This window comes from Ranitomeya imitator, chromosome 1 (assembly GCF_032444005.1).
Source record: "Ranitomeya imitator isolate aRanImi1 chromosome 1, aRanImi1.pri, whole genome shotgun sequence".
In the NCBI taxonomy this organism is placed as follows: Eukaryota; Metazoa; Chordata; class Amphibia; order Anura; family Dendrobatidae; genus Ranitomeya; species Ranitomeya imitator.
The window spans coordinates 620,468,906-620,540,994 of NC_091282.1; the positions used below are offsets into that span (position 1 = coordinate 620,468,906).

General features: G+C 44.2%; 1 protein-coding gene across 1 annotated transcript; it reads left to right on the forward strand.

Annotated features, from left to right (window-relative positions):
• Nucleotides 1-18,417: 18,417 nt before the first annotated feature.
• On the forward strand, nt 18,418-55,942 carry LOC138637806 (zinc finger protein 662-like). The gene is made up of 5 exons (XM_069726732.1): nt 18,418-18,490; nt 29,007-29,090; nt 29,370-29,496; nt 38,826-38,939; nt 50,698-55,942. Exons 2-5 carry the CDS (start codon nt 29,022-29,024, stop codon nt 51,585-51,587), a joined length of 1,200 nt encoding a protein of 399 aa, XP_069582833.1. The 5' UTR covers nt 18,418-18,490; nt 29,007-29,021; the 3' UTR covers nt 51,588-55,942.
• Nucleotides 55,943-72,089: the final 16,147 nt, after the last annotated feature.

Sequence of the window (72,089 nt, forward strand, 5' to 3'; positions counted from 1 at the left end):
GCCCCTCGGCCTCCAATTTGGTGGGCGGGGCCCCTCGGGGTCCGATTTGGTGGGCGGGTCACTTTAACAGCTGATATTATCTGGCAAAACTGTGTCCTAGTGGGATCATGTAGAGTTCGTAGACGTTGACATAGTAACTGGGTCTGACTGCGCATATCAATGAGCTAATCAGCCAGGTGGCAGTTGGCAGTTGTTTTGAAGTTGCCTCAGAAATCAGTCCATTATAACCTTATGGGAAAATTTCCCCATTGAAATGCATTGAGACAAAATTTTCAAACGCAAATTGCACCAAAACTACAAATTTGATCGACACGAAAAATACTTAGCACACCTCTCGGGAACGCTGGCTTCGAAATGACACCTCACTGGAGTCTGTGAGTACAGTGGTTCGGGCCGCATTAATTGCGGACTGAATAATAATTAGATGGGTATTTCCTGAAGGAACTACAGATAGTGTTTTGGAATGGTGCCCGGGCTGCCCCTGCAAGACTTTCACACTTGGGTGCCCCTCAGGCACTGGTTTGGTGGGCGGGGTCACTCTGGGTCCGATTTGGTGGGCGGGGTCACTCTGGGTCCGATTTGGTGGGCAGGGTCACTCTGGGTCCGATTTGGTGGGCGGGGTCACTCTGGGTCCGATTTGGTGGGCGGGGTCACTCTAGGTCCGATTTGGTGGGCGGGGTCACTCTGGGTCCAATTTGGTGGGCGGGGTCACTCTGGGTCCGATTTGGTGGGTGGGGTCACTCTGGGTCCGATTTGGTGGGCGAGCTCACTCTGGGTCTGATTTGGTGGGCGGGGTCACTCTGGGTCCGATTTGGTGGGCGGGGTCACTCTGGGTCCGATTTGGTGGGCGGGTCACTCTGGGTCCAATTTGGTGGGCGGAGTCACTCTGGTCCGATTTGGTGGGCGGGGTCACTCTGGGCAGGGTCGCTCTGGGTCCGATTTGGTGGGCGGGGTCACTCTGGGTCCGATTTGATGGGCGGGGTCACTCTGGGTCCGATTTGGTGGGCGGGGTCACTCTGGGTCCAATTTGGTGGGTGGGGTCACTCTGGGTCTGATTTGGTGGGCGGGGTCACTCTGGGTCCGATTTGGTGGGCGGGGTCACTCTGGGTCCGATTTGGTGGGCGGGGTCACTCTGGGTCCGATTTGGTGGGCGGGGTCACTCTGGGTCCGATTTAGTGGGCGGGGTCACTCTGGGTCCGATTTGGTGGGCGGGGTTACTCTGGGTCCGATTTGGTGGGCGGGGTCACTCTGGTCCGATTTGGTGGGCGGGGTCACTCTGGGCAGGGTCGCTCTGGGTCCGATTTGGTGGGCGGGGTCGCTCTGGGTCCGATTTGGTGGGCGGGGTCGCTCTGGGTCCGATTTGGTGGGCGGGGTCACTCGGGGTCCGATTTGGTGGGCGGGGTCACTCGGGGTCCGATTTGGTGGGCGGGGTCACTCGGGGTCCGATTTGGTGGGCGGGGTCACTCGGGGTCCGATTTGGTGGGCGGGGTCACTCGGGGTCCGATTTGGTGGGCAGGGTCACTCGGGGTCCGATTTGGTGGGCGGGGTCACTCGGGGTTCGATTTGGTGGGCGGGGTCACTCGGGGTCCGATTTGGTGGGCGGGGTCACTCGGGGTCCGATTTGGTGGGCGGGGTCACTCGGGGTCCGATTTGGTGGGCGGGGTCACTCGGGGTCCGATTTGGTGGGCAGGGCCCCTCAGGGTCCGATTTGGTGGGCTGGGCACCTCAGGGTCAGATTTGGTGTGCGGGTCACTTTAAGAGCTGATATTATCTGGCAAAACTGTGTCCTGGTGGGGTCATGTAGAGTTTGTAGGTGTTGGCATAGTAACTGGGTCTGACTTCGCATATCAATGAGCTCATCAGCCAGGTGGCAGTTGGTAGTTATTTTGAAATTGCCTCAGAAATCAGCCATTATACCTTATTGGAACAATTTCCCCATTGAAATGCATTGAGACGAAATTTTCAAACGCCAATTGCGCCAAAACTACAAATCCGATCGACACGAAAAATACTTAGCACATCTCTCAGGAACGCTGGCTTCGAAATGACACCTCACTGGAGTCTGTGCGTGCAGCGGTTCGGGCCGCATTAATTGTGGACTGAATAATAATAAGAAGTTGACTACAGTGGAATAACAATATAGTGCTTTGTGCCAAAGCACTATAATTAAACTCTGCCTATATGCTGCTAATCTTAACCCCTTAGCGACCGCCGATACGCCTTTTAGCGGCGGCCGCTAAGGGTACTTAAACCACAGCGCCGTTAATTAACGGCGCTGTGGAAAAAGTGAATAGCGCCCCCCAGAGGCCGATTTTCTCCGGGGTCTCGGCTGCCGGGGGTAGCCGAGACCCCAGAGAACATGATTCGGGGGGTTTTTAACCCACCCCGCATTTGCGATCGCCGGTAATTAACCGTTTACCGGCGATCGCAAAAAACAAACAAACAAAAAACGCGATCTCTTTTTAATTTCTCTGTCCTCCGATGTGATCGCACATCGGAGGACAGAGAAAAGGGGTCCCAGGTGGCCCCCCAATACTCACCTATCTCCCCCGATGCTCCTCGTGTCTCCCGGTGGGCGCCACCATCTTCAAAATGGCGGGCGCATGCGCAGTGCGCCCGCCGGCCGGCACCGGGACAATCTTTGGGGTCTCGGCTGCCGGGGGTAGCCGAGACCCCAAAGAGCATGATCGGGGTCAGTTTTACCGACCCCTGTTTTGCGATCGCCGGTAATTAACTGTTAACCGGCGACCGCAAAAAAAAAAAAAAAGTAAAGTGTAATTCTCTGTCCTCTGATGTGATCGCACATCAGAGGACAGAGAAATAGGGGGATTCGGGGACCCTACAATACTCACCTATGTCCCTGGATCCTCTTGCTGCTCCTCCTGGCCGCCGGCAGAAGAAAATGGCGGGCGCATGCGCAGTGCGCCCGCCATCTGTCTCCATCTGCCGGCCGGCAGGAGAACAGCAGTTGGGGCTAAAATTAGGGTTAGGGATAGGGGTAGGGTTAGGGGTAGGGTTAGGGTTAGGGTTAGGGATAGGGTTAGGGGTAGGGTTAGGGGTAGGGTTAGGGGTAGGGTTAGGTTAGGGTTAGGGGTAGGGTTAGGGCTAAGGTTAGGGCTAAATTTAGGGTTAGGGTTGGGGCTAAATTTAGGGTTAGGGTTGGGGCTAAATTTAGGGTTAGGCTTCTTTCACACTTACGTCGGTACGGGGCCGTCGCAATGCGTCGGCCTGACATACCGACGCACGTTGTGAAAATTGTGCACAACGTGGGCAGCAGCTGTAGTTTTTCAACGCATCCGCTGCCCAATCTATGTCCTGGGGAGGAGGGGGCGGAGTTACGGCCACGCATGCGCGGTCAGAAATGGCGGATGCGGCGTACAAAAAAACGTTTCATTGAACGTTTTTTTGTGCCGACGGTCCGCCAAAACACAACTGATCCAGTGCACGACGGACGCGACGTGTGGCCATCCGTCACGATCCGTCGGCAATACAAGTCTATGGGCAAAAAACGCATCCTGCGGGCACATTGGCAGGATCCGTTTCTTGTCCAAAACGACGGATTGCGACGGAATGCCAAACGACGCAAGTGTGAAAGTAGCCTTAGGGCTAGGGTTAGGGTTGGGGCTAAAGTTAGGGCTAGGGTTGGGGCTAAAGTTAGGGTTAGAGCTGGGATTAGGGTTAGGGTTTGGATTAGGGTTGGTATTAGGGTTAGGGTTGGCATTAGGGTTACGCTTGGGATTAGGGTTAGGTTTGGGATTAGGGATAAGGTTAGGGTTGTGATTAGGGGTGTATTGGGATTAGGGTTAGGTTTGAGGTTAGGGTTGAGATTAGGATTAGGGGTGTGTTGGATTTAGGGTTTTGATTAGGGTTATGGTTAGGGTTGACATTAGGGTTGTTTTGGGGTAAGGGTTGTGATTATGGTTAGGGTTAGTGATTAGGATTATGGATCAGGTTGGGATTAGGGTTAGGGGTGTGTTGGGGTTAGGGTTGGAGCTAGAATTGGGGGGTTTCCACTGTTTAGGTACATCAGGGGGTCTCCAAACACGACAGCCAATTTTGCGCTCAAAAAGTCAAATGGTGCTCCCTCCCTTCTGAGCTCTGCCGTGCGCCCAAACAGTGGGTTACCCCCACATATGGGGCATCAGCGTACTCGGGATAAATTGGACAACAACTTCTGGGGTCCAATTTCTCTTGTTACCCTTGTGAAAATAAAAACTTGGGGGCTACAATATCTTTTTTGTGAAAAAAAATTTTTTTTTATTTTCACGACTCTGCATTCTAAACTTCTGTGAAGCACTTGGGCATTCAAAGTTCTCACCACACATCTAGATAAGTTCCTTGGGGGGTCTAGTTTCCAAAATGGGGTCACTTGTGGGGGGTTACTACAGTTTAGGTACATCAGGGGCTCTGCAATCGCAACATAATGCCCACAGACCATTCTATCAAAGTCTGCATTCCAAAAAGGCACTCCTTCCATTCCGAGCTCTGCCGTTCGCCCAAACAGTGGTTTACTCCCACATATGGCGCATCAGCGTACTCGGGATAAATTGGACAACAACTATTGCAGTCCAATTTCTCCTGTTACCCTTGTGAAAATAAAAACTTGGGGGCTACAATATCTTTTTTGTGGAAAAAATATATTTTTTATTTTCACGACTCTGCATTCTAAACTTCTGTGAAGCACTTGGGCATTCAAAGTTCTCACCACACATCTAGATAAGTTCCTTGGGGGGTCTAGTTTCCAAAATGGGGTCACTTGTGGAGGGTTTCTACTGGTTAGGTACATCAGGGGCTCTGCAAATGCAACATAATACCCGCAGACCATTCTATCAAAGGCTGCATTTCAAAACGGCGCTCCTTCCTTCCGAGCTCTGCCGTGCGCCCAAACAGTGGTTTACCCCCACATATGGGGTACCAGCATACTCAGGACAAATTGGACAACAACTTTTGGGGTCCAATTTCTCTTGTTACCCTTGTGAAAATAAAAACTTGGGGGCTAAAATCTTTTTTGTGGAAAAAAAAATATTTTTTATTTTCACGGCTCTGCATTATAAACTTCTGTGAAGCACTTGGGCATTCAAGGTTCTCACCACACATCTAGATAAGTTCCATGGGGGGTCTAGTTTCCAAAATGGGGTCACTTGTGGGGGATTTCTACTGTTTAGGCACATCAGGGGCTCTCCAAACGCGACATGGCGTCCGATCTCAATTCCAGCCAATTCTACATTGAAAAAGTAAAACGGCACTCTTTCTCTTCCAAGCTCTGCGGTGCGCCCAAACAGTGGTTTACCCCCACATATTGGGTATCGACGTACTCAGGAGAAATTGCACAACAACTTTAGTGGTCTAATTTCTCCTGTTACCCTTGTGAAAATAAAAATTTGTGGGCAAAAAGATCATTTTTGTAGAAAAAATGCAAATATTTTTTTTTCACAGCTCTACGTTATAAACTTCTGTGAAGCACATGGGGGTTCAAAGTGCTCACCACACATCTAGATATGTTCCTTAAGGGGTCTAGTTTCCAAAATGGGGTCACTTGTGGGGGGTTTCCACTGTTTAGGCACATCAGAGGCTCTCCAAACGCGACATGGCGTCCAATCTCAATTCCAGCCAATTCTACATTGAAAAAGTAAAACGGCGCTCCTTCACTTCCAAGCTCTGCGGTGCGCCCAAACAGTAGTTTACCCTCACATATGGGGTATCGACGTATTCAGGAGAAATCGCACAACAACTTTTGTGGTCTAATTTCTCCTGTTACCCTTATGAAAATAAGAATTTGTGGGCGAAAAGATCATTTTTGTGTAAACAAAAGCGATTTTTTATTTTCACGGCTCTACGTTATAAACTTCTGTGAAGCACTTGGGGGTTCAAAGTGCTCACCACACATCTAGATAAGTTCATTAAGGGGTCTAGTTTCCAAAATGGTGTCACTTGTGCGGAGTTTCCACTGTTTAGGCACATCAGGGGCTCTCTAAACGTGACATGGTGTCCGATCTCAATTCCAGCCAATTCTGCATTGAAAAAGTCAAACGGCGCTCCTTCACTTCTAAGTTCTGTGGTGCGCCCAAAAAGTGGTTTACCCCCACATATGGGGTATTGTCGTATTCAGGAGAAATTGCATAACAAAATTTATGGTTACATTTCTGTTTTTACACTTGTGAAAATAAAAAAAATGGTTCTGAATTAAGATGTTTGCAAAAAAAAGTTAAATGTTCATTTTTTCCTTCCACATTGTTTCAGTTCCTGTGAAGCACGTAAAGGGTTAATAAACTTCTTGAATGTGGTTTTGAGAACCTTGAGTGGTGTAGTTTTTAGAATGGTGTCACACTTCATTATTTTCTATCATATAGACCCCTCAAAATGACTTCAAATGTGATGTGGTCCCTAAAAAAAAATGGTGTTGTAAAAATGAGAAATTGCTGGTCAACTTTTAACCCTTATAACTCCCTAACAAAAAAAAATTTTGTTTCCAAAATTGTGCTGATGTAAAGTAGACATGTAGGAAATGTTATTTATTAACTATTTTTTGTGACATATCTCTCTGATTTAAGGGCATAAAAATACAAAGTTTGAAAATTGCAAAATTTTAAAAATTTTCGCCATATTTCCGTTTTTTTCATAAATAATCGCAAGTAATATCGAAGAAATGTTACCACTAACATGAAGTACAATATGTAACGAAAAAAAAATCTCAGAATCAGTGGGATCCGTTGAAGCGTTCCAGAGTTATAACCTCATAAAGTGACAGTGGTCAGAATTGCAAAAATTGGCCTGGTCATTAAGTACCAAATTGGCTCTGTCACTAAGGGGTTAAACTTTCCCTCCACTGAGTGGAAATAACAGCAGGTTTACTAAAGAAAGGAAAATGTGTAGCCCTGAAGAGGACTATGTTTTTAATAGTGCAGCAGCGATATACAAGTACTGCAATATAAGTACTATACCCTGCCTATATATCTTCTGTAAAGTACGCTACGGGGACCCTTGACATTGGGCTGTGAGCTTATCCATTTTGGCCCAAATAGTAACCAATAACTCATGTAATGTATTTATTGTATGCATTAATTTTGCCATCTGTTTATTGCACTTTTTATCAGTTTTTGCAGGGTGCGGAAGGGCCCCTTTATGTTGTTTGGTGTTTCTGTGTGGTGCATATATAGTGCTGGACAGCCCGCCTGCTAATACTATGGGCGTGATCCATAGGCTGTTATCCAGACACTTTGCATCACACTTACCTGTGTGAACAGGGTCTTATGCAAGCCTTATCTTTCTGCATTGGTGCGACTAGGCAGCCAACCCTCTATTATTTAGGTGAGTGGGTGGTTGTTCTCATCAGTAGCTTGCACCTGTGCTGCTCCAGCCTTTATCAGTGGGGGCTGCTGCATCCTGCTAGTTCATTTGTCATTTCACAAGGTTTTGGTGAGTCTGCTTGTTATGATGTTTTTGAGTTTCTCTATGTTAGGAAATCTTAAACTTTCTCTCCACTGAATGCAAATAACAGCAGGTTTATTAAAGAAAGGAAAATGTGTAGCCCTGACGAGGACTATTCTATTAATAGTGCAGCAGCGATATAGAAGAACTGCAATAGCAATACTAAACCCTGCCTATATACCTGCTGCTACACTACGCTCTCCCTCCTATAACAACCCTCCCTGAACAGCTTCCCAAGGACAGTGTGCCGAGTGTTATATAAGACCCCATGAGGTCGGTCTATCTGTCTATCTATCCCACATCAAATTCAAATTCAAATTCAAATGAGCTTTATTGGCAGGACTAAGTACATGTTAGCATTGCCAAAGCATATGGTAAAAATACGGGGGTGGGGGAGGGGGGGCATATAGAGGTCCAGGGAATATCAAATTCCTTTTAGAGGATAGGGAATGTTTCCAGGGTGGGGTATAGGAGTCCATGACATATCGGGCTCTTTAGTCGGGGGATAGGGATATGTCCAGTGTTGGGGTACGGGAGTCCATGACATATCAGGCTCCTCTTAGTCTGTGGCAGGCACTGACATATTCCGCTGCTACGGCCACTGCACTTTCCTCTTCCCCCAGTATTATCGGCAGTTTCTCTTCCTCCTCCTTGGAGGTGAAATCTGGGAGGAGATCAGACAGTCTCTTGAAGTGAGTGTCCCTCACTGCGGAGTATTTGGGGCACCTCAGCAGGAAGTGGGCCTCATCCTCCACGGCCTCCTGGGGGCACTGCTGGCAGAGTCTGTTCTCTCGAGGCTTGTAGTTCTGTCGGTGCCGCCCGGATTCGATGAGTAGGCTGTGGGCGCTCAGTCTGTACCGGCTCAGGATCTGTCGATCTTTGGGGTTTTCTAGTTTCTCTAGATATGGGGCCAGTTTGTACTCCCTCTGTAGTTTCCGGTATATTGTCAGTTTCTGGGATTTGTTTATGTCGTTCCTCCAGATGCTGAGATATTCCTCTTTGACTTTGTGTACCATTTTCTGGATTTCACCTTTTGTCAGGCCATGGAGGTTGATGGCTTGGTCAGACTGGCTTTGGGTACTTTTCCTTGGGAGGCTTCCTGGTGTAGGAAGGCTTTGTGATGGTAGGAGCTGGGACTGCTACTTTGTAGATGAGCCTTGAATGACAGCGCCTTCTTCTTTATTGCGATGTGTAGTGGGAATCTGCCCAGCTCTGCTCGGCAGGCGCTATTTGATGTGATCCGATGGACTTGGAGAAGATGCTTGCAGAACTCTAGGTGGAATATCACATCTATCTATCTAATATCTATCTATCCCACATCTATCTATCTGTCTATCTATCTATCCCACATCTATCTATCTATCTATCTAATATCTATCTATCTATCTATCTATCTAATATCTATCTATCTATCCCACATCTATCTATCTAATATCTATCTATCTATCTATCTATCTATCTATCTATCTATCTATCTATCTATCTATCCCACATCTATCTATCTATCTAATATCTATCTATCTATCCCACATCTATCTATCTGTCTGTCTATCTATCTAATATCTATCTATCTATCCCACATCTATCTATCTATCTATCTATCTATCTATCTATCCCACATCTATCTATCTATCTATCTAATATCTATCTATCTATCCCACATCTATCTATCTATCTATCTGTCTGTCTATCTATCTAATATCTATCTATCTATCCCACATCTATCTATCTAATATCTATCTATCTATCTATCTATCTATCTATCTATCTATCTAATATCTATCTATCTATCCCACATCTATCTATCTATCTGTCTGTCTATCTATCTAAATTCAAATTCAAATGAGCTTTATTGGCAGGACTAAGTACATGTTAGCATTGCCAAAGCATATGGTAAAAATACGGGGGTGGGGGAGGGGGGGCATATAGAGGTCCAGGGAATATCAAATTCCTTTTAGAGGATAGGGGATGTTTCCAGGGTGGGGTATAGGAGTCCATGACATATCGGGCTCTTTAGTCGGGGGATAGGGATATGTCCAGTGTTGGGGTACGGGAGTCCATGACATATCAGGCTCCTCTTAGTCTGTGGCAGGCACTGACATATTCCGCTGCTACGGCCACTGCACTTTCCTCTTCCCCCAGTATTATCGGCAGTTTCTCTTCCTCCTCCTTGGAGGTGAAGTCTGGGAGGAGATCAGACAGCCTCTTGAAGTGAGTGTCCCTCACTGCGGAGTATTTGGGGCACCTCAGCAGGAAGTGGGCCTCATCCTCCACGGCCTCCTGGGGGCACTGCTGGCAGAGTCTGTTCTCTCGAGGCTTGTAGCTCTGTCGGTGCCGCCCGGATTCGATGAGTAGGCTGTGGGCGCTCAGTCTGTACCGGCTCAGGATCTGTCGATCTTTGGGGTTTTCTAGTTTCTCTAGATATGGGGCCAGTTTGTACTCCCTCTGTAGATTCCGGTATATTGTCAGTTTCTGGGATTTGTTTGTCGTTCCTCCAGATGCTGAGATATTCCTCTTTGACTTTGTGTACCATTTTCTGGATTTCACCTTTTGTCAGGCCATGGAGGTTGATGGCTTGGTCAGACTGGCTTTGGGTACTTTTCCTTGGGAGGCTTCCTGAGGCTTCCTGGTGTAGGAAGGCTTTGTGATGGTAGGAGCTGGGACTGCTACTTTGTAGATGAGCCTTGAATGACAGCGCCTTCTTCTTTATTGCGATGTGTAGTGGGAATCTGCCCAGCTCTGCTCGGCAGGCGCTATTTGATGTGCTCCGATGGACTTGGAGAAGATGCTTGCAGAACTCTAGGTGGAATATTTCTGTCGGCCCAGCGTCCCACTTTGACCAGTTTGGGTATGAGACTGGGCCCCAGACCTCACTACCGTATAGAAGAATTGGGGCAATGATGGAGTCAAAAATTTTTAGCCATACGGTTACTGGTGCCTTGAGGTGGTACAGACGCCTTCTGATGGCATAGAAGGCTTTGGATGCCTTGTCTTTTAGTGACTCTATGGCTTGCTTGAAGCTCCCTGACTGGCTGAGTTCTAGGCCCAGGTAGGTGTACCTGTTGGTTTCAGTAAGTGGACGGTTGTCTATCATAAAGGTAGGATTGCCAGTGGGTTTCTGCTTTCTTTTCTGGAACACCATGATATTAGTTTTTTTCTCGTTGATTGGCAGTGCCCATGTGCTGCTGAAGGTCTCTAGGATTTTCAGATGATCTTGGAGGCCTTTCTCAGTTGGTGATAACAGCACGAGGTCATCTGCATACAGCAGAAATTTCACCTGGGTGTCATGGAGGGTGAGTCCTGGTGCTGAGGATCTTCTTGTTCAGGATGCAGTTGAAGAGTTTACCCAGGTTGCTGCTGACACATATCCCTCGGTAGTTTGCTGGGTCGTACTTGTCCCCATTTTTGTGTATAGGGGTTATGAGGCCTTGGTTCCAGTTTTTGGGGAAGCAGCCGGCCTGCAGTACAATATTAAATAGTTTTGTTATCGCAGCCTGGATGTCTGGAGGGCTGTATTTCAGCATTTCTGGGAGGATCCCATCTGGACCACTGGCTTTTTTACCTTTTATCTGTGTGATCCTTTCTGTTATTTCTGTCAGTGTGATTGGTGTATCCAGAGGATTTTGGAAATCTTTGAATTTTTCCTCCATATCTTTCAGTTTTTTCACAAGCTCTTTTTGTGCCAGGTTCAGGTCTTCACTTGGGATGTCATTGTAGAGGTCCTTGAAGTACTGGAGCCAGATGTTGCCGCTCTGGATGTGGAGGCTGTTGCTTTTCTGGTTGGATCCAAGGTGATTCCACAGTTCCCAAAATTTGTTGTCTTCAAGGGCATCTTGGAGTTGGAGGAGTTTGGTAGAGATGTCGTTTTGCTTTTTCTTTCTGAGGATGGCTTTGTAATTTCGTTGTACGGTGTGGTAGGCTTCTCTCAGAGTGGGGTTATTGGGGTCTCTGTGTTTTTTATTTGAGGCCATTCTTAGGGCCTTCCGTATGGTCTTGCATTCTTTGTCAAACCAGTTGTTGGGATTTTATTTACTCGGTCTCTTGTTGATGATTCTTTTCAAGTCAGACATTTCTGCCATGGCATATAGAATGTCGTTAAGGTCTCTTACCGCTAGGTGTACTCCTTCTGGGTTGAGTTCATACACGTTATTATGGAAACATTGGAGCTTCTCCTTGATCTCTGGTCTGTTGATGGCATCTTTGTATTTTGGGGCCGACATCTTGGACCATTTGAAGGATGGTGGCAGGCTAAAGAGGCCGGTCTTTTGCGGGGTTTGTGAGGGTGATTTCTTTGTGGATTTGATGTATAGGAGCAGTTGGTTATGGTCTGACAGATGTGTTTGTGGGGTGACTATAAGGGCGCCAATATTTGTAGGGTCCATATCTGTGATGGCATAGTCTATCACACTGCTGCCCACATGGGAGTTTAGGGTATGTCTTCCCAGTGAGTCTCCCTTGGTGCGGCCATTGAGGATACAAAGTCCAAGGCTTCGGCATAGGTTCAACAGCGTTCTGCCACTTTTATTAACTGTGCAATCATAGCTGTTCCTGTCGGTGTGCACTGGGTTGTCACAGTCGGTATCTGCTCCAAGTATATAGATGTTTCCATCAGTGGTCAGGTAGTCTCTTTCTCTTCCCGTTCTTGCGTTGAGGTCTCCGTAGATGAGAACGTTCCCAAGAGTCTGGAAATGGGCAGCTTCAGTCTTTAGGGTCTCAAAGCTGTCTGGGTTGAAGTATGGAGACTCTGGAGGAGCTACGTACACTGCACAGAGGTAGATGTCGGCCACGGATTTGAGGATGGAGCGGCTTATTCTTATCCAGATATGGCTGTCTCCTCTCTTCACTGCTCTGATATGTTCATGGAGCTCTTCTTTGTACCATACTAATATTCCTCCTGAGCTCCGGCCCTGTTTGATGTTTTTGTTTTTCAGGGCGGAGACAGAGAATTCCCTGTATCCGATGGGGACATAGGATTCATTATTGGCCTTAGTCCATGTTTCAAGGAGGATCTGTATATCAATGTCTTTCAGTCTTTGGTTAAAGTCTGGGTCATTTGTCTTGTATCCAAAGGCTGTATAGTGTAGCTGTATACCTTGTAATGGGCTGTCCTGCATAGGACATCTTGGGTTGCTGACTGGTGAACTTGTTGTAGGCAATTGGTCCAGTCGCGTGAGTTTCTTGCATATGGAGCTGATCATGGTCTTTATTTCTGCCAGCTCACTGCTCTGTTTCACTCTGTGTGGGGAGGGTGGTGTCTTCCATGGTTTGTGTCTCTCATAGACTGGTTTTCCATACAGGTTGCAGTTTTCAGTTCGTTGAGCATATTCCATTTTAGGTCTGTTAGTTGGTGCTCTTCCTATAGGTTTTCGGTTTGTATGGGTTCTTGGTCCAGGGACTCTGTTGAGTACAATTTCTTTAAGTTCTTTGGCAAGAAGGCTGACTCCTTGGTTGTTAAGATGTTTGTCATCATACAGGTGGTGGAGGTTTATGATGGGATGTTGTGCCAGGGTGATGTCTAGCATCGTATTGATCTTGGCTATTAGTTCTCTGTTGACGTCTTGGGTGATGTATTGGAAGGAATCTTTTCTTGGCAGCAGAGATGACAGGATGATCTTGCTGCTGGGGAACTTCTGTTGTGTGGTCTCTGCCAGCTGACACAATTGTCCTGCTACCTGCTGGTGTTGGTCCTGGAGATTGTTGGTGCCAGTATGTATGACGATGTGGTTTGGGTTGGTGAAATATGGATTGTCAATTACGGCCTTTGCTTGTTCTATAGTTGAGCAGCGGATCTATCCCACATCTATCTATCTAATATCTATCTATCTATCCCACATCTATCTATCTATCTATCTATCTATCTAATATCTATCTATCTATCCCACATCTATCTATCTATCTATCTATCTATCTATCTAATATCTAATATCTATCCCACATCTATCTATCTATCTAATATCTATCTAATATCTATCTATCTATCTATCCCACATCTATCCCATATCTATCTATCTATCCCATATCTATCTATCTATCTAATATCTATCTATCTATCTAATATCTATCTATCTATCTATTATCTATATCTATTATCTATCTATCTATCTATCTATCTATCTATCTATCTATCTATCTATCCCATATCAAATTCAATTCAAATTCATATCTATCTATCCCATAGCTATCTATCTAATATCTATCTATCTATCTATCTATCCCACATCTATCTATCTCTATCTGTCTGTCTATCTATCTATCTATCTATCCCACATCTATCTATCTAATATCTATCTATCTATCTAATATCTATCTATCTATCCCACATCTATCTATCTATCTATCTATCTATCTATCTATCTATCTATCTATCTAATATCTATCTATCTATCCCACATCTATCTATCTATCTATCTAATATCTAATATCTATCCCACATCTATCTATCTATCTAATATCTATCTAATATCTATCTATCTATCTATCCCACATCTATCCCATATCTATCTATCTATCCCATATCTATCCATCTATCTATCTAATATCTATCTATCTAATATCTATCTATCTATTATCTATATCTATTATCTATCTATCTATCTATCTATCCCATATCAAATTCAATTCAAATTCATATCTATCTATCCCATAGCTATCTATCTAATATCTATCTATCTATCTATCTATCTATCTATCTATCTATCTATCTATCTATCTATCTATCTATCTATCTATCTATCTATCTATCTATCTATCTATCCCACATCTATCTATCTCTATCTGTCTGTCTATCTATCTATCTATCCCACATCTATCTATCTAATATCTATCTATCTATCCCACATCTATCTATCTAATATCTATCTATCTATCTAATATCTATCTATCTATCCCACATCTATCTATCTATCTATCTATCTATCTAATATCTATCTATCTATCCCACATCTATCTATCTATCTATCTAATATCTAATATCTATCCCACATCTATCTATCTATCTAATATCTATCTAATATCTATCTATCTATCCCACATCTATCCCATATCTATCTATCTATCCCATATCTATCTATCTATCTAATATCTATCTATCTAATATCTATCTATCTAATATCTATCTATCTAATATCTATCTATCTATCTATTATCTATATCTATTATCTATCTATCTATCTATCTATCTATCCCATATCAAATTCAATTCAAATTCATATCTATCTATCCCATAGCTATCTATCTAATATCTATCTATCTATCTATTATCTATATCTATTATCTATCTATCTATCTATCTATCTATCCCATATCAAATTCAATTCAAATTCATATCTATCTATCCCATAGCTATCTATCTAATATCTATCTATCTAATATCTATCTATCTAATATCTATCTATCTATCTATTATCTATATCTATTATCTATCTATCTATCTATCTATCTATCCCATATCAAATTCAATTCAAATTCATATCTATCTATCCCATAGCTATCTATCTAATATCTATCTATCTATCTATTATCTATATCTATTATCTATCTATCTATCTATCTATCTATCTATCCCATATCAAATTCAATTCAAATTCATATCTATCTATCCCATAGCTATCTATCTAATATCTATCTATCTATCTATCTATCTATCTATCTATCCCACATCTATCTATCTATCTCTATCTGTCTGTCTATCTATCTATCTATCCCACATCTATCTATCTAATATCTATCTATCTATCCCACATCTATCTATCTAATATCTATCTATCTATCTAATATCTATCTATCTATCTAATATCTAATATCTATCCCACATCTATCTATCTAATATCTATCTAATATCTATCTATCTATCCCACATCTATCCCATATCTATCTATCTATCCCATATCTATCTATCTAATATCTATCTATCTAATATCTATTATCTATATCTATCTATCTATCTATCTATCTATCTATCTATCTATCTATCTATCTATCTATCTATCTATCCCATATCAAATTCAATTCAAATTCATATCTATCTATCCCATAGCTATCTATCTAATATCTATCTATCTAATATCTATCTATCTAATATCTATCTATCTAATATCTATCTATCTATCTATTATCTATATCTATTATCTATCTATCTATCTATCTATCTATCTATCTATCTATCTATCTATCTATCTATCTATCTATCTATCTATCCCACATCTATCCCATATCTATCTATCTATCCCATATCTATCTATCTATCCCATATCTATCTATCTATCCCATATCTATCTATCTATCTAATATCTATCTATCTAATATCTATCTATCTAATATCTATTATCTATATCTATTATCTATCTATCTATCTATCTATCTATCTATCTATCTATCCCACATCTATCCCATATCTATCTATCTATCCCATATCTATCTATCTATCTAATATCTATCTATCTAATATCTATCTATCTAATATCTATTATCTATATCTATTATCTATCTATCTATCTATCTATCTATCTATCAAATTCAAATTCAAATGAGCTTTATTGGCAGGACTAAGTACATGTTAGCATTGCCAAAGCATATGGTAAAAATACGGGGGTGGGGGAGGGGGGGCATATAGAGGTCCAGGGAATATCAAATTCCTTTTAGAGGATAGGGGATGTTTCCAGGGTGGGGTATAGGAGTCCATGACATATCGGGCTCTTTAGTCGGGGGATAGGGATATGTCCAGTGTTGGGGTACGGGAGTCCATGACATATCAGGCTCCTCTTAGTCTGTGGCAGGCACTGACATATTCCGCTGCTACGGCCACTGCACTTTCCTCTTCCCCCAGTATTATCGGCAGTTTCTCTTCCTCCTCCTTGGAGGTGAAATCTGGGAGGAGATCAGACAGTCTCTTGAAGTGAGTGTCCCTCACTGCGGAGTATTTGGGGCACCTCAGCAGGAAGTGGGCCTCATCCTCCACGGCCTCCTGGGGGCACTGCTGGCAGAGTCTGTTCTCTCGAGGCTTGTAGTTCTGTCGGTGCCGCCCGGATTCGATGAGTAGGCTGTGGGCGCTCAGTCTGTACCGGCTCAGGATCTGTCGATCTTTGGGGTTTTCTAGTTTCTCTAGATATGGGGCCAGTTTGTACTCCCTCTGTAGATTCCGGTATATTGTCAGTTTCTGGGATTTGTTTATGTCGTTCCTCCAGATGCTGAGATATTCCTCTTTGACTTTGTGTACCATTTTCTGGATTTCACCTTTTGTCAGGCCATGGAGGTTGATGGCTTGGTCAGACTGGCTTTGGGTACTTTTCCTTGGGAGGCTTCCTGAGGCTTCCTGGTGTAGGAAGGCTTTGTGATGGTAGGAGCTGGGACTGCTACTTTGTAGATGAGCCTTGAATGACAGCGCCTTCTTCTTTATTGCGATGTGTAGTGGGAATCTGCCCAGCTCTGCTCGGCAGGCGCTATTTGATGTGATCCGATGGACTTGGAGAAGATGCTTGCAGAACTCTAGGTGGAATATTTCTGTCGGCCCAGCGTCCCACTTTGACCAGTTTGGGTATGAGACTGGGCCCCAGACCTCACTACCGTATAGAAGAATTGGGGCAATGATGGAGTCAAAAATTTTTAGCCATACGGTTACTGGTGCCTTGAGGTGGTACAGACGCCTTCTGATGGCATAGAAGGCTTTGGATGCCTTGTCTTTTAGTGACTCAATGGCTTGCTTGAAGCTCCCTGACTGGCTGAGTTCTAGGCCCAGGTAGGTGTACCTGTTGGTTTCAGTAAGTGGACGGTTGTCTATCATAAAGGTAGGATTGCCAGTGGGTTTCTGCTTTCTTTTCTGGAACACCATGATATTAGTTTTTTTCTCGTTGATTGGCAGTGCCCATGTGCTGGTGAAGGTCTCTAGGATTTTCAGATGATCTTGGAGGCCTTTCTCAGTTGGTGATAACAGCACGAGGTCATCTGCATACAGCAGAAATTTCACCTGGGTGTCATGGAGGGTGAGTCCTGGTGCTGAGGAGGACTCTAGGGCCACTGCCAGCTCGTTGATGTAGATGTTAAAGAGCGTTGGACTGAGGCTGCAGCCCTGTCTCACTCCTCGACTTTGTTGGAAATAGGCTGTCCTCCTTCCGTTGACCTTCACACTGCAACTGTTCTCTGTGTAGGAGCTTCGGATGACATCATATGTTTTGCCTCCTATTCCGCTCCCCAGCAATTTTAGGAATAGTCCTGGGTGCCACACTGAGTCGAAGGCCTTCTTGAAGTCCACAAAACAAGCGTATATCTTCCCGTTCTTTGTATTGTGGACGTGCCTCTTGATGAGGCTGTGCAGAGTGTAGATGTGGTCAGTGGTGCGGTGGTTTGGCATGAACCCTGCTTGGCTCTTGCTGAGGACGTTGTGCTCGGTGAGGAAGGTGAGGATCCTCTTGTTCAGGATGCAGTTGAAGAGTTTACCCAGGTTGCTGCTGACACATATCCCTCGGTAGTTTGCTGGGTCGTACTTGTCCCCATTTTTGTGTATAGGGGTTATGAGGCCTTGGTTCCAGTTTTTGGGGAAGCAGCCGGCCTGCAGTACAATATTAAATAGTTTTGTTATCGCAGCCTGGATGTCTGGAGGGCTGTATTTCAGCATTTCTGGGAGGATCCCATCTGGACCACTGGCTTTTTTACCTTTTATCTGTGTGATCCTTTCTGTTATTTCTGTCAGTGTGATTGGTGTATCCAGAGGATTTTGGAAATCTTTGAACTTTTCCTCCATATCTTTCAGTTTTTTCACAATCTATCAATCTATCTATCTATCCTCTCCTATCCCCCTCCCTATTCTCACCTTCTCCTCATGTTCTGTCCTACAGGGGCTGATGCTGGTCATGTGTATTGCTGCAAGGCACCCTGGGACTCGTAGTTTCCTTCCTCCTCTATTGCTGTGCAATTGGAGTGTAAAATAAACTACAAGACCCAGACGCGAGCTGCATTCTTCTCCATGTCCTGACTCGGGGCTCGGCCAGTGAGTGGTAGGGATTTGGTGGCCTTGCTCAGCTCGGGGTGGTCTGTGGATGTGTCTAAGCTGCACACAGTGATACCACAGGTAGGGGATATGCTGGCAGCGGTCCAGATGTGGGGGTCAGGGGGCACATCCATCACTTCCATATGGTGGGAATAATAGGGTGGAGGTAGGCGAAGATGTCGATCATCTAACTATTATGTATCATCTATTATCTATGTATTATCCATCATCTATTTATTATCTATCTATCTTCTGTCTATTATCTCTATTATGTATCATCTATTACCGATCTATTATCTGTCTATTTATTATCTATCTATTATTTATCTATCCATCTATTATCAGCTATATATTATCTACTTATTATCTATGTATCCACCTGTCATCCATTATCTATCATATATTTATTACCTATCTATCATCTATCTATTATCTATCATCTATCTGTCGCCTTGCTATTCTTCTCTCCTCATGTTTTGCAGAGCCACGACTGCTTATGTGTATTTCCGTAAGGGTATGTGTCCCCTTTCAGGATGGCCGGCGGTATCGTCGGAGCGGCTTAGCCGCTCTGCGCTAAGCCCCGCCCCTTTCTGGGACGCGATGATGCCGGATGTGTTCATAGCACACATCCGGGATCATCGCTCCCCACCATAGCGCCCTGTGCTATATCTGCAGCGTCGCCGCAAGATATACGGACATGCTGCGATCTGAAAAGACGCGCAGCATGTCCGGAGTCGCAGGGCCGCCGCGTGCGTGTTACCACGCATAGTGGAGACGGGATTTCATTCAATCCCCTCCACTATGCTGTAACATCTGGACGCTGCGTGTCTGACACTGCGGCTCTATGCAGCGTCAGACACGCAGCGTTTCCTGCACGTGGACACATACCCTAAGGCTCCCACACGCGGGCTGCTTTCTTCTCCATGTCCTGACTCGGGGCTCGGCCAGTGAGTGGTTGGGATGTGCTCAGGCTCGGGGTGGTCTGTGGATGTGTCTGAGCTTCACACAGTGATACCACAGGTACGGAATATGCTGGCAGCGGTCCAGATGTGGGGGTCAGGGGGCACATCCATCACTTCCATATGGAGGTAACAACAGGGTGCAGGCAAGGGGCACAAGCTGCCTCTGCTGAGCGGGCACTGCTGGTGGCGGCTTCCTCTGTTATAGGGATATGGGAGCACTTCTGCCGTCTGCCTCTGTTATGGGGATATGGGAACACTTCTGCCGTCTGTCTCTGTTTTGGGGATATGGGAGCACTTCTGCCATCTGCCTCTGTTATGGAGATATGGGACCACTTCTGCCGTCTGTCTCTGTTATGGGGATATGGGAGCACTTCTGCCGTCTGCCTCTGTTTTGGGGATATGGGAGCACTTCTGCCATCTGCCTCTGTTTTGGGGATATGGGAGCACTTCTGCCGTCTGCCTCTGTTATGGGGATATGGGAGCACTTCTGCCGTCTGCCTCTGTTATGGAGATATGGGAGCACTTCTGCCGTCTGTGTCTGTTTTGGGGATATGGGAGCACTTCTGCCGTCTGCCTCTGTTATGGAGATATGGGAGCAATTCTGCCGTCTGCCTCTGTTATGGGGATATGGGAGCACTTCTGCCGTCTGCCTCTGTTATGGAGATATGGGAGCACTTCTGCCGTCTGTCTCTGTTATGGGGATATGGGAGCACTTCTGCCGTCTGTCTCTGTTATGGGGATATGGGAGCACTTCTGCCGTCTGCCTCTGTTATGGGGATATGGGAGCACTTCTGCCGTCTGTCTCTGTTATGGGGATATGGGAGCACTTCTGCCGTCTGTCTCTGTTATGGAGATATGGGAGCACTTCTGCCGTCTGCCTCTGTTATGGGGATATGGGAGCACTTCTGCTGTCTGTGTCTGTTTTGGGGATATGGGAGCACTTCTGCCGTCTGTCTCTGTTATGGGGATATGGGAGCACTTCTGCCGTCTGCCTCTGTTATGGGGATATGGGAGCACTTCTGCCGTCTGTCTCTGTTATGGGGATATGGGAGCACTTCTGCCGTCTGTCTCTGTTATGGGGATATGGGAGCACTTCTGCCGTCTGCCTCTGTTATGGGGATATGGGAGCACTTCTGCTGTCTGTGTCTGTTTTGGGGATATGGGAGCACTTCTGCCGTCTGTCTCTGTTATGGGGATATGGGAGCACTTCTGCCGTCTGCCTCTGTTATGGGGATATGGGAGCACTTCTGCCGTCTGTCTCTGTTATGGGGATATGGGAGCACTTCTGCCGTCTGCCTCTGTTATGGGGATATGGGAGCACTTCTGCTGTCTGTGTCTGTTTTGGGGATATGGGAGCACTTCTGCCATCTGCCTCTCTTATGGGGATATGGGAGCACTTCTGCCATCTGCCTCTGTTATGGGGATATCCTACAAATGACAAATATTTTACTAGCCAAAGGCGAAATATAGCAGAATATGAGAAACGTAACAATATACGTGCAACAGTGCAGAAATATGACATAAGGTGCAAAGTTCATGGAAACACACGGGGTGACAATGACATTGTGCGAGAGAGTCAGTCCCTATAAAAGTATCTAATTAATAGATTCACCATCGAACAGGTTAAATGTAAGAGTATGAACAGCGACTCGGTCTGCGATCAGGGAAAGTCATGTCCATGTTGGCAATGTAAATCCTAAATGATGAAGCGACGGCGCCTTCTGCTGGATGACGAATAAATCACATTTAACCCAAAGAAATAAAAAAAGTGAAAAAATTATTTGCTTATCATTATGAGCAAAAATAACAAATAAATAAAAAATGTAAAGTGATAAAGTGCAGAACAAAGTGATCATGTGCGTGACAAAAACATTATTATATTTCTCTCATTTTCCATTTGTCATCTGTATATACAGCTCTGGCAAAAATTAAGAGACCACTGCAAAATTTTCAGTTGTCTGATTTTTCTCTTTAGGCCGGGGTCACACTAGCGTATTGCATCCGATGTGAGATCATCGGATGCGATATGCTAATGACACTCGGCTCCTGCTCGCAGCAGAGCAGGAGCTGAGTGTCATGCGTCTGTGCTCCGATTCTCTCGCACAGGGAGAATCGGAGCATAGCTGCGGAGGAGGCGGAGAAACTAATTTCTCCATCTCCTCCATTGCTGGGGTCCGCTTATAGCGCACATCACTCGGATGATATTCGAGTGGTGGGCGCTGTCTCACTCGCACCCATAGGCTTATATGGGTGCGAGTGAGCCGAGAGTTTTCCTTGGTCCGAGACAATCGCAGCATGCTGCGATTGTCTCGGACCGAGGAAAACGGCCGACAAAAAGTTGGCTGCTGGGAGCTGCCCCATAGCTAAACATTGGTCCGAGTGCAATGCGATTTTTTTTTTTTTTTTTTTTTTTTTTTTTTTTTTTTATCGCATTGCACTCGGCCGTTTAAAACGCCAGTGTGATGCCGGCCTTATACGTATATTTTTGAGTAAAATGTAAATTGTTCTTTTATTCTATAAACTACTGACAACATGTCTCCGAAGTTCCAAGCAATACATTTTGTATTTATTTTCTGAAAATGAGAAATGGTCAAAATACCAAAAAAATGCATTGCTTGCAGACCTCAAATAATGCAAAAAAATAAGCAAAAACACACACATAGTCAGCTCACCTGGAAATCTGCCACCTTTCATCTGTTCCTGCACGGAGGTGGGAGCACACAGTCCTCAGGTTTACCATTATCTATATTTTAAATATGAAGAAATAAAGAAGATTTTTTACTTGAATTTCCTGCTAGAGTTATCGTATTTTCTCCCCAAAAATAAGGAAGTTCATAATCATTTAGAAACAACAATACTAATGTTTTAACTCAGGAAGAGTTCAGAAATCAATATTTTGTGGAATAATCATGATATTTATTCACAGCTTTCATGTGTCTTGGCATGCTTTCCACCAGTCTTTCACACTGCTTTTGGGTGACCTTATGCCACTCCTGGTAAAAAAAAAATGTAAGCAGTTCTTTGTTTGATGGCTTGTGACTATCCATCTTCCTCTTGATTACATTCCAAAGGATGGGATTCAGGTCTGGAGATTGGGCTGGCCATAACAGGGTTTTGATGAGACGGTCCTTCATCCACACCTTGATTGTCCTGCTGGAGAAAACAGTCCTCAGAGTTGACGAACATTGCCTGAGTTGAAGGAATCAACTTTTTCCAGGAAAACCTTGTATGCGGCTTGATTCATACAACCTTTGCAAAGATTAACCTGCTGTCATGATCCGTTCCAGAGTTTATTAGTGTCTGCCCTTTTTTCTGGACGGATCATGTCAAAGATTAACTTTGTTCTGCCTCATTCTGGGTTCGGGTTTGCTATTTAGCTCCCATGAATCTTGCTGGCAGTGTCAGCTATAGCCAAAATAAGCCACGCATAGGGTGTATCCAAATGCGATACCCTTAGAGGTCCTCAAAATAAAATAGGCAAATAAGCTAGGAGAACAACTAATATCTGTATATGAATCTAAAACGTAACTTTTAATAGACGACGTTTAAAATATCAAATGGATAATCGCGCAACATGTGATAAAGTGAAAAAACGTGCTCATGTAACCAGTGCTCTATTTAAAAAAAATGGTTTTATCTCACCATAAAGTCCTTTTCTTTGCGGGAGCGTCCAATTGTATTCAAAGGGGGAGGGGGAGAAAGATTCTATACTACCCCAGTCATGCCCCTGTATAGCTCCCGCCCTGACAAGGGCAGTCCCCAAGTCAGTCTAGTCAATTGTACCCACCAAGATTATGTAACCTTCCCTACGCGTTTCCTCTCCCATAGGGGAGAATCATCAGGGGAACTAACTGAAATATACATGTGGGATATTCCTTTAAGAAGAGGGGAGTCCCTGTGTCGGGAGGTAACCCCCGTGTCCGGTGCTCCCAGTTATGGGCACAGACCTCTGGTAAGGGTTACCTTACGTCTATTAAAAGTTACATTTTAGATTCATATACAGATATTAGTTGTTCTCCTAGCTCATTTGCCCAGTGTCAGCTATAGTTCTGCCTTCAGCGTGTTAAAGGGAACCTGTCACCTGAATTTGGCGGGACTGGTTTTGGGTCATATGGGCGGAGTTTTCAGGTGTTTGATTCACCCTTTCCTTACCCGCTGGCTGCATGCTGGCTGCAATATTGGATTGAAGTTCATTCTCTGTCCTCCATAGTACACGCCTGCACAAGGCAAGATTGTTTTGCGCAGGCGTGTACTATGGAGGACAGGAATGAACTTCAATCCAATATTGCAGCCGGCATGCAGCCAGCGGGTAAGGAAAGGGTGAATCAAACACCTGAAAACTCCGCCCATATGACCCAAAACCAGTCCCGCCAAATTCAGGTGACAGAGTCCCTTTAACCTGACCTTGCTGGTAGCTCTTGATTTGCCCTGCTGTGAACCCTGACTTGTCCTGTGTCTAACTCCCTCTGTCTGCCCTTTTCCCAGTATTTCTCTGTCTGTTTGTCTGCTTGATTCTCCGGTTCTGATTTCCTGGCTTGGTTATTTACTTTGTTGCTGTTTGTCCATATTGTACCGTATATTGCCCGTTCTGGTTTACTGATCTCTGGCTACGTTCTGACTATCCGTCTGTCTAATCCTATTATACTGTAGTGCTATCTTGTGCTTTTGACTTGGCTTGTCTGACCACTCTCTAGCCACTTGGTGGTGTCTGTTCTGCTGTCCTGTGTGTGCAGACTCACTTTCCTCTCAAGGTCCCCCTGGTGGAGGTTGTGCTGTACTGCACTGCAGCAGCCTGACACCTGCCCAATTCAAGCCTTGCTGAAGCATGTTCCGACACGGTGGAATTCCACTATGCACACGTTACAGTGACTGTGGCAGCAGCGACGAGCCCTTGTGCAGTATAGCCTGCATAGCCTGGGCAAACGCAGTTCGGATGTGGAGCAAATCATGCTTGTGAAGTGGACACAGATGTAGGACCTTTGCACTCTTCTGTACAATTTTGAAATGGTTACTAAGACAGTGTTGATAATGCCATCATCAGCATCACTATTTCAGTCATCTACATGCTGAAGCACGCTTTGAATAGTCTGTGTGAGGAGGTATCGGCCCCAGAGGAAGAGGAGGAAGCGGAAGGGATAGCAATATCTCAAATTTTCAGACTGTCATCGCACAGGCCATGGGAGGGTGGCTTACAGCGATCGAGGGGAGCTCATGGAACCAGACAAACTGTTAGTGAAAGTGCAGGAGCCAAGGTGATGGACGCACAACAGTCAGGAGATGAAGAGCATAACCATCTACTCTCTGTCTGTGGTTGGTGGGAGGGACAGAGGAAGCAACCTTGAGTGTTACCCCACCACCAACACACTATGGACTTGGACCTCATGGAAGCACTCAACACATGAGCGCCTTCTTGCTGCACTATCTTCAACATGATGCCTGTACACTTAGGGCTAGAAATAGTGCTGACTACAGGGTTGCCCCTCTGTTAGATACATGGTACAAGAGTAAATTTAGCCAGATGTTTTCCCCCTGGAAAGGTATACGCGTATGCTGGAGTATCGAAACATGCTTGTAGACAATCTTAAGAGTGGTCTCCCCAAGACATCAGTGAGGCACACAGTGTGCATCCTAGTTCTAGACGTCCAACCCCGGGAACGTCAAGGCGTCATCGCAAAAAACATTAGCAGCAGCAGTCTAAGTGGCATAAGCAAATTCTGTGAGTCGTTTCACACATTTTTTTTGACCAGCTTGTGTGCCAGCAGAACACGTCTGACACATTGTGAAGGACTGGAGAGGATGGTGCAGGAGTATCTGGAGATCAATATCAATGCTATCGGGGGGGGTTGGACCATTTTGCATTTTGGTCTTGAAAAATAGAAGAGTGGCCTGAGCTCGCTTGTCACGCCTTGGAGGTTTTGTCATGCCTTGCAGCCAGCATTCTCTCAGAACGTGTTTTCAGCACCGCTGGTGTTGTCCTAATAAAGAAGTGCATCCAGCTGTCCCCTGAAAAGTGTACACTGCCTAACTTTCATCAACATGAACAAGTGATGGATCTCCAATAAATTTTGAACCCCAGTCGCAGACTGGGCAGACTAGGCGATGGTTTAGTTTTTAGTGTCATGCATTAATCTCTTGTTATTGCAGTCTGTGCCATCTTTGTGGTGGCTTCTGTGCCTGCTGTGGCTACTGCAACTGATGTTACAAACTATTTTTTAAAATGTAGAGACTCGAATTTGTGTGGAAGGTGTGTCAGAGGCCTATTATACAGCCTATTATACTATTTCTACTCTGTGGAAATTGATGCCACTTTAGTGCTGGGTGAGTATAATTTTTGGAAATGTGGAGACTCCAAGTTGGGTCTCCATCTGGTGGGCTACCTGTAGTGGAAGATGTGTCAGAGACCTATATTATAATATTTCTACTCTGTAGAAATTGCTGCCACTTTACTGGTTTATGACAATCAATTTTTTGAAATGTGGAGACTCCAAGTTGGGTCACCATCTGGTGGGTTGCCTGTATATGTAGGGCTCCCAGACAGGCAGGCCTGCGCTCTCTTTCAGTACATGTGTTACTTTCCATATTTTTTTCTACCAATAGTACTGTATGAAACTGATGCTTGTGCCATCTGAGTATGACTGGAAAAAAAAATGGAGATGATGCATGAGGTATCAGGGTTCCCAGCCAAGTAGGCATACATCGCTTCCTTAACCCCTAGGTCCTCATTGAAACTTCAATTCCAAGATGTAAATGCTGGGCCAGACCCTGATACCTCATGCATGGTCCTTTGCTGACTGCTTCTGTGCCATTTGCAAATTTCTTCTGTGGGTCAATTGATGCCAGTTTTCCTGGTGTCTGCCCCTAATGTTAGCTGTTTGGGAAGCTTTTTGTCACCATTTAAGGTGTTGTGTATATGTTTGGTTTGGCCTCCCATTGAATCTAATGGGGTTCGGGTATGTTCGTCCAACTGTTCTGTGATCATGTTCGGTGAACGTGTAAACGTTCGTTGAATCAAACCAAACCTTGAAAGGTTCGCTCATCTCTAGTGAGCACCATCCCCTTGGTAAAGACCATCAGTATTAGCAGTCAATAAAAAGGTCTGTACATCTGGAACCATATTGTGGAGTAAAAAAAAAGGAATCAGCAGAACATAAAACGCAAAAATCTTCATCATCTCCTGCCAAAAAAAGGACATCTGTATTAAAATATCTACATAAAGGAGGCAGAAACAGTTGTTTCTAAAGGGTTAGTCTGCAAAAGGAGGACATGTTTGCCTCTAAGTGGCTTATCTATTAAGAGAGGAAATAATTGCTAGTAAAGGGTTCATTAATTATTGGGAGTAGAGTTGAGCGACTTTTACTTTTTTTGGATTTTTGTCAAAAGTCGGGTCGGGTGAAATCGGCCGATTATTGCGAAAAGCCTGGGGCCGACAGAAACTCGAAACCAAATGCAAGTCAATGGGGAATCAAAGTCGGCAGTGAGTGGAGGACAGGAAAACACCTACAGTGCCCATTTTAATGCCAAAAACATTAATTCTTATTACTTAAGCTTGTCAATCTTAATTTACTTTATAATAATAGTTAGGCATTGAAAACTGGGGTCATTTGGCTAAAGTTGTGGGGGGGTAGGGCTGGCTCAAGATTTTCGTGGGCCCAGGAAATGCGTAATACGTCACGGCGGTGGAGCAGGAAGAGGTAAGTATTTCAACTTTGCAAGTGCTGTGATCCTGAGAAAGCAGGAGGGGTCCACTCGTTGGCACTGGCACAGGGCCCCTCATAGTACGGCGGTGTGTTTGACGGCGGGTGGCGCCTCCCACTGGCAGAGACACTTTGGCGTACTATGAGGGGCCCTGTGCCAGTGATGTTGCCAACGAGTATGCCCCCCCACCTGATGAAGGAACCTGCACTTTCATCTGCACCTTCCTCTTTGCCCCCGTGTAAGGTGGTATAGTATGCGGGAAGGGGAACCTGACTTTCAGCAGGGACAGATTCTGGCTGTGTAGAGTGCAAGGGGAATGTAGTGGTCTGGGTCAATGTACCAGCAGACTCATCTAGCAGTGGCTGGGCAATGGGCAGGATGAGGATGAGGAGGAAACACCGATATAGGCCCAAATAATAAAGTGGGCTAAATGCATTTCAAAATTGGTAACAGGACTAAACAGGCGGCATTGCTTTGTTGAGTGGAGGACAACTGTAATGAGTGGCAGACACAGTTAGTAGGCCCAAATAATGAAGTAGGCTAAATGCAATTCAAAATTGGTAACAGGACTAAACAGGTGGCATAAATAGGTACTGGGGTGGGCTCCTCGGCTGAGTAGCAGACAGTGGTAGTAGGCGCAAAGTATTAACTGGTCTAAATGGAGGCCAGGGCCCCTGTATATTTTAACTATCATTTCAACAAATTTGTATTGGTAGTGCCACTGAAGGATTTTACAGCACAGAATACACAGTGGTGGAGCAGGGAGAGGTAAGTATTGCAAGTGGTAGAGCACTGTTCGAGCTGGGGGGAACACTCTCTCGTGGGCGCAGGGCCCCTCATATTACGATGGTGTCTGACGTTGGTTGTGCACCACCACAGTCAGAGACACTTCATTGTACTATGAGGGACCCTGTGCCAGTGCCATTGCCCAAGAGTGGGCGCACCCACCTGTCCAGGCAAACGGCACTCGCACGGGTGCTTGCGCCAGGTGGTGACCACAGCCCTGTGGGGGGAGTCAGCCCATTTAGGGAGGTATACAAATGGCCTATGGTGGACATTCAGCAGCTGCAAATGGAGGAATTGGAGAAGTCAGTAAGAGGAAGCCAAAAGCAAGACATTTTTCAGGCAAGCTACTTGTCAGCAGGGGAAGGTGGGTCAAAATAATTTGAAATACATGATTGGTTCATTTTAATGAAGGTTAGATCATCAGGCTTTAAAAGCTGTTTTCCTACTCCCAGATAAGGGAGCCTTCGAGGCCTTGTGTAGCCAGACGATGATGCTGGCTCAACACCTCCAGCCTTAGGTGCTATTGTGCTTTTGCCACTACCACCAGATGACCACCACCACCATCAGTACCAGCTGGCAACCACCGCCCACGGGCTCTTCTACCTGACTTCCTCATTTTTTTGGAAAATCTAACCAAAATAACAACCGTTATATGGTACTGTAAAACAGGGTAGAAGGTGTATATAAACTTGTTGAAAATTTAAATCTCCCTTTTTTTTGGGGGGGGGGAGACTCAACTAAAACTCAGGCCCTGTGCATAAAACAACACAATGTAAGTGGCAGAAAGTGGCTGGCTGATATACTACAAACTAAGAGGACTGAAGTATATCCACTTTGAGAGAGCACAGGCATATCTCTCTGTTTACACACAGTCCCCCACTCATAGTGGTTTCTCAAAACTCACAAAACTGTCAATATATTGAGACAGTGGAAATTGGTTGCGGTGGGAAGGGGGTTTTATTACTATTGTGCAATTTGGACAAACAAGCATAGATATTCTGATGGCAGGTCTCCTTTAATGAGGTGACACAACATAACCCCAGTTACCACATTGTTTCCTCATGAGAATTTTCTTTGGAAGTCTGATTTTATATATGGGGGTTTTGTATGAAAAAAAAACTTTCAGATCTAACTTTGACATTATTTGTTTACAGAGACCTCAGATTCTAATGGAAGAATGTGAACTGAATGCGGCCACGGCATCTGATGTCAGACCGATGCCCCCCAGTGCCATGGAGGTACCGTAATGTGTGCTGTAAGATTATTTGTTAAAATTTCCCCTAAAATAGTTTTTTCCATCGTGCAGTTTTAAATTCACCATTAGGGAGCGCTAAATGCATACAGATTAATAACCGCTAATGCAAGCACTCAGTACTAAGTGTATCAATTTATGATTATGATAGGCTCGGAGCATTTTGGGTAAATCATAGGATGACATTGCCCCAGGGATATTTCTACCAGTGACCTGACCATCTGTATTGTGGTTTTGGGGCAATAAAATATTCATCGTTTCTCAGAAAACCAGAAAGCCGGAGGAAGACGCTGTATGTTTTTCGGTAGAAGAATTGGACTCCTTAGAAGACAGAGAAAGGGAGCGGTGTAAAAATGCTGAAACCAAGGTTCACCAACGTCCAAGCTTAGTGGGTGAGAGAAGATGCCGTGCACTGTTTTATGTCAGATGGTTACAGCAATATTTACTTGTCTTTTAATGCATAATTTTTTTACATTTTTATATATTTCTTCTAATATATGTTTATATCTGTTTTATACTTCCATTTACTTATTAAACTGTATGTAAACTTGACATAAAATAATATGAAAATGTAGCAATTCGCAAATGGCTGCTGATTGTTGTTATATCATCTGTGCAGGATGAACTAACGACCTTGGGATCAGACCTACAAATGTAGCTATATATTAGGCCGTAATGTGGGAATCTGCCCCTTACCCTTATACAAAGATTTAATATTACTGTATCAAAAAGTAGTTAAGTATACATTTTAGGAATTACTATTAGACCAGAAGTGATCACGTTCCACCCTAAGGCTGCCGTCACACTAGCAGTATTTGGTCAGTATTTTACATCAGTATTTGTAAGCCAAAACCAGGAGTGGGTGATAAATGCAGAAGTGGTGACGTGTTTCTATTATACTTTTCCTCTATTTCTTCCACTCCTGGTTTTGGCTTACAAATACTGATGTAAAACACTGACCAAATACTGCTAATATGACGGCAGCCTAAGAACAAAAAACTTTAGCAGTGTGGTGGTTTTATGGTGTGAAAGTGCCAAACTATTAGAAACAAGGTTCCACTTTTCCCTAAGGACTTATCACTTCTAAAATGGAAAAGTGCAAAAAGTGACAGTAGATGAAATTACAAGACATCTCGGAAATATGCAACACTGTGCAAAAGTCGTAGGCAGGTGTGGAACATGATCAAACATGATCGCAGCATTCCGGCGGCATGGGAAAGCATCGCGCAGGGAAGGGGCTCCCTGCGTGCTTCCCTGAGACCCTCAGAGCAACGCGATGTGATCGCGTTGCTCCAAGAGTCTCCTACCTCCTCCTCCCTGCAGGCCCGGATCCAAAATGGCCGCGGGGCTCCTTCCGGGTCCTGCAGGGAGGTGGCTTTCAAGCGCCTGAACAGAGCAGCTGCTGGGAAGCCTCCCTGCTGTGCCTGTGTGATCGCTGATCTGACACAGTGCACTGCAAAGTGTCAGATCAGCAATCTGTCACTATAATGTGATGTCCCCCCCCCGGGGCAATGTTATAAAGTGAAAAAAAAAATATTTACATCTGTAAAAAAAAAATATAAATATATTGTTCCAATAAATACATTTCTTTGATTAAATAAAAAAAAAAAAAAAGTACACATATTTAGTATCGCCGCATCCGTAATGGCCCGACCTATAAAACTGTCCCACTAGTTAACCCCTTTAGTGAACACCGTAAAAAAAAAAAAAAAAAAAAAAGAGGCAAAAAACGACGCTTTATCATAGATCCAAACAAAAAGTGGAAAATCACGAGATCAAAAAGACTGATATAAATAAACATGGTACCGCTGAAAACGTCATGTTGTCCCGCAAAAAACAAGCCACGATACAGCGTCATCAACAAAAAAATAAAAAAGTTATAGTCCTCAGAATGAAACGAAGCAAAAATAATAATTTTTTATATAAAAAAGTTTTTATTGTATAAAAGCACCAAAACATAAAAAAATGATATAAATGAGGTATCGCTGTATTCGTACTGACCCGAAGAATAAAACTGCTTTATCCATTTTACCAAAACTGGAACGGTATAAGCGCCCCCCAAAAGAAATTCATGAATAGCTGGTTTTTGTTCATTCGATCAAAAAAGTCACGTGCCCGAAAATGGTACCAATAAAAACATTTACTCGTCCCGCAAAAAACAAGACCTCACATGACTGTGTGGACCAAAATATGGAAAAATTATAGCTCTCAAAATGTGGAGACGCAAAAACATTTTTTGCAATAAAGAGTCTTTTAGTGTGTGACAGCTGCCAATCATACAAATCTGCTAAAAAACCCGCTATAAAAGTAAATCAAACCCCCCTTCATCATCCCCTTAGTTAGGGAAAAAATAATAAAATTTAAAAAAATTTATTTATTTCCATTAGGTTTAGGGTTGGGGCTAAAGTTAGGGTTGGGGCTAAAGTTAGGGTTTGGATTACATTTACGGTTGGTATTAGGGTTGCGATTAGAGTTAGGGGTGTGGTTAGGGTTATGGTTGGGATTAGGGTTAGGGGTGTTAGGGTTTTAGTTAGAATTGGGGGGTTTCCACTGTTTAGGCATATCAGGGGCTCTCCAAACACGACATGGCGTCCGATCTCAATTCCAGCCAATTCTGTGTTGAAAAAGTAAAACGGTGCTCCTTCCCTTCTGAGCTCTCCTGTGCTCCCAAACAGGAATTTACCCCAACATATGGGGTACCAGCGTATTCAGGACAAATTGGACAACTTTTGGGGTCCAATTTCTCATGTTACCCTTGGGAAAATAAAAATTTGGGGGCTAAAAAATCGTTTTTGTGGGGAAAAAAATGATTTTTATTTTCACAGCTTTGCGTTATAAACGGTATTGAAACACTTGGGGGCATAAAAGTTCTCACAACACATCTAGATAAGTTCCTTTGGAGGGTTAGGTACATCAGGGGCTCTGCAAACGCAATGTGACGCCTGCAGACCATTCCATCTAAGTCTGCATTCCAAATGGAGCTCCTTCCCTTCTGAGCTCTCCCATTTGCCCAAACGGTGGTTCCCCCCCACATATGGGGTATCAGCGTACTCAGAACAAATTGGACAACCACTTTTCCTGTCCAATTTCTCCAGTTGCCCTTGGGAAAATACAAAACTGGGGGCTAAAAAATAATTTTTGTGGAAAAAAAATAATTTTTATTTTCACGGCTCTGTGTTATAAACTGTAGTGAAACACTTGGAGGTTCAAAGTTCTCACAACACACCTAGATATGTTCCTTAGGGGGGTCTTCTTTCCAAAATGGTGTCACTTGTGAGGGGTTTCCATGTTTAGGCACATCAGAGGCTCTCCAAGCGCGACATGGCGTCCCATCTCAATTCCAGTCAATTTTGCATTGAAAAGTCAAACAGCGCTCCTTCCCTTCCGAACTCTGCCATGCGCCCGAACAGTGGTTTACCTGTTATGAACAGGTGATTCAGAACCACAATGGACCTAGTGGTTAATAGCACACAAAGTGACCTGATGGTTACTAACATAGGACGAGCTCTGAGATGTGGGAACTCTGCTGACCGCAATCCCTAATCCTATCATACCACACTAGAGGTAGCCGTGGATTGCGCCTAACGCTCCCTATGCAACTCGGCACAGCCTGAGAAACTAGCTAGCCCTGAAGATAGAAAAATAAGCCTACCTTGCCTCAGAGAAATTCCCCAAAGGAAAATGCAGCCCCCCACATATAATGACTGTGAGTAAGATGAAAATACAAACACAGAGATGAAATAGATTTAGCAAAGTGAGGCCCGACTTACTGAATAGACCGAGGATAGGAAAGATAGCTTTGCGGTCAACACAAAAACCTACAAACAACCACGCAGAGGGGCAAAAAGACCCTCCGCACCGACTAACGGTACGGAGGTGCTCCCTCTGCGTCTCAGAGCTTCCAGCAAGCAAGAAAAACCAATATAGCAAGCTGGACAGAAAATATAGCAAACAAAAGTAACACAAGCAAAACTTAGCTTATGCAGGGCAGACAGGCCACAAGAACGATCCAGGAGAAAGCAAGACCAATACTGGAACATTGACTGGAGGCCAGGAACAAAGAACTAGGTGGAGTTAAATAGAGCAGCACCTAATGACTTAACCTCGTCACCTGAGGAAGGAAACTCAGAAGCCGCAGCCCCACTCACATCCACCAGAGGAAGCTCATAGACAGAACCAGCCGAAGTACCACTCATGACCACAGGAGGGAGCTTGACCACAGAATTCACAACATTTACCCCCACATATGGAGGAATCAGCGTACTCAGGACAAATTGCACAACAACTTTTGTAGTCCAATTTCTTCTGTTACCCTTGGGAAAATAAAAATTGGGGGTGAAAAGATCATTTTTGTGAAAAAATATGATTTTTTATTTTTACAGCTCTACATTATCCACTTCTGTGAAGCACTTGGTGGGTCAAAGTGCTCAACACACTTCTAGATAAGTTCCTTAGGGGGTCTACTTTCTAAAATGGTATCACTTTTGGGGGGTTTCAGTGTTTAGGCACATCAGGGGCTCTCCAAACGCGACATGGCGTCCTATCCCAATTCCAGTCAATTTTGCATTGAAAAGTCAAATGGCGCTCCTACCTACCCAGAAACGGAATCTCTTTGACCGCGAACATGCATTTCTCAAGTTTGGCAAACAGTTTATTGTCCCTGAGTACCTGAAGGACCTGCCGTACATGATCCTGATGAGACTCTAGGTCAGGGGAATAAATTAAGATGTCATCGAGATATACCACCACAAACCTACCTATTAAGTGACTAAATATATCATTGACAAATTGTTGAAACACAGCAGGAGCATTACATAACCCAAAAGGCATAACCAAGTTCTCGTAATGTCCCTCTGGAGTATTAAACGCCGTCTTCCATTCATCCCCCTCCTTCATCCGAATGAGATTATATGCCCCCCTGAGGTCTAATTTGGAGAACCATTTAGCCCCCCACAATTTGGTTAAAGAGGTCTGGAATAAGAGGGAGCGAAAAAGAATCCCGGACCGTAATCTGATTTAATTGCTGAAGTCTAAGCATGGGCATAAACCCCCGTCCTTCTTCTTTACAAAGAAGAACCAAGCAGCAATGGGTGACGACGAGGGTCTGATATGACCCTTGGCCAGACTTTCTGTGATATAGTCCTTCATGGCCTGTCTCTCTGGGGCTGAGATGTTGTATAGCCTACTCTTAGGCAGTTTAGCACCAGGAATGAGACGTATGGCGCAATCAAGGACGGTGTGGAGGTAGCTCTCGACTCCCCTCCTCAGAGAATGCATCCTCAAAATCTGAGGTGAATTCTGGCAAAACCTGAGAACTCAATCCGGTCAGCCGAGTACCCAGGCAATGTTCCCGACAAAACTCACTCCATCTAGTAATCTCCCGAGTCTGCCAGTCCAACACAGGGTTGTGTAATGTGAGCCATGGTAAACCGAGAACTACAGGCAACGGCAAACCCCCCAACACACAACAATCTAATGACTCAGTGTAACGCCCCTATTTGTAGGCTCACCCCACGGACGATCTGAGTGAAAGTCCCCTGGCTCAAAGGTGCAGAATCAATGGCAATTATAGGTATGAGTTTAGACAACTCTTGAGTCTTAAGCCCATGTGCCTGAACAAACCCAGCGTCAATTAAATTAAACCCTGCCCCAGAGTCCAGAAAGGCAGAGATATTAAACCTATTTTCACCAAGACGAATCTCGGCTGGTAGGAAAAATTGAGGTTTACCTAAGGAGGAAATTAGTACACCCGAGTTGCCAACCTCCCCGCAACCCAGGCTCAATAGTTTTCCCGGAGGTTGTCTTCTAGAAGGACACACATTCACATAATGACCCCTTCTGCCACAAAAAAAAAACATGTACCTTCCTTACGCCGTACTACTGCAGCCCCCTTAGAACGAGAAGCGCCACCCAACTGCATAGGTTCTCCTAGAGACTCAGATTCTTGTGAGTCCAAATCTGAATTACCCTTGAATAGCGGCGATTCATTAGTCTCTGGCGCAGGCGGCGGTCCACACGGATTGCAAGAGACATAGCTGCCTCCAGTGTGGTTTGTGTCTCCTGTAGGGCGAAAGCATCTTTTATTTTATCAGATAGGCCCTGATAAAATTGACTACGGAGTGCAGGGTCACTCCACAATGAGTCAGTTGCCCATCTCCGTAACTCAGAGCAGTACTCCTCTACTGGCCGGTCTCCCTGTGTAAGATGGCGTATTGTGGACTCAGTGAGGGAGATGCGGTCAGGATCATCATACACCTGGCCTAAGGCTCGAAAAAACTCCTCCACAGTCCGTAACGGCAAAGCGTCAGCGGGAAGTGAAAATGCCCAGGCCTGAGGGTCACCTTGTAGAAGCGATACTATAATTCCAAACCTCTGCTCCTCTGAACCTGAAGTGTGAGAACGCAACCTAAAATACAATTTACAGGCCTCCCTGAATGTAACAAATTTGTCACGCCTCCCTGAGAACCTGTCAGGTAACGCAATCTTAGGCTCCAGCAAAGCTTGTGGAGGTGTAGCAACCCCTGCAGTGGCCACTGGAGTGCGCTGCACAACCGCCGAGCGGAGGTCAGCCACCTCAAGACTGAGCTGCTGCATTTGTCCAGCTAAAGCAGCAATGGGGTCCATATTGGACCAAGAAAATTTTTTAAGGTCAGTGATACTGTCACGCCGTAAGCGGCGTTAAAGGGGCAGGACGGCGTACTGGGACTCGCAACTGTCCCTACCACTTTAACGGGGCCCTGGCTTTCCCTTATCTCGGGGGTACCTATGAGGGTTAGGAGGCCTGAGCCGCCAGCGTATCCCTGTCTCCTGTACAGGCCCTATGAGTGGCCCCCTCTCCCCCCAAAGGAGGTGGACCGCACCAGTGTAATTATACAACAAATAACAGGGTAAACAGACAAGGTAACTAAAAGTCTCAAACTCACCAAATGCTCACACAACCACAGAGGAAACACAGAGAAGGGAAGAGAAGGAAAAAACTAGGAAGGAAAACAGGTTTAACATACTACCAAAACTGCAGACAACAATCTCTGTAAATAAACCTCCAACACCAACACCTCTCTCCATCAACCTCCAAGCCAGGCAGTAGAACTGATCACTGACACTAGCTGAAGTCAGGACTGGGTCTATATAGAGGATCAGATTACAAGATCCATTTCAGCTGAGACCCAGCTCTCGGCAACTTAGAAATAAGGGTTAACTCCTGCACTGCTGGCACAAAGCAGCTAGGTCAGAAAACAGGTGAAGAGCTTCTGTTCACTGTGTGTGAACGAGGCCCAGAGCGCTGCGGTTCTCTGGAACCTCTCTGTTGCGGTAGCCCCGTGACATAAATATTGGTTCCAAAATTGTGCTGATGTAAAGTAGACTTGTGGGAAATGTTATTTATTAAGTATTTTGTGTGACATAACTCTGTGATTTAGGGGCATAAAAATTTAAAGTTGGAAAATTGCGAAATTTTCAAAATTTTCGCCAAATTTGTTTTTTTTCACAAATAAACGCAGGTAATATCAAAGAAATGTTACCACTTTAATGAAGTACAATATGTCACTAGAAAACATTGTCAAAATCACTGGGATCCGTTGAAACGTTCCAGAGTTATAACCTCATAAAGGGACAGTGGTCAGAATTGTAAAAATTGGCCCGGTCATTAACGTGCAAACCTCTCTCGGTGGTAAAGGGGTTAAGCCTCCTACACAACTTTTTGACTGTTTCAGTTAATAACTGAATTTGAACCTACATATGAAAGTGATGATCATTATTGCTTGTTTGTTAGAATTGATTACTCATACACCTGACTATAATCCCTGACTTTGCGCATGTGTACCTAGAAGAATTGATGCGGTTTTGAAGGCAAAGTATGATCACACCAAATACTGATCTGATCTAGATCTCTCGTTTGCTAATTCACTTTGCACTTTGCTATCTGGTAAAAATGAGCTCACACTTTTTTAAAAGCAATTTGCAGCATTTTTTCCACACCTTCCTTAAATGTTTGCACAGTGTTATACATCACGAATAAATTAGATGATTTTGCCCAGTATTATCAGGACACAGGTTATACTTTCATTTTAACCAATGTGAGCATAGAATCTTGTGTGATTATCGTCTCTGGGAAATACTAGATATTAGTACAGAGCCCACAGAAGACATGCTAAGGAGCTGTGTTCCATTTTACCTCTGTAGCTGTGTCTTCTAGCCTCCTCCTCACTCTGATGCTTCATAATACAGAGGAACCCATCTTCTCTTTATATGTCACTACATCCAGTAAGAATGAAGAGCACAACATAGATCTTCTCTCTGTTTACACAGTGTTTCCCCACACACTGTATTTTCACCCAGCTCAGAGGCTGGAAGTCTCATAGAGCTGTCAAGATAGTGAGACAGTGGAGAACCCAATTTCTGCCTCTATCTCTGAAAGGGCTAAATCTTTTATTTTTACTAAATTAGTGAGGAATTTTAATTTTCTTACTTATAAATATTTGAGAAAGGTTTTACATTTTGGTCTCCTTTTTGTCTCATGAAGTTTCCCAAAGAGTAATATGTCCTATTTAAGACTATGGCTACACATCATGGGGCCACATTGCTACCCTGCAGCACAATTTGAGTGAATTTGGTCTCACCGTGACCCTCAAATTGCCGCCGCAATTTCCATAGAAGCTAAGATGAACTATCATGCGCATCTCATTGTGAAGATTTTAATAAAGTAAGAACACCCCTTACCAATCACTGGTCTAAAAAAACAAAAACAAAAATGAGGTCCCATTGACACCAGACTAACGGTATTATGCTGTGGTTGATGTGCGTCCATTTTTTAACATTTCCTTATAAGATTTTATATCCTATAATTTATTATAAAAGATTAACCATTATTTTTAATTTAAAAAAAACATTAAAATAAACCTTATTACAGATAAATCTGTTTTTTTTGCCACTGATCATACAGATCACTGAATCAATTCAAAGATAAAAAAACATCAACAGAATTATAGCGCTAAAGATAGATTATCAGCTCACTGAGAGATGAAATTGTAGTTGCTGCACACAGGTCTAAAGAGCAGGGAAGAGGAGGTAGCAGCTGCACATAAAGAGCAAGGCAGAAGCACAAACATGCAGAAACACTGCTGTTGCATCTAGCAAGTATTTTATCTCACCTCAGTGCTGGATCCACATCTGCATTGCTCAGTTCTCCAGCTTACTGAGAGATCAGGTTACAGCTACTGCCTATAAAAGTCTATAGAGGAAGGAGGGGAGGAGGAGGGAGAAGCTGCACATAAAGAGCGAGGCAGAGGCACAAACATGCAGAAACACTGCTGCTGCATCTAGCAAATATGTTATCTCACCCCAGTGCTGGATCCACATCTACACTGTTCAGTTCTGTTATGTAATGATTTTCCATCTATGTAAGAAAGACTATAGGGGGAATAAACTCTTGTTTTTGTGTGCTATGTACAGAAGATATTCCTCTTACAATCAGAAACTGAACTTATAGAAAATTGCTTATAGAGGGGTGAAAAAAATAAAAAGCCAAGTTTAAGCCCAAAACTGGTTAATCTTGAACCACACTAAGGAACTTGCCAGTGGGATTGGTTTTATCGCTGAACAACCTAGGAATGCCCACTTTTGGGCTTTAAACCCCCCCCTTCAGCCCATGAGTCATGGGATATCCAGGTACGGGCAATATTTTTATATATGTGTCTTCACATGTTTCATCTTTTTTTTTTAGGTTACCTGTACGTGAAACCAGAGACTGTGCCCAAAATAAATCGCGGAGAAGAGTTGTGTGTGAGCAGCGACCTGTACACACATAAAAGAAAAAGGAATGCCCAAACCCTCTCAGGTATAGAAGTACACCGCAAACACTTCATCTCCATTTTCAACATCTCTACTGCACGAATAGATCTACATTGGTTTGGATAGGATAATGTTTCAGTTCACAGACTTCAAACAGAGATATTAACAATAATGAAGCACTCAGAGATAACATAAATTTGAAAGCGGCATAGTTTTTCATTTAACTATTTAAGTGTGTTATCTTCAGTCCCTATTGTTAATATTTCAGTGGAGGCCAGATGGAGGAAGTAGGCGATCAGTGATTGCAGTGAGTGTATGATCACTCCAGTTCCTATAACCGCTGCATCTTCAGAACAGTGAGCAGTAAAGGCTATAAATTAGAGCACAGGAAACTTAGGAAATAGGAGAATGGTCTTCCTATACAGTGGGGAAAGGAAGTATTTGATATACTGCCGAATTTGCAAGTTTTCCCACCAGCAAAGAATGGAGAGGTCTGTAATTTTTATCGTAGGTACACTTCACCTGTGAGAGACAGAATCTAAAAATAAAATCCAGAAATTCACTGTCACTCATAGTGTAGGAAAGACAAAGAGCAACACAAAGGGATAAGGGGAAGGGAACCCAACACTAGGGAAAGGGGGAGTGAAGACCGTTAGGCACATCTAACGTCACCCTAAACATCCCTATATAGGTTCTGCACCTATCGCCAAGCAGAATACCTAAACCCTGCCTGACCCTAGCATTAATCCCTGCTTAGGGAAGGACTGGGTGACGCTGGTCTATCCCCACTATAAATAAAGACAGATGGGATACACAAGCAAGGGGAACACTTAGCTTGAGTAGGCTCAGAGAGAAACACAGACTTCGTCCAAACACCAAAAAGGACGATAGCCAACTGCTATGGCTCCAAGCCTCAACGGGGAAATGGAAATATCGCTGACAACTCCCAGCAGCAAACTGGGAGTTATAAACACCCCGGTCCAGGTGTATCAACTAGAGCCAGGGGAAGGCTGCCACTGGGTCCTAGAGTCAGAAGGACCAGGAATAAGTCTGCTAAGCAAACTGCTGAGACTTTCTGCAGTCACATGCAGAGCAACGGTCTGCAGCCTCTGACACACCCATGACAATCACATTGTATGATTTTTGGATAATTAAATAGCATTTTATTGCATGAAATAAGTATTTGATACAACAGAAATGCAAGACTTAATATTTGGTGCAGAAACTTTCTTTGCAATTACAGAGGTCAGACGTTTCCTGTAGTTCTTGACCAAGTTTGCACATACTGCAGCAGGGATTTTGGCCCACTCCTCCATACAGATCTTAACATAGTAACATAGTTAGCAAGGCCAAAAAAGACATTTGTCCATCCAGTTCAGCCTATATTCCGTCAGAATAAATCCCCAGATCTACGTCCTTCTAAAGATCCTAATCACGGTAAGATACAATATTGTTACGCTCCAGGAAGACATCCAGGCCTCTCTTGAACCCCTCGACTGAGTTCGCCATCACCACCTCCTCAGGCAAAGAATTCCAGATTCTCACTGCCCTAACAGTAAAGAATCCTCTTCTTTGTTGGTGGAAAAACCTTCTCTCCTCCAGACGCAGAGCATGCCCCCTTGTGACCGTCACATTCCTTTGTATATACAGATCCTCGGAGAGATCTTTGTATTGCCCCCTTATATACAGTACTTATACATGGTTTTTAGATCACCCCTCAGTCGTCTTTTTTCTAGAATAAATAATCCTAGTTTTGCTAATCTCTCTGTGTATTGTAGTTCCCCCATCCCCTTTATTAATTTTGTTGCCCTCATTTGTACTTGCTCTAGTTCCATTATATCCTTCCTGAGCACCGGTGCCCAAAACTGTACACAGTACTCCATGTGCGGTCTAACCAGAGATTTGCACAGAGGCAGTATAATGCTCTCATCATGTGTATCCAGACCTCTTTTAACCCCTTTACCCCCAAGGGAGGTTTGCACGTTAATGACCGGGCCAATTTTTACAATTCTGACCACTGTCCCTTTATGAGGTTATAACTCTGGAAAGCTTCAACGGATCCCAGTGATCCTGACATTTTCTCGTGACATATTGTACTTCATGATAGTGGTAAAAATTATTTGATAGTACCTGCGTTTATTTGTGAAAAAAACGGAAATTTGGCGAAAATTCCGCAATTTTCCAACTTTGAATTTTTATGCAATTAAATCACAGAGATATGTCACACAAAATACTTAATAAGTAACATTTCCCACATGTCTACTTTACATCAGCACAAAAAAATTTTTGTTAGGGAGTTATAAGGGTTAAAAGTTGACCAGCAATTTCTCATTTTTACAACACCATTTTTTTTAGGGACCACATCTCATTTGAAGTCATTTTGAATGGTCTATATGATAGAAAATACCCAAGTGTGACACCATTCTAAAAACTGCACCCCTCAAGGTGCTCAAAACCACATTCAAGAAGTTTATTAACCCTTCAGGTGTTTCACAGGAATTTTTGGAATGTTTAAATAGAAATGAACATTTAACTTTTTTTCACAAAAATTTTTACTTCAGCTCCAATTTGTTTTATTTTACCAAGGGTAACAGGAGAAAATGGACCCCAAAAGCTGTTGTACAATTTGTCCTGAGTATGCCGATACCCCATATGTGGGGGTAAATCACTGTTTGGGCGCATGACAGAGCTCGGAAGTGAAGGAGCACAATTTGACTTTTCAATGTAAAATTGACTGGAATCGAGATGGGACGCCATGTTGCGTTTGGAGAGCCCCTGATGTGCCTAAACATTGAAACCCCTCACAAGTGACACCATTTTGGAAAGTAGACCCCCTAAGGAACTTATCTAGAGGTGTGGTGAGCACTTTGACCCACCAAGTGCTTTACAGAAGTTTATAATGCAGAACCGTAAAAATAAAAAAATCATATTTTTTCACAAAAATTATCTTTTCGCCCCCAATTTTTTATTTTCCCAAGGGTAAGAGAAAAAAATTGGACCCCAAATGTTGTACAATTTGTCCTGAGTGCGCTGATACCCCATATGTGGGGGGGGAACCACCGTTTGGGCGCATGGGAGGGCTCGGAAGGGAAGAAGCTCCATTTGGAATGCAGACTTAGATGGAATGGTCTGCAGGTGTCACATTGCGTTTGCAGAGCCCCTAATGTACCTAAACATTAGAAACCCCCACAAGTGACACCATTTTGGAAAGTAGACCCCCTAAGGAACTTATCTAGATGTGTTGTGAGAGCTTTGAACCCTCAAGTGTTTCACTACAGTTTGTAACGCTGAGCCGTGAAAATAAAAAAAAAAAAAACTTTCCTCCAAAAATTATATTTTAGCCCCTATTTTTGTATTTTCCCAGGTGTAAGAGGAGAAATTCGACCCAAAAAGTTGTTGTCCTATTTGTCCTGAGTACACTGATACTGCATATGTTGGGGTAAACGCCTGTTTGGGCGCACGGGAGAGCTCGGAAGGGAAGAAGCACTGTTTTACTTTTTCAACGCAGAATTGGCTGGAATTGAGATCAGACGCCATGTCGCGTTTGGAGAGCCCTTGATGTGCCTGAACAGTGGAAGCCCCCCAATTATAACTGAAACCCAAATCCAAACACACCCCTAACCCTAATCCCAACAGTAACCCTAACCACACCCCTAACCCTAATCCCAACCCTTTTCCCAACTGTAAATGTAATCTTAACCCTTGCCCTATCCCTAGCCATAACCCTAGCCCTAACCCTAGCCCTAATGGGAGAATGGAAATAAATACATTTTTTTAATTTTTTAATTTTTTCCTAACTAAGGGGGTGATGAAGGGGGGTTTGATTTACTTTTATAGCGGGGTTTTTAGCGGATTTTAAGATTGGCAGCCGTCACACACTGAAAGACGCTTTTTATTGCAAAAAATATTTTTTGCGTTACCACATTTTGAGAGCTATAATTTTTCCAGATTTTGGTCCACAGAGTCATGTGAGGTCTTGTTTTTTGCGGGACGAGTTGACGTTTTTATTGGTAACATTTTCGGGCACGTGACATTTTTCGATCGCTTTTTATTCCGATTTTTGTGAGGCAGGATGACCAAAAACCAGCTATTCATGAATTTCTTTTGGGGGAGGCGTTTATATTGTTCCGCGTTTGGTAAAATTGATAAAGCAGTTTTATTCTTCGGGTCAGTACGATTACAGCAATACCTCATTTATATAATTTTTTTATGTTTTGGCGCTTTTATACGATAAAAACTATTTTATAGAAAAAATAATTATTTTTGCATCGCTTTATTCTCAGGACTATAACTTTTTTATTTTTTTGCTGATGATGCTGTATGGTGGCTCGTTTTTTGCGGGACAAGATGACGTTTTCAGCGGTACCATGGTTATTTATATTTGTCTTTTTGATCGCGTTATTCTACTTTATGTTCGGCGGTATGATAATAAAGCGGTTTTTTGCGTTTTTTTTTTTCTTACGGTGTTTAATGAAGGGGTTAACTAGTGGGCCAGTTTTATAGGTCGGGCCGTTACGGACGCGGCGATACTAAATATGTGTACTTTTATTGTTTTGTTTTTTTTATTTAGATAAAGAAATGTATTTATGGGAATAATATTTTTTTTTTTTTCATTATTTAGGAATATTTTTTTTTATTTTTTTTTTTTACACATTTGGAAAAATTTTTTTAAACTTTTTTACTTTGTCCCAGTGGGGGGACATCACAGATCGGTGATTTGACAGTGTGCACAGCACAGGCTCTGTGAAGCCACCTCCCTCCCTGCAGGACCCGGATGCCGCGGCCATCTTGGATCCGGGCCTGGAGCAGGGAGGGAGGTACGGAGACCCTCGCAGCATCGCGATCACATCGCGTTGCTGTGGGGGGCTCAGGGAAGCACGCAGGGAGCCCCCTCCCTGCGCGATGCTTCCCTGTACCGCCGACACCTCGCGATCATGTTTGATCACGGTGTGCCGGGGGTTAATGTGCCGGGAGCGGTCTGTGACCGCTCCTGGCACATAGTGCCGGATGTCAGCTGCGATAGGCAGCTGACACCCGGTCGCGATCGGCCGCGCTCCCAGCGTGAGCGCGGCTGATCGCGTATGACGTACTATCCCATCGGTGGTCATAGGGGCCCACCCCACCTTGACGGGATAGTACGTCTGATGTCAGAAAGGGGTTAATGCACCCCATTATCCTGCTTGCCTTGGCAGCCGCTGCCTGGCACTGGCTGCTCCAGGTATGTTTATCATTAAGTAGGATCCCTAAGTCCTTCTCCATGTCAGATTTACCCAGTGGTTTCCCGTTCAGTGTGTAATGGTGATATTGATTACCTTATATGATATGTATAACCTTACATTTATCATTATTAAACTGCATCTGCCACCTTTCAGCCCAAGTTTCCAACTTATCCAGATCCATCTGTTGCAGAATACTATCTTCTCTTGTATTGACTGCTTTAAATAGTTTTGTATCATCATAGGTCCCAACACCGACCCCTGCGGTACCCCACTGGTCAAAGCGACCCAGTTAGAGAATATCTATATATATAATTGTCTAAGGGTTTTTCCGTCTGTCTGTCTGTCTGTCTGTCCTGGAAATCCCGGCTCTCTGATTGGTCGAGGCCGCCAGGCCTCGACCAATCAGCAACGGGCACAGCGACGATGATGTCATAAAGGACGTAGACATCTCACGTTTCTGAATCAGCGACGGGCACAGTATTGACGTAGATGTCATAATGGTTGCCATGGCGACGATGATGTCATAAAGGTTGCCTCGACCAATCAGCGACGGGCACAGTCTGCCGCGAATTCTGGAATCATCATTGTCCATATACTACGGGGACATGCATATTCTAGAATACCCGATGCGTTAGAATCGGGCCACAATCTAGTACCATTTATAACCACCCTCTCCTTTCTATCACTAAGCCAGTTACTTACCCATTTACACACATTTTCCCCCAGACCCAGCATTCTCATTTTGTGTACCAACCTCTTGTGTGGCACGGTATCAAACGCTTTCGAAAAATCAAGATATACCACGTTCAATAACTCACCTTGGTCCAATCTGTAGCTTACCTCTTCATAAAAACTGATTAGATTGGTTTGACAGGAACGATTCCTCATAATCCCATGATGAGATGGAGTTAAACAGTTATTCTCATTGAGATAATCCAGAATAACATCCCTCAGAAACCCTTCAAATATTTTACCAACAATAGAGGTTAGACTTACTGGCCTATAATTTTCAGGTTCACTTTTAGAGCCCTTTTTGAATATTGGTACCACATTTGCTATGCGCCAGTCCTGCGGAACAGACCCCGTCACTATAGAGTCCCTAAAGATAAGAAATAATGGTTTATCTATTACATTACTTAGCCGATTTCAGCCCTCTTCTTGGGTTAGATTGGTGACCCTTAATATTGGGCTTTCTTTGTCTCTTGGCATTTCACCTAGCATTTTATTTTCCACCGTGAATACCGTGGAAAAGAGGGTGTTTAATATATTAGCTTTTTCCTCGTCATCTACAACCATTCTTTACTCATAATTTTTTAAGGGGCCTACACTTTCACTTTTGATTCATTTACTATTGATATCGTTGTAGAGCAGTTTGAGATTAGTTTTACTCTCCTTAGCAATGTGCTTCTCCATTACCTTTTTGGCAGCTTTAGTTAGTTTTTTAGATAAAGTATTTTTCTCCCTATAGTTTTTAGAGCTTTAACGGTGCCATCCTGCTTTGGTTGGTTAAATGCTTTCTTTTTACTCTTAATTGCCCCTCCTACTTCTTTGTTTAGCCACATTGCGTTTTTCCTATTTCTTGTCCTTTTATGCCCACAAGGTATAAAATGCTTACACTGCCTATTTATTATCTGTATTGTTTCAGGTTTTGAGGCTGTCGTTGGGGAACATTGAGTTTCAGCTTCCTCCGAAGATTTTCTATTGGATTCAGGTCTGGAAACTGGCTAGGCCACTCCAGAACCCTGAAATGCTTCTTACGGAGCCACTTCTTAGTTGCCCTGGCTGCGTGTTTTGGGTCATTGTCATGCTAGAAGACCCAGCCATGACCCATCTTCAATGCTCTTTTGAATAAAAGGAGGATGTTCTCAAAAATCTCACGATACATGACCTCATCCATCTTCTCTTCAATTTGTTGCAGTCGTCATGTCCCCTTTGCAGAAAAGTACCCTCAAAGTATGATATTTCCCCACCATGCTTCACTGTTGAGATGGAGTTCTTGGGATTGTACTCATCCCTCTTTTTCCTCCAAACACGGCTAGTGGAGTTGATACCAAAAAGTTCCATTTTCGTCTCATCTGACCACATGACATTCTCCCTTGGCTTCTCTGAATCCTCTAGATAGACATTGGCAAACTTCAAACGGGACATGTACTGGTGTTAGTAGGGGGACCTTGTGTGCCTTGCAAGATTTTAGTCCATCACGGCGTAGTGTGTTACTAATAGTAATGTTTGAGACTGTGGTTCCAGCTCTCTTCAGGTCATTAACCAGGTCCTCCCGTGTAGTTCTGGGCTGATTACTAACCTTTCTCACAATCATACTTACCCCATGAAGTGAGATCATGCATGGAGGCCCCAGACAGAGGAAGATTGACAGTTATCTTATGTTTTTTCAATTTTCTAATAATTGTGCCAACAGTTGTTGCCTTCTTACCTACCTGCTTGCCTATTGTCCTGTAGCTGTCGCGCGTGTGTCAGGGGTAACTGACAGTCATCCTGAATCTGGCTGCAGAAGGTCATTACGATTAGCTCAAGCACCTTCTTTATTTTTGTATCTCTGCTGTGTAGCGAAATCCCTTCTCCTTTTAGGACCCAACTGTTACCTCAACCTTCTGCTTTTAATTAGACACCTTGCTGAAGATTTAATTAATTCAGATTCTGCAGTATGTTGCTAGTTGGCATAACTAACAGTCGGTTAGTGCTTTCTCAGAAGACTCTTGGAGGATTAACTCTGCCGCTGTGTGCGGTTTGTCTCCTAGACAAATTAGCTTCACCCAAGCCTGTTGCTTCACTGAGGCAGTTCTGCAGAGTCTGCAGCTTCCGGCTGATGTGCTCTGAGATACCACATCGGAGATAGAGGATGATTAGGAGCAGTAGGAGGTGCAGGAACTGCTGTAGTAGGTAGAGGAAACCCCAATAGAAGTAGGGCCAGCAATACTTGACATCGCAAGTACATGCACCGTTCCAGGGTGTGGCTCAGACCCAGCCTCCACTAAGTTCACCCAGTGTGCCCTCAGGGAAAAGTAGCGTCTCTGGTCACAAGCGCTTGTCAGCCGTCAAATGGTCAATGCCAGTAAGTGCGTTGGTGATGTTCCTGGATAGAGATGAGTGAATTTTCTCGGGTTCCCTCTTATTGGGCAAGCTATAGCGCTTGCCGAATAAGATGCAGAGGAAACCCGGCTTCGTGGATTGTGGCAGCTGATCGGCGGCGCAGCTGCATGTGTCACAGCTTTGTGACAGTCACGACACATGCATGGAGAGCCCAACAAACAGGCTCTTCATGCATGTGTCATGACTGTGACACAGCCACGACACATGCAGCTGCTGCGCCGATCAGCTGGATTCCTTCTGCAGCTTATTCGGCAAGTGCTATAGCTTGCCGAATGAGAGGGAACCCGAGAAAATTCGCTCATCTCTATTCCTGGACACATGCTGATACAAGGCGGGGACACCGCACCGGGAGAAAAAGTGATGGGTGGGGACCGAGTACTGAGGAATGGCTGCCGCCATGAGTCGGCGGAAATCCTCTGTGTCTAAGAGCCTAAATGACAACATTTCCATGGCAAGGAACCTGGAAATGTGCCCATTTAGCATTTGGGCTTATGGGTGAGTGTCACGGGTGTGTCAGGGGTGGCTGACACTCATTCTGGATCCGGCTATAGAAGGTCTTTTCGATTAGCTCAAGCACCTTTTTGATTTTTGTATCTCTGCTGAGGAGCGATATCCTTCTCCCTTTAGGACCCAATGGTTACCTCCACCTTCTGCTGCTAATTAGTCACCTTGCTGAAGGTTTAATTAATTCAGCATCTGCAGAATGTTGCTGGTGTTATTGCTCACTTGTCTCTGTCTAGTTGAAAGTACTAACTTAGTACATTCTCAGAAGACTCTTGGAGGATTGCTGGCATGGCATCTCGTTGGTCTTCTCAAGCTACGGGTTCCCCTTGTTTGTCTACCCTCTCTGTCATTAGTTGTAGTGGGGACTGACTAGTGACAACCCCATCTCCCCAACCAGGGCCTATCACTAGGGTCAGGCAGGAATTGGGTTCCTGCTCGGCGGTAGGTGCAGAACCTAGATAGGGATGCTTAGGGCAGACATGGTGATTTTAGATCTACCTAGGGGTCTCCACTCCCCACTTCCCTAGTTTTGGGCTCCTCCCTCCCTCTCCCCATAGTTGTGCACATACTTTTTCCTCACCCAGTGTGACAATAGCACATCCCTTGCTTCTGCAGGTCTACAATTTTATCCCTGGTGTCCTTAGACAGCTCTTTGGTCATGGCCATGATGGAGAGATTGGAATGTGATTGTTTGAACAGGGTCTTTTATACAGGTGACAAGTGCAAACAGTTGCAGTTAATAATGAGTAATTGTAGGTAATGAGTGCAGAGTAGGAGGTCTTCTTGAAAAAAAAAATATCAAGTCTCTGAGAGCCAGAATTCCTGCTTGTTGGTAGGTGATCAAATACTTATCTCATGCAATAAAATGTAATGTTTCTCCTTATGGAGAGTGACATACCTAGCCTTCGTCAGTCCGAAGCATGAGAACTGATTTGGCTAACAGCCCGAAACACCGTGTCTGTGAATTGAGATACTGATTTGGCTTTTATCCTAAGTCATATTGCATGAATCGTTAAAGGGTTGATTGTGACTTGTAGGATCGCTACTTCCAACAGGTGGCGCTATAGAGTTAAGTCCTCTTTTTCTCAGAAGAGGCAATTTGCATATGCAATAAAATGCAAATTAATTATGTAAAAATCATACAATGTGTTTTTCTGTTTTTTATTTTTAGATTCTGTCTCTCGATAATAATTACAGACCTCTCCATTCTTTGTAGGTGGGAAAACTTGCAAAATCGGCAGTGTATCAAATACTTATTTTTCCCTCTGTAGGGAATGAACAATTTTTTTTTTTTTTAAAGTTGTAAATTTACTAATATCATTTTGATTGTAGCAGGGAGGTGCGAAGGTAAAGACAATGGGTGCTATTTTCCGGGCAAGTCCATTGCAGATTAACCCCTTACTGACATCAGACGTATTAGTGCGCCGATGTCAGTATCCCTCCCTTTGATATGGGCTCCAGCGGTGAGCCCACATCTTTCCGGGGACATGTCAGCTGTTAACTATTAACTAGTTAAATGCCGCTGTCAAACTCTGACAGCTGCATTTAAATTGCGCTTCCGGCCATCAGGCTGGAAATACGCGCATCGGTGACCCATGTGATCGGGGGTCATCGGTTCATCGGCATGAGACCTCTACGGTTGTCAGTGCTGGATTGCTGTAAGCGCCACCCATTAGGCTACGTTCACATTGGCGTTCCGCCAATGTGCGTCGCTGTTGCGCCGGCGACGCAGCGGCGACGCAGCGGCGACGCGCCCCTATGTTTAACATAGGGGACGCGTGCGTCGTTTTGGTGGCGTTTTTCGCCACGTGCGTCGTTTCCGACGCTAGCGTCGGACGCAAGGAAACGCTACATGTAGCATTTTCTGTGCGTCCGATTTTCGTCGGAAAACGACGCACGCGTCGCAAAACGCGCGCGTTTTTGCGCGCGTTTGCGTGCGTTTTAGCGTGCGTCGCACGTTGCGTCGCCGACGCACGGCGGCGCAACGCTAATGTGAACGTAGCCTTAGTCCGCGCTTATAGCAACTCGGCAATTCTACTAGATAGAGGCAATCTGAACATTGCCTCTATGTAGCAGAGCCGACTGAGTTGCAGCAGCTTCTAGTCTCCTATGGAGACTATTGAAGCATGCAAAAGTTAAAAAAAAGTGTTTAAAAATATAAAAAAAAATAAAAAAGTTCAAATCACTCCCCTTTCACCCCATTCAAAATAAAACAATAAAAATAAAATCAAACCTACACATATTTGGTATCGCCACGTTCAGAATTGCCCGATCTGTCAATAAAAAAAGCATTAACCTGATCGCTAAACGCCAAAATTACGTTTTTTTGGTCGCCGGGACATTGCATTAAAATGCAATAACGGGCGATCAAAAGATCGCATATGCACCAAAATGGTATCATTAAAAACGTTAACTCAGCGTGGAAAAAATAAGCACTCACTCAACCTAAGATCACGAAAAATGGAGACGCTACGGGTATCGGAATATTGCACAATTTTTTTTTAATTATTTTTTTTAACAAAGTTTGCAATTTTTTTCACCACTTAGATAAAAAAGAGCATAGACATTTTTGGTGTCTATGAACTCGTAATGACCTGGAGAATCATACTGGCAGGTCAGTTTTATCATTTAGTGAACCTAGAAAAGGAGGGGAGCGAAAAACGAAAACGCAAAATAAAAAAAGCTCCGGTCATGAAGGGGTTAAGACATACCTTTTCAGTTAATCATTTTAGTGTATTGAGCCCCATTTGTTTAAATTGCAGCTGAAGCAATGAAGAAGTAGGAATCGGTAATTGCATGGATTGTGTGATCACTCTGGTTCCTATAATTTCTGCATTTTCAGCATAGTGAGCAGTAAATGTTATAAACTATAGCACTTGTAACATGGGGAATAGGAAAAAAAGTTTACATAAATCATGTTCAATTTTTTTTCTAAAATTTGTAAAATATGAACTATTTGTATATTTGTGCCAGGGGATCTCAAAGATGAAGACGATGGATGCCGTTCTCCAAGCCTGTCAATTACAGATACAAGGAGATCTTCATCCAGAACCTGTAAGAAACAGGACAAATTAACAGCTGGTTTAACTGAGGAGTCCATCCCTGGAGAAAGCACAGCAAATATGGAAGATCTAGCATTCACTGAGGAGCAAGATGACAGCTCGGAGGCTGTGGAGGACCAGAGCAGTATAACGTCCAAAGTGTACACATGTGGCGAATGTGGTGACTGCTTTGAGGAACAGGCAGAATTCCTTGTGCACAAAGACTCCCATATGGAGGAAAGAAACTCAGTCAAACATAATATGAGTTTGACTCCTACTAGACATCAAACAGGAAAAAATGGTGGCAGCCGCCTTAGACACAGGAAACATGTCACATATGTATCAGACAAAATTATAACCAAACAGACTCGGACAGAACCAAAAGCTTACGTATGCAAAGAGTGTGGAAAGAACTTCACCCAAAATGCTAGCCTGATTGTCCACAGACGGACCCATACGGGAGAAAGGCCCCATACTTGCAAAACTTGCTTAAAAAGCTTCTTAAGTGGGTCTTACTTGGTCATGCACCAAAGGGTCCACACAGGAGAGCGGCCGTATGGCTGTAATGATTGTGGTAAAAGGTTTATCAGCAGCTCAAACCTCATCATCCACCAGAGGGTCCACACCGGTGAGAAGCCGTATCTCTGCACAGAATGCGGCAAATGCTTTGGTCACAGTTCACATCTGGTGAGACATCAGAAGGTCCACACGGGAGAAAGACCGTTCACTTGTGCTGAATGTGGAAAGTCCTTCTCTCGAAGTTCACATCTGCTTCGGCATCAGACAATTCACATGAGAGGCCCGGCGAACTCGGCTGTGTGACCACCTGGAGACATGTAGGCCTCTTCAGAACTTATGCCAACCGTTTTAACTTGACTGTATTACATAGATATGTACAATATATGTATATTTATCATTGTATGGTAAGATAGCAGGAACGCGGGATGCAGTGACGAGCAGGAAGCAGGACAAGAGTTAAAGGGATTATTACAAGGGTTACTCCACGCAGGAAGAAAAAGGGTTAAGGGGAAAGTAAAACTGGATGTTGTGTCAGGGTAGGAACAAACGGTTATGAAACAGGTAAACTTATCAGTCTGATGGTTTCCGGGATGTGGAAGCTTGAAATCCCAAGGTGACACGTGAAGTCTCTGGCCTGTTCTTGAAAGGTGATGGACTGTCTCAGGACAGAAATGGCATATCCTGGTTCCCTAAGGCGAGGTAACGGGTTACCACGGCAATGTCCACAAAGTGAAGCAGTCTCTGACACCACCGGAAGATGTCTCCGAACAGTGATGTGGCGGGGATGAAGCTAACCGGTTCTCGACAATCTGCCAGGTCAGATTTAGGCTGCGCACTCACGGCAGACGGCGGAACAATGCGGGTCAGAGCTTCGGTCGTCGGGGTGAACGGACACACATATTTATGTCCCTCATGGTCAGTGTGGGTAAGGTCTGTGGTGCTGCATCATGGGACTGCACTATCGCATAGCCCCACGGAGAGTGAGCCAACCTTCTTCTGCTGCGTGCTATGTCTTCCCGCCAAGTGTTCCACTTTCCTGCGCACCGTCCCTTTTATCCCTGACATGCCATCTACAGTTGAGTTCAAAGGTCAGTCCGGGTTGGAAAGCTCTTCCCCCCCCCAGCAACAATGGTGACAGCACCGATAGTTCCAGAAGCGGCACGAGATAAGCATCATCGGCCCGGTCCATCTTCCTACACTATTGCAGTACTAAATATTGTCTTAGGAGACATTCATGGTCTGAAACTTATTTTTTGCCTTCAGACATCATCAATAACTTTTGATAAGTTGATTTTAATCCCTTTGAGTAGCTATGAGAATATTATTTTTTTTAGCTATAAACTGCCCAAAACAGAAAACCCATGTCAATATGCCCAGTTAAAAGAAAGTCCACTGCACAAAACTACAAAACGCTGTACTTGCCTGACCCTGTAGCTACACGGAAGGTGCGCTGGCAAACTCTCACACTGATTACCACAACATTGGGGACCTGCTAAAAAAATTGACTTATCATTAATGAAATTCTCATTGGTCTGGAACTCTAAATATGGTGATAGGCTATTGATGTTAGAACAGTGAAGGTCCAACTCTTGGCTCCCAAAATCCACTTGAAGTAGTCGCGAATGCTGCAATTCTCTTTTTTCTATGCATAGCTCCATACTTATGATTGTGGCTGTGCATGCTACTGCAGCTTAGTCATATTATATGAATGAGTAATGTAATGAGTTGTCATTCCAAGCAAAGCCACTATGAAGCATACAGAGTTACACACGTGGTCAAAATTGTTGGTACCCCTCGTTTAATGACAGAAAAACCCACAATGGTCACAGAAATAACTGACAAAAGTAATAATAAATAAAAGATCTATTAAAATGAACAAATTAAAGTCAGACATTGCTAGTCAACCATGCTTCCGCAGAATTGAAAAAAAAATAAAACACATGACTTAGGCCTGAACAGAAATGATGGTACCGCTGAAAATATGTGACAGAAGGGACAAGTTAAATAAAGGTATGTCCACTAACTAGCATCACAGGTATCTACAATCTTGGAATCAGTGAGTGGGCTCTTGTATATAGGGCTACAGATACTCACTGTGCTGTTTGTTGACTTAGTGTGTATCACACTCAACATGGACCAGAGGAAATGAAGGAAAGAGTTGTCTCAGGAGATTAGAAAGAAAATTATAGACAAACATGTTAAAGGTAAAAGTTATAAGACCATCCCCAAGCAGCTTGATGTTCCTGTGACTACAGTTGCACATATTATTCCGAAATGTAAGATCCATGGGACTGTAGCCAACCTTCCTGGATGTGACCACAGGAGGAAAATTGATGATAAATCAAAGGGACAGATAATACGAATGGTAACAAAAGAGCCCAGAAAAACTTCTAAACAGATTAAAGGAAAACTTCAAGCTCAATGAACATCAGTGTCAGATCGCACCATCCATCGTTGTATGAGCCAAAGTGGACTCCATGGGAGATGACCAAGGAGGACACCATTGTTGAAAAAATATCTGAAAAAAGCCAGACTGGAATTTGCCAAATTACATGTTGACAAGCCACAAAGCTTATGGGAGAATGTCCTATGGACAGATGAGACAAAAATGTAACTTTTTCTCAAAGCACATGAGCTCTATGTTCACAGATGGAAAAATGAAGCATATCAAGAAAAGAACACTGTCCCTACTGTGAAACATGGAGGAGGCTCTGTTATGTTCTGTGGCTGCTTTGCTGCATCTGGCACAGGGTGTCTAGAATCTTTGCAGGGTAGAATAAAATCTCAAGACTATCAAGGGATTTTAGAGATAAATGTGCTGCCCAGTGTCAGAAAGCTTGGTCTCAGCTGCAGGTCATGGGTCTTGCAACTGGATAATGACCCAAAATACACAGCTAAAAACACCCAAGAATGAGAAGAATTGAGCATCTTTGGAAAGAGCCGAAACATGCCGCCTGGAAAAGGCAACCTTCAAACATGAGACAGCTGGAGCAGTTTGCTCTTGAGTGGGCCAAAATACCTGTCGAGAGGTGCAGAAGTCTCATTGACAGTTACAGGAATCATTTGATTTTAGTGATAGGGGTACCATCATTTCTGTCCAGGCCTATTTCATGAGTTTTATTTTTTTTTAATTCTGTGGAAGCATGGTTGAAAAGCAATGTCTGATTTTCATTTGTTCATTTTTATAGATCTTTTATTTATTAATACTTTTGCCAGACCAACAATTTTGACCACGTGTGTATGTATAGTAAGCAATAAAAGGGGATTTGTTGCTACCTATCGGGCCTTACCCTTTTAAAACCCTGTGGGGAGAGTAACAGACCCCACCTTTCCTCAATTTAATATGAATGACCTAACGTAAGGGGGTAGTCCTGAACAACCCCTTGAAACATCTATATCATATACAGTGGATAAAAGAAGACTATACACCCCTGTTATAATGTTAGGTTTTTTGTCACATAAAAAAATCATACCAAGAAGAAGAATTTCAGAACTTTTTCCACCTTTAACATCACCCATAATCTGTACAATTCCTTTGAAAAATAAACTGAAATCTTATTCTGGTAGAAAAATAAAAATAAAGAACTAAAATAATGTTAAATATATCCACTATTAGAGCAGAAAGACAGGGTGGACCGCATCAGATCAGATACAGGAAGACCAGCAGTCTGAGCAGCCTCTTCTTACCTCAGCCCCCCGGGTATCTCTAGTATCATATCAGATAGACAGTGTGGACAGCAGTGTGAGAAGCCTCTTGTTACTTCAGCACTACCTGTATCTCCAATATCAGATCAGATAGACAGGGTGGATAGTAGTGTGAGTAACCTCTTCTTACCTCAGCACTCCTGGTGGTTTCTGTATTTGATCATATAGACAGGGTGGGCAGCAGTGTGAGCAGCCTTTTCTTACCTCAGCACCTCTGGTATCTCCAGTATTAGATCAGATAGACAGCATGGACAGTAGTGTGTGCAGCCTATTCTTACCTCAGCATCCCTGGTTTCTCCAGTATTAGATCAGATAGACAAGGTGGAAACAGTGTGAGCAGCCTCTTTTTTCCTCACTCCTGGTATCTCCATTATCAGATAAGATAGACAGGGTGGACAGCAGTGTGAGCTGCCTCTTCTGATCTCAGCACTCCTGGTATCTCCAGTATCAGATAAGATAGACAGGGTGGACATAAGTTTGAGCAGGCTCTTCTGACCGCAGAACTCCTAGTATCTCCAGTATTAGATCAGATAGACAGGGTGGACAGCAGTGTGAGCAGCCTTTTCTTACCTCAGCACCTCTGGTATCTCCAGTATTAGATCAGATAGACAGCATGGACAGTAGTGTGAGCAGCCTCTTCTTACCTCAGCACCCCTGGTTTCTTCAGTACTAGATCAGATAGACAAGGTTGACAGCAGTGTGAGCAGCTCTCATTACTTCAGCACTCCTGGTATCTCCAATATCAGATCATATAGATATGGTGGACAGCAGTATGAGCAGCCTCTTCTTACCTCAGCACTCCTGGTATCTCCAGTATTAGATTGGATATACAGGGTGGACAGCAGTTTGGGCAGATTCTACTTACCTCAGCACCCCTGGTATATCCAGTATTAGATCAGATAGACTGGGTGGACAGCAGTGTGAGCAGCCTTTTTTTACCTCAGCACTCCTGGTATTTCCAGTATCAGATAAGTGGTCTGTCTCTAGAAGGATGTCTAAAAGGATAACATCAGAAATATGCGAGAAAAATAACCCCCTACTATAGATGCTTCATTATTATTACTATGCTTCGTTATTGCTATCAATCTGACAATCGATCTGCTTCATCCTCAGGTATGTCCGCTGGCAGCAACCCCAATCCCATCACCATCATCCAACTTTCCTGATCTTCCTCACCCTGCTATTCCTGGTATGTCTGCTGGCTGCAACCCCAATCCCATCACCCAACTTTCCAGATCTTCACCCTGCTATTCCTGTTATGTCCGCTGGCTCCAATCCCATCACCATCACCCAACTTTCCTGATATTCCTCACCCTGCTATTCCTGGTATGTTCGCTGGCTGCAACCCCAATACCATCACCATCACCCAACTTTCCTGATCTTCCTCACCCTGCTATTCCTGGTATGTCCGCTGGCTGCTATTACTTTTTTTTTTTTTTTTTTATTCCCCTGCATGTTTTCTCGTTTTAATTCCTTGATGCCAATACACAGTTGGCTTTATCTTTCCATTTGGATCTATTTCCCCTTGCATTTTCCCTTCTGACTTCTAATTAATACCTTCCTGTGTCTGTGACCAGTCTTCCTGCTGCCCCTCCCTCCTGATCACACCTGGTCTATTTCATGTGCACTTAGCTTGTTATAAATTCAGAGACACAGGTCTGTCTGGACCGTGCTCTGACTCTAGTAGGATGTCTCTAAAAGGATAACATCAGAAATATGCCATAAATGAGCCAGAAGTGTACAGAAGGTAAGACTAACCACTGTTAATAAATGAACTAAACTTCTTTCCCTTTCCACCACACTTACTCTCATCATGCTGACATTCCCTCTAACAGTTTTGGCTCCATTACCCCTCAGTCTCCTTCTCTATCGCCAAACCCCAGCACCCTCTAACCAAGTAATAATCTCTCCTTCCCTCTTGCCTCCCCACCTGACCTCCACTGACCTGCTACTCAACCTCAGATCTCTTCTAATAAACAAAACAATCCTCTCACTCTCCTTCTCCCACTTGCTCTGTCACTCTCTACTTGTCCTCACTGCTGGCGACATATCTCCCAATCCTGGACCCCACAGCTCATACCTCCCATTACTACCCCATCCTATCGCTCCCAACCCAATATAAAGACCCGAAATCTTGCCCACCTCAAATCCATGCCCATGATGCCCACCCCCTTGCACACTCTCTCTGGATCACTATGGAATGCCCGCTCCATCTGCAATAAACATGTGATTCACGACCTCTTTACCTCTCGTAATATTTTCTTTCTGGGCATCACCAAAACATGGCTGACATCCTCTGACACAGCCTCCCCTGCTGCACTATGGTACTGTGGCCTCCACTTCACCCACACTCATTGCCCTGGCAACAAACATGGTGAATGAGGGGGCCTTCTCCTTTCTTCCAACTGTACTTTTAACCCAATCCCACCTCTACCCTCCCTTATCCTCCCTTCTTTTGAAGTCCACACTGTCCACATCTACTCCCCCTACAACCTCCAAATGGCTGTCATATACCGACCTCCGGGCCCGACCACTGCCTTTATTGACCAATTCTCCACCTGGCTCCTTCACATTCTCTCTGCTGACATTCCCACCATTATCATGGGAGACTTCAACATCCCCATTGGCACCCACCAGTCAGCAGCCTCCAAACTCCTGTCCCTCACTTCATCTTTTGGACTTACTCAGTGGTCCTCCTCAGCCACTCACGCAGAAGGACACACATTAGACCTGGTCTTCACCCGTTTCTGCTCCCTATCTAACTTCACAACCTCCCCTTTCCCTCTATCTGACCACCATCTACTCACTGACCCTGTCCTCCTCACCTGTCACCCATGTCCAGCAACATGCACACCAATGCAGGAACCTCACACACCTAGACACCCACACACTCTCTGACTCTATCCTACCACCAGCATCCATATCCTTACTCCATGACACAGACACTGCCACTGCTTTCTACAATGCCACTCTTGCATCAGCTATTGACACGGTCGCCCCTGTCATGCATAGCAGAGTGCGACAAATCATTAGACAACCCTGGCACAATAACATCACTAAAAAGCTTTGGCAAGTATCCAGAATTGCAGAACGGCGTTGGAAGAAAACGCATTCGCAAGATGATTTCATTGCCCACTATCATCATGGGCGACTTCAACATACCCATTGACACTTCCCTCTCAGCTGCCACTAAACTTCTATCTCTCACTTCCTCCTTCAGCCTCACTCAATGGTCTTCTGCAGCCATTCACAAAGATGGTCACACATTGGACCTCATCTTCACCCGCCTCTGCTCCCTATCTAACCTCTCTAACTCACCTCTTCCACTTTCTGACCACAATCTACTCACATTCTCTTCCTTCTCCACTCCTTGTCTTAAATCCCCACCCCACAAACTTGCACACCCTTGCAGAAATCTTAAACACCTTGATCTACATTCACTCTGAATCTCTCCACCCTCTTACAGACATAAGTTCCCTACACAATGCGGATGACGCTGCCACTCTATATAACACCACTATAGCTGTAGCTTTGGAATCTCTTGCCCCTCTCACACATACCAAAGCTCGCAAAATCAACAGACAGCCCTGGCACACCAGCCTGACCAAAGAACTGAGGCGAGCTTCCAGGGCTGCAGAGCGGAGATGGAAAAGATCCCACTCCAACGAGCACTTTATCGCATTCAAACAGTCCCTCACTACTTTCAAGACCACAATCGCAACAGCTAAACAAACCTACTTCTCATCTCTCATATCCTCCCTGTCTCACAACCCTAAACAGTTATTCAACACCTTTAACTCTCTCCTCCGTCCCCCAGCACCTCCTCCCTCCCCATTCATCTCAGCTGAAGACTTTGCCTCATTTCTCAAGCAGAAGATTGAGAACATCAGAGACAGTTTTAGTCGACAACCCCCAGAGCCCTACCTCCCAACTACCCAGCCGTCCACCTCCAAAACCAACTTCCCCACCATTACAGAAGATCGACTCTCCACTCTACTCTCAAGATCGCATCTCACCACCTGTGCACTTGACCCGATCCCTTCCCACTTCATCCCAAACCTCGCCACAGTCTTCATCCCAACTCTAACCCATCTCTTCAACCTATCACTAACAACTGGTGTTTTCCCCTTAAGCTTTAAACATGCCTCAATCACACCTATCCTCAAAAAGCCCTCTCTTGTCCCATCCTGTGTATCTAGCTATCGCCCTATATCACTTCTCCCCTATGTCTCAAAACTACTGGAACAACACGTCTATCTTGAACTGTCCTCCCAACTACCTGCTCCCTTTTCGACCGCTTACAATCAGGCTTCTGGTCACACCACTCCACTGAAACTGCCCTAACTAAGGTCACCAATGACCTCTTAACTGCCAAGAGCAAGCAACACTTTTCTATCCTCCTCCTGGATCTGTCCTCTGCCTTTGACACAGTGGACCATTCCCTATTACTACAGACCCTCTCATCCCTTGGCATCACAGACTTGGCCCTATCCTGGATCTCGTCATACCTAACTGATCGAACATTCAGCGTCTCTCATTCACACACCACCTCCTCACCTCGCCCCCTATCTGTCGGAGTCCGCAAGGTTCAGTTCTAGGGCCCCTGCTCTTCTCCATTTACACTTTTGGCCTGGGACAGCTCATAGAATCTCGGCCCAGGCCTATATACTCGGCCTGGGACAACTCAGAAGGTCATATGGCTTCCAGTACCATCTATATGCTGATGACACTCAGATCTACCTCTCTGGCCCAGATGTCACCTTTCTGCTCTCCAAAAACCTAGAGTGTCTATCAGCCATATCCTCCTTCTCTCGCTTCCTCAAGCTCAATGTGGACAAATCTGAACTAATTATCTTTCCTCCATATCGCAAATCTTCCCTACCTGATCTATCAGAATAAATAAAACCAAACTTTCCCCTGTCCCCCAAATCCGCTGCTGCGGAGTAACCCTTGACTCTGCCCTGTCCTTCAAACCGCACATACAATCTCTCACCACCTCCTGTCACCTCCAGCTCAAAAATATTTCCAGAATCCGTCCTTTCCTCAACCCTCTATCAAAATGCTCGTGCATGCCCTAACCATCTCCCGCCTCGACTACTGCAACATCCTCCTCTGTGGCCTACCTTCTAGCACTCTCGCACCTCTCCAGTCCGTCCTTAACTCTGCTGCCTGACTAAATAATCTCACTCCTGCTTCCCCTCTTTGCAAATCCCTTCACTGGCTCCCAATTTCCCAGCGTATCCAGTTTAAACTACTAACACTGACCTACAAAGCCATCCATAACCTTTCTCCTCCGTATATTTCCAAACTAATCTCTCACTATCTTCCCTCACGTAATCTCCGTTCCTCCCAAGACCTCCTTGTCTCCTCCACGCTTATTCACTCCTCACCCAATCGCCTTCAAGACTTCTCCCAAATATCCCCCATCCTCTGGAGTTCTGTGCCCCAACACGTCCGGTTATCTACCACATTTGGATCCTTCAAGAGAAACCTGAAAACCCACCTCTTCAAAGAAGCTTACATCCTGTAATGACCACACGGCCACCTCAACACCATCGGAGCTACTGCAACCCTCGACCTACTGTCTCCTTCCCGATAATCCTGTAGAATGTAAGCCCGCAAGGGCAGGGTCCTCTTCCCTCTGTACCAGTCTTTCATTGTTAGTTTTGTTTACTGTAAGTGATATTTGTATTTTGATGTAACCCCTTCTCATGTACAGCACCATAGAATTAATGGTGCTATATAAATAATAATAAGACAGACAGGGTGGACAGCAGTGTCAGCTGCCTCTTCTGACCACAGCACTTCTGGTATCTCCAGCATTAGATTGGATAGACAGGGTGGACAGAAATGTGTGCAGCTTCTTTTTCCTCAACACTCCTTGTATCTCCAGTATCCGATAAGATAGGGTGGACAGCAGTATGAGCAGCCTCTTCTTACCACAGCACTCCTGGTATCTCCAGTATTATGTCTGATAGCGGGCAGAGAGGAAAATCCAGCACCAGGTGATTTCCATAAAAATACAAATTTAGTCTTTTTATTTAATCCATTGCTTGTAAAAAGTTACATAAAAAGACTAAATTTGTATTTTTATGGAAATCACCTGTTGCTGGATTTTCCTCTTTGCCTGCATTTACAAGTGGACTCCAGCCACATTGAACCTGGCACCCGTGGTCCTGTGGTACTCTGGTGAGCACTGAGAAAATCCTTTTTCCCCTTTTCCCAAGTTAATTTATTCGATCTGATAGACATGGTGGAGAGCAGTGTGACAGCCTCTTCTTACCTCAGCACCTCTGGTATCTCCAGTATTAGAATATCCACTGGGAACACATGTTCCATCATGTGAAGAGAGAGGGAGTGGAGCTTTCTTCTGCACATGTTCAGAGGAATTGGTTCCATTGACATTCTAGGGTACATTTCTGTAAGAATAAGTCATTGGACATTTTAATTCTCTTGCAATTAATTACCTCTTTCAACAAAATGAGTGATTTGCTAATTAAAGGTATTTAGGAATTTATAATTACATTTCCTTTAGTTTTTTTTTTTCTGTGCTGAAGTTTACTTCTCTCACATCTTCTGTCTCATCTAAAGACCTAGCATATTCTATAGTCTAGAAGGCTTTTAAAATGGTCAGGATTGGATTGAATCATTATGACCGCTCTACTAGCCACAGTTCATATTATTGCTCAGCTAAGTAAATTTTGGGGTGACATCATCCTGTTCTTTCTTGGTGTGAAAGCCCTGGGTTAAACACAGCAGGTGTGTCTAGATGTCTACAGACAGTATTTGCATTGTTTTCAGCAGTGGTTTCTACTCAATATGTCTACTGTCTCACCTATAGACCTTTCCTATGCAGTTATCATGGATCCTTCTGGAGAAGTGAGAAAATCATACAGAGCCAACAGGTTAATTATTTTGTCAATTACTATTTTTGCTATTACCCAATTGAGTTAATTTTCTGGCAATACCTTCTCTCTGGTGTGAATGGGTTAAGCACAACACTGGACTCAGATGTCCAGTTGTACAGAAGAGCAATTTGCATCATTCACAAATTAACTTTTACTCACGACTTGACTATAGTTTTGCATACGGACCGTCATGGGTGTTTCTGTAAAAGTGGTGAGAGAATAAGGCAAACCAATAGTTTAATTATTCTGCCAATGACTAATCATGCCCAATTGGGTTATTTTTCTGGTAATACCTATTTTCTATTCGCCACGACAGCACCCACGAGAGAGGGGATCCGCCCCTAGGAACAGGAAACCTACAGAGAGATAAAAGGGGCGGCACCCCCCTCGCTCCTCAGTTGGTTTCCTGTTCCTAGATGGGAAACCCTCAGAGAGAATCTCTGGAAGTTATGGAAGAGGAAAGCTCGTCTGGATTGCCGCCTGTACGTCTCTGCTGAGCGGCAGGGGCTCCAGAGCGAGTGTCAGAGACGGGGGAAGGTTCCTGCTGGCTCCCCCCTCTTCTGATCGCATCAGAATGGATGTTCAGAGGCAACAGTCTCCCTGCTGGGAGAAGGTTGTAGCGCTCCACCGCGGATGGCAGAACGGCACGGCCGGTGAGTACCTGCATTGTGGGCTTGCCCCTCGATAATATCTTGTGGGCATCAGCATTGTCTCCGGTGTGCGGATAGCAACGGAGCACCTTCCTCCTCCATGGCGGTGGATTCGGCCGCATGGAGAAAGTTGTCGCACATGTGCGGTATGGTCGGCGTCCCGGAAGTAGTTCTTTGAACTTCCGGGGGCGCGGGGTCAGACTGGCGTTTCCTGTGTGGACGCCATTGAATGCAGCTGCGGTGGACGCAAAGACTAAAGCCTAATGAAATAGGTAAAAAAAAAAAAAAAAAAGGGGGAAGGTGTGTGTGTGTGTGTGTGCTCTCCGGTGCCATAAATTACAGCGCAGCTGTGCAGAGGGTGCGTCAGCATGTCGTCCCATGAGGAGGTCTGTGAGCGCCCTGTGGAGGAGGTGGTTGCACCCAGTGTCACTGTTAGAAAAAGAGGCAGTGGATTATCTAAAGGCGACTCCACTGACAAGTCAGGAAGGAGATCGTCCCATAGCACACCCCAGGCCGAGCAAAGGAGCCGAGACCCGGTATACAAGTATACTTCGGGGTGAGTGTTTTTGTATAGCTCGATGGAAGCTTATGCGGTTCCCCTCCTTATGTCTTAATAGGCGAAGAGGACTGGGAAGACCAAGCACAAACAATGTGCAATATGTACTGAGCCCTTACCTGACTCTTACAGTAAAAAGCTATGTCAGGCTTGTATAGAGAACACACTGCGGCAGGAAGAGTCCGTTAAGATGAACGAAATACGTCTTATGATTCGGGAGAAGCTTCAGAGTTTAAAAGGAAGCAGTCCATCCATAAATATTGAAAGGAGAGTTAGCAGAGCATCCTCGCCTAAAGCCGACACGTCAGCAGAAAGCGGGGAGGTTGAGTCAGATGTCTCTCAGTTATCGGGTTCATCAGATGAGGAAGACTGTCTGCTTTCCTACGGATGGCATAAATAATCTGGTTAAGTCAGTAAGGAGTACTATGGGGGTTTCAGAATCTAAAGAACCCCAAACCCAGCAGGAGGTGATGTTCGCGGGTCTTTCTCAAAGGAAGGGCCATGTATTTCCAGTAAACCAGGCTATAAAGGACCTGGTCAAGAAGGAATGGAGTAAAGGTCAGAAGGGGTTTGTGCCAGTGTCCTGTAAGAGACGCTACCCCTTTGATGACGAGGACTTGGCCACCTGGGCTAAAGTGCCGAAAGTTGATGCAGCTGTAGCATCTACCTCTCGCCGCTCTTCTTTGCCAGTAGAGGATGCGGGTTCTTTGTCTGACCCAATGGACAGAAAATCTGATGCGCTGCTAAAGAAGTCATGGGAAGCCTGTGTTACTGCTTTTAAGCCAGCAATTTCAGCTACATGTACTAGTAGTTCCATGTTGGTCTGGCTGGAACAACTGGATCAGAATATCAGGAGTGGCGTCTCCAGAGAGAAGTTACGGGCCTCCATTCCATTGATTAAGGGGGCTGCGGCATTTATATCTGATGCCTCAATAGACTCTCTCCGCCTGGCGGCTAGATCAGCAAATCTCTCAAATACAGCTCGTCGAGCATTATGGCTAAAGAATTGGAAGGGAGACGCCCAGTCCAGGGCTAAATTGTGTGCCATACCCTGCCAGGGTGAGTACCTCTTTGGATCTGTCCTGGATGACATACTCACTAAGGCGGGCGAAAAGAAAAAAGGGTTTCCTAATCCCTTCATTCCTTCATACAGAAGAGCGTTCAGGAAGCCACCATTTGGAAGGAAAGGAGGCTTTAAAGACCGCTGGAGTAACAGGGAGTTCAGGCAGAAGGGCAATCTGTTCAATAAGCGCCCCTTCAGACCAGCGGATAAGTTCCGTGAACCCTATTCCACCAGTGGGCGGTAGACTACTACAATTTGTGGAACAGTGGAGAGAGATAACGGCCAATACATGGGCCTTAAATTTAATTTCGTCAGGTCTCACTTTAGACCTCATCCGGACACCTCCGGATTCTTTTCTTCTTACATCCCTAAAATCCAGGCTGCAGCAAGAAGCACTGGAAACTGAAATCAAGTCTCTTTTGTCCAAACAAGTATTAATAAAAGTTCCACCATCTGAAATAGGAAAGGGTTTTTATTCTCCCTTATTTCTAATAACTAAGCCTGATGGGTCCTTTAGGACTATATTTAATTTAAGGAAGTTTAACACCTTCATAAAACCTAAAGCCTTTAAAATGGAGTCCATTCGATCAGCCATTAAAAATCTATTTCCCAACTGTTACATGGTGGTGCTGGATCTTAAGGATGCTTACTACCATCTGCCTATACACCAGTTACACCAGCAGTTTCTCAGGGTAGCAGTTGTATTAGATGGTCAGGTTTGTCATTTGCAATATAGGGCAATGCCCTTTGGCCTATCTTTGGCTCCGAGGGTCTTCACTAAATTATTGTTAGAGGTAATGTCTTTTCTGAGGTTAAAGGACACACTAATCATCCCGTATTTAGATGATCTTCTAATAGTGGGTAGAGACTCCCTACAGTGTGAACAGAGATTGGAAGAGGTAGCCGTTTCGTTACAATCTCTTGGTTGGATTATTAATTGGGAGAAATCGAGACTCCGGCCTGTTACATGTCAGAAGTTCCTTGGCCTCCTTTTAGATTCGGTTGATCAAGTATGTTGCCTGCCAGATAGTAAAAAGACCTCCATAATTGATAAAGTGAACTTAGCAATCAATAGGCGTAGTATGACTTTGAGAAGCGCCATGTCGTTGCTGGGGTCTTTAACTTCTTGTATTCCTGCAGTTGAGTGGGCACAGTTTCATACCAGGCAGCTGCAGAGATTTATATTACAGGAGAATATTGAGAATCAGGGTTGTTTAGATCAGATAGTTTTTCTTCCAACAGAAGTGGTACACTCCCTCACATGGTGGTTAGATTGGGGAAATCTGTCAAAAGGAGTCCTGTGGGTAATCACTCCTTCAAATATAGTTACCACAGATGCTAGTCCTGAAGGTTGGGGAGCACATTTTCGAGATCAGATGGTCCAGGGACTCTGGTCCAGATCAGAGTATAGTGATTCTTCTAACGTTAAAGAGTTGAGAGCTGTATATTATTCCCTGCTCCACTTTCTTCCTCAGCTGCGAGGCTCGCACACAAGGGTCCTTTCCGACAACACCTCTGCGGTGGCCTATCTAAACCGGCAAGGAGGTACACGGTCAGTCACTCTTATGGAGGTGGCGTCAGACATCATAAGGCTAGCCGAAGGTCATCTGTTGTCCTTGTCAGCGGTACACATAAGAGGTGTAGACAATTTTCAGGCCGATTTTTCTCAGTCGTCATACTCTTCATCAAGGGGAATGGATGCTCAACAGGAAGATTTTCAAAATGATAACAACTCGATGGGGCATGCCTCAAATAGACTTGTTCTCAACAAGATCCAATCGACAGGTCAGGATGTTTGCCTCCCTGTGCAGGCTGGACAATCCAGACATATTAGATTCCCTTCAGGTACCATGGACATTCGACCTAGCATACGCATTTCCCCCATGGAATCTATTGCCCATGGTGATAAGGAAGATAAGAGAGGAAGGGGCAAGAATTCTGCTAATAGCCCCCTTTTGGCCCAAGAGGCCATGGTTTTCATGGCTCAGAGCCATGTCAGTGACAGATCCGTGGATTCTGCCTCTGGCCGACAACATGCTGTCTCAAGGTCCGTTTTTCCATCCTCAAGTGAAGGGCATGAACTTAACTGCCTGGAATTTGAATGGCAATTACTAAGCAGGAGAGGGTTTTCTAGTGGATTGATAGATACCCTTATGAAGAGTAGAAAGCCTTCTACCACCAAAATTTATGTTAGAGTCTGGAAAAAATTTCTTCAGTTTCACACTACACAAATTTCTTCAGAGGTGCCTATATTTTCAATACTGGAGTTTTTGCAAAAAGGACTAGAATTGGGACTTTCAGTTAATACTTTGAAAGTTCAGGTCTCAGCGTTAGGAGCCCTCTTCAGTTATGATATCGCAGGTGATAGATGGATATCCCGTTTTATATCTGCATGTGAACGGTCGAAACCAATAAATATTCCACAGGTGCCCCAGTGGGATCTATCTTTGGTCCTGGATGCATTGACACAAAGCCCGTTTGAGCCTATTCATGCAGCCTCATTAAAGAACATTTCATTGAAAGCAATATTATTAGTAGCTTTGGTATCAGCTAGAAGAGTGAGTGATCTGCAGGCGTTAGCAATCGATCCTCCATACCTATCTATAACACCTGATAGAATAGTTTTGAAAACAGATCCATGTTACCTACCTAAGGTGGCCACTAGTTTTCATAGATCCCAGGAGATCCTATTACCTACCTTTTATAAAGACCACTCATCTCCAGAGGAAATAAGACTTCATACCCTAGATGTTAAAAGGACTATTTTAGCCTATTTAGAAAGAACTAGGGACTGGAGGAAGAGTAGGGCCCTGTTTGTGTCTTTTCAGGGTAAAACCAAAGGATCCAGAGTCACGAAGGGGACGTTGTCTCGTTGGATCAGAGAAGCCATAGTCTTGGCCTACAGGACCAAAGGAAGAGATCCTCCAATGCATGTGGGGGCTCATTCTACAAGGGCCGTATCAACTTCCTGGGCAGAAAGGGCGAACGTGCCAATAGAGCTCATATGTAAGGCCGCAACTTGGGCTTCACCGGGCACCTTTTATAGGCACTATAGATTAGACCTATCTGCTGCTTCTGATCTAACCTTTGGGGTTTCGGTTCTTGACTCAGTTAACCCACCCAATCTATAGTCTCTGAAAATCTCTCGTGGGTGCTGTCGTGGCGAATAGAAAATACCGGATTACGTACCGGTAATGCTCTTTTATAGAGCCCACGACAGCACCCATTCACATCCCTCCCTTTTCTTGTATAGTTGCACGTGGTGCTTTTTTGGTGAGGTGTAAATATTAGAAAGATGTAGTATAAGGTTGTAAATATGTATATATACCGGAACCTGTTAACTAAAACCTGGCGGCGGTTCCTCCTATTCTCTGTAAAACAACTGAGGAGCGAGGGGGGTGCCGCCCCTTTTATCTCTCTGTAGGTTTCCTGTTCCTAGGGGCGGATCCCCTCTCTCGTGGGTGCTGTCGTGGGCTCTATAAAAGAGCATTACCGGTACGTAATCCGGTATTTCTTGGTCTGAATGTCCTTTTCGCTCTTGGCATGTCTACTGTCTGACCTAACATTCAGCCATTAAATAAAAATGCTTCAATGAAAGTGGATGAAGAACCAGGCTGACCAAGTCAGTATAACGACCAGTAGTTTGATTGTGTAGCGCTATGGCTGGTGCCCCTGCATAGTGTCCCCTTCCATGCAGGGACACTGGCTTACTTACCACCCCTACTCCGGGGCGTGGATCCCTGGCGTGCCTCTCTTGAACCCCTCGACTGAGTCCGCCATCACCACCTCCTCAGGCAAGCAATTCCAGATTCTCACTGCCCTAACAGTAAAGAATCCTCTTCTATGTTGGTGGAAAAACCTTCTCTCTGCCAGACGCAAAGAATGCCCCCTTGTGCCCGTCACCTTCCTTGGTATAAACAGATCCTCAGCGAGATATTTGTATTGTCCCCTTATATACTTATACATGGTTATTAGATCGCCCCTCGGTCGTCTTTTTTCTAGACAAAATAATCCTAATTTCGCTAATCTATCTGGGTATTGTAGTTCTCCCATCCCCTTTATTAATTTTGTTGCCCTCCTTTGTACTCTCTCTAGTTCCATTATATCCTTCCTGAGCACCGGTGCCCAAAACTGGACACAGTACTCCATGTGCGGTCTAACTAGGGATTTGTACAGAGGCAGTATAATGCTCTCATCATGTGTATCCAGACCTCTCTTAATGCACCCTATGATCCTGTTTGCCTTGGCAGCTGCTGCCTGGCACTGGCTGCTCCAGGTAAGTTTATCATTAACTAGGATCCCCAAGTCCTTCTCCCTGTCAGATTTACCCAGTGGTTTCCCGTTCAGTGTGTAATGGTGATATTGATTCCTTCTTCCCATGTGTATAACCTTACATTTATCATTGTTAAACCTCATCTGCCACCTTTCAGCCCAAGTTTCCAACTTATCCAGATCCATCTGTAGCAGAATATTATCTTCTCTTGTATTAACTGCTTTACATAGTTTTGTATCATCTGCAAATATCGATATTTTACTGTGTAAACCTTCTACCAGATCATTAATGAATATGTTGAAGAGAATAGGTCCCAACACCGACCCCTGCGGTACCCCACTGGTCACAGCGACCCAGTTAGATACTATACCATTTATAACCATTTATAACCACCGCTTTCTATCACTAAGCCAGTTACTAACCCATTTACACACATTTTCCCCCAGACCAAGCATTCTCATTTTGTGTACCAACCTCTTGTGTGGCACGGTATCAAACGCTTTGGAAAAATCGAGATATACCACGTCCAATGACTCACCGTGGTCCAGCCTATAGCTTACCTCTTCATAAAAACTGATTAGATTGGTTTGACAGGAGCGATTTCTCATAAACCCATGCTGATATGGAGTTAAACACTTATTCTCATTGAGATAATCCAGAATAACATCCCTCAGAAACCCTTCAAATATTTTACCAACAATAGAGGTTAGACTTACTGGCCTATAATTTCCAGGTTCACTTTTAGAGCCCTTTTTGAATATTGGCACCACATTTGCTATGCGCCAGTCCTGCAGAACAGACCCCGTCGCTATAGAGTCCCTAAAAATAAGAAATAATGGTTTATCTATTACATTACTTAGTTCTCTTAGTACTCGTGGATGTATGCCATCCGGATCCGGAGATTTATCTATTTTAATCTTATTTAGCCGGTTTCGCACCTCTTCTTGGGTTTGATTGGTGACCCTTAATATAGGGTTTTCATTGTTTCTTGGGATTTCACCTAGCATTTCATTTTCCACCGTGAATACCGTGGAGAAGAAGGTGTTTAATATGTTAGCTTTTTCCTCGTCATCTACAACCATTCTTTCCTCACTATTTTTTAATGGGCCTACATTTTCAGTTTTTATTCTTTTACTATCTACTATATAGTTGAAGAACAGTTTGGGATTAGTTTTACTCTCCTTTAATTAGTTTTTTAGATAAAGTATTTTTCTCCCTATAGTTTTTTAGAGCTTCAATGGTGCCATCCTGCTTTAGTAGTGCAAATGCTTTCTTTTTACTGTTAATTGCCTGTCTTACTTCTTTGTTTAGCCACATTGGGTTTTTCCTATTTCTAGTCCTTTTATTCCCACAAGGTATAAACCGCTTACAGTGCCTATTTAGGATGTTCTTAAATATTTTCCATTTAATATCTGTATTCTTATTTCTGAGGATATTGTCCCAGTCTACCAGATTAAGGGCATCTCTAAGCTGGTCAAACTTTGCCTTCCTAAAGTTCAGTGTTTTTGTGACTCCCTGACAAGTCCCCCTAGTGAAAGACAGGTGAAACTGTACAATATTGTGGTCGCTATTTCCTAGATGCCCGACCACCTGCAGATTTGTTATTCTGTCAGGTCTATTAGATAGTATTAGGTCTAAAAGTGCTGCTCCTCTGGTTGGATTCTGCACCAATTGTGAAAGATAATTTTTCTTGGTTATTAGCAGAAACCTGTTGCCTTTATGGGTTTCACAGGTTTCTGTTTCCCAGTTAATATCTGGGTAGTTAAAGTCTCCCATAACCAGGACCTCATTATGGGTTGCAGCTTCATCTATCTGCTTTAGAAGTAGACTTTCCATGATTTCTGTTATATTTGGGGGTTTGTAACAGACCCCAATGAGAATTTTGTTACCATTTTTCCCTCCATGAATTTCGACCCATATGGACTCGACATCCTCATTCCCTTCGCTAATATCCTCCCTTAAAGTGGACTTTAGACAAGACTTTACATAGAGAGAAACCCCTCCTCCTCTCCGATTTTTACGATCCTTTCTAAACAGACTGTAACCCTGTAAGTTAACTGCCCAGTCATAGCTTTCATCTAACCATGTCTCGGTTATTCCCACTATGTCAGAGTTACCTGTAGATATTTCTGCTTCTAGTTCTTCCATCTTGTTTGTCAGGCTTCTGGCGTTTGCGAGCATGCAGTTTAGAGGATTTTGTTTTGTTCCAATCTCCTCGCTGTGGATTGTTTTAGAAATGTTCTTACCTCCCTTCTGAGTATGTTTTCCTGGGTCTTCTTTGTTCGAGTCTAATGTTTTTCTTCCCGTCCCCTCTTCTTCACTTAACATCTTCACTTGTGAGTCTTCTGACATATACAGCACTGCTACATTGCTGGGCTCTGCTGCATCTTTACTTGTGATTCTTCTAACTTACCTAACTCTCCTACGTTGCTGGGCTCTGCTGCAACTTTATTTGTGAGGTACCTGACATAACCATCTCTGCTGTGTTGCTGAGCTTTGCTGCATCTTAACTGTGAGTCTCTAGACATACCCAAGTCTGCTACATTGCTGGGCTCTACTGTAAATTCACTTGTGAGTCTCCTGCCAAACCTAATTCTGTTACATCGTGAGCTCTGCTGAATCTTCATTTGTGAATTTCCTGATATAACCAGTTCTGCTACATGCTGGGCTATGTTGCATATTTACCTGTAAGTCTCCTCTGACATACCTAATTTTCTTTCATTACTGCAGCAACTTTATTTGTGAATTTCCTGACATACCCAGCTTTGCTATGTTGCAAAACTTTGCTAACTGATCAATTATGAGTGTCCAGAAAATATACTGTATAAGCTCTGCAGTGTGTCTGGACTCTGTTAAGTCATCAGTTATGAGTCTCCTTACATACCACCCTTTCCTGTGCTGCTGGGCTCTGCTGCATTGCTATTGAGTTTTATGACATATCCAACTCCTCTTTTTTCACTGGGCTATGCAACCCCAGAACTTTGCTGAGTCTTCAGCCCTCCTGTGGCATGCTACAGCCTCTGTTCCTCCATCTGTCATACATTTACAGCCTCTGTTCCTTGTACTGGTCCTGCCAGCTGCATCAACATCTCTGGCCTCATCCCCCAGCTTTAAGAATGCACCTCACTAATTGAGCCATCACACTTGATAATGAGGACTGGTACATGGATAGGAATCAACTACTGGTGATGACCTTTTATAATGAGTACCAAGGTCCATACCAAGCATGTGTCTGGAGTGGAGGACTAGTTTGGATGACTAATGGATAAGTCATTGTGCATGTACTGTGTGTTGCTGCTCCATCCATATTCTATGAAAGTGACATAAATAGCAATTTAACATTAACTACCAATCTAGTGGTCAGTTTAGTAATGTCTGTGGTTGAAGTACTCTTTTAAGAATATCAATACTTGACCTTCTGAGGTATAGGAATTGTACACCAAGCCCCCACTTTGGCCTTGTGAAGAAAATTATGTAGCACATGATATCCAAAATAAATGAATAATTCATGAAATACACAAGCACGTTGGTCCTCCAGGTCAAGAACCAAACTTCAAAGCTGCACTGTATTCTGGCCGATCGGAACCCCAAAGAGTCAACCAAGCCACAGGGCTGCCGCCTTAATGCCTGATTTTCCAGTTTTGATGCTA

Bases quoted from the DNA above. Each gene is read 5' to 3' on its own strand.
- LOC138637806 (XM_069726732.1), top strand. From the start codon at position 29,022: ATGGAAGAATGTGAACTGAATGCGGCCACGGCATCTGATGTCAGACCG. The intron at 29,091-29,369 runs GTACCGTAATGT...ATCGTTTCTCAG, and splicing joins TGCCCCCCAGTGCCATGGAG to AAAACCAGAAAGCCGGAGGA. The intron at 29,497-38,825 runs GTGAGAGAAGAT...TTTTTTTTTTAG, and splicing joins CCAACGTCCAAGCTTAGTGG to GTTACCTGTACGTGAAACCA.